This window comes from Eutrigla gurnardus (assembly GCF_963514095.1).
Source record: "Eutrigla gurnardus genome assembly, chromosome: 12".
NCBI lineage: Eukaryota > Metazoa > Chordata > Actinopteri > Perciformes > Triglidae > Eutrigla > Eutrigla gurnardus.
In genome coordinates, this window is record NC_139926.1 from 15505235 (window position 1) to 15576202 (window position 70968).

The 70968-nt window shown below is 42.3% G+C and overlaps 4 protein-coding genes across 9 annotated transcripts in view; 3 read left to right on the plus strand and 1 right to left on the minus strand.

The window, feature by feature from the left end:
- Positions 1 to 1181: 1181 nt before the first annotated feature.
- Positions 1182 to 9415, plus strand: LOC311022387 (sorting nexin-4-like). 2 transcript variants are annotated; one of them, XM_084023600.1, is made up of 14 exons: positions 1182 to 1317; positions 2083 to 2207; positions 2904 to 3045; positions 3247 to 3396; positions 3946 to 3993; positions 4205 to 4260; positions 4505 to 4577; positions 4733 to 4794; positions 5532 to 5597; positions 5695 to 5784; positions 6313 to 6412; positions 6551 to 6696; positions 7444 to 7558; positions 7701 to 9415. In XM_084023600.1, exons 1-14 carry the CDS (start codon positions 1225 to 1227, stop codon positions 7746 to 7748), a joined length of 1314 nt encoding a protein of 437 aa, XP_083879726.1. In that variant the 5' UTR covers positions 1182 to 1224; the 3' UTR covers positions 7749 to 9415. The 2 variants fall into 2 exon arrangements, with proteins under 2 accessions (XP_083879726.1, XP_083879727.1); XM_084023601.1 differs by having other exon boundaries at positions 4508 to 4577.
- A 1331-nt stretch (positions 9416 to 10746) lies between these two features.
- On the plus strand, positions 10747 to 27341 carry LOC311022389 (uncharacterized protein). Of its 3 annotated transcripts, XM_084023604.1 has the most exons (12): positions 10747 to 11042; positions 16601 to 16719; positions 17575 to 17658; positions 17779 to 18022; positions 18105 to 18205; positions 18311 to 18449; positions 20422 to 20472; positions 21429 to 21455; positions 21904 to 21921; positions 23576 to 23692; positions 24245 to 24304; positions 24510 to 27341. In XM_084023604.1, the coding sequence occupies exons 1-12, from the start codon at positions 10979 to 10981 to the stop codon at positions 24536 to 24538; spliced, it is 1053 nt and encodes a 350-aa protein (XP_083879730.1). In that variant the 5' UTR covers positions 10747 to 10978; the 3' UTR covers positions 24539 to 27341. The 3 variants fall into 3 exon arrangements, with proteins under 3 accessions (XP_083879730.1, XP_083879729.1, XP_083879731.1); XM_084023603.1 differs by having other exon boundaries at positions 17575 to 18022; XM_084023605.1 differs by lacking the exons at positions 21904 to 21921; positions 24245 to 24304; positions 24510 to 27341 and having other exon boundaries at positions 17575 to 18022; positions 21429 to 21473.
- A 1543-nt stretch (positions 27342 to 28884) lies between these two features.
- On the plus strand, positions 28885 to 36040 carry arsh (arylsulfatase H). 3 transcript variants are annotated; one of them, XM_084023325.1, is made up of 11 exons: positions 28885 to 29013; positions 30144 to 30299; positions 30463 to 30584; positions 30701 to 30823; positions 31486 to 31688; positions 32659 to 32879; positions 33164 to 33300; positions 33564 to 33701; positions 34105 to 34264; positions 34697 to 34818; positions 35356 to 36040. In XM_084023325.1, exons 1-11 carry the CDS (start codon positions 29009 to 29011, stop codon positions 35787 to 35789), a joined length of 1821 nt encoding a protein of 606 aa, XP_083879451.1. In that variant the 5' UTR covers positions 28885 to 29008; the 3' UTR covers positions 35790 to 36040. The 3 variants fall into 3 exon arrangements, with proteins under 3 accessions (XP_083879451.1, XP_083879452.1, XP_083879453.1); XM_084023326.1 differs by having other exon boundaries at positions 28923 to 29006; XM_084023327.1 differs by having other exon boundaries at positions 28991 to 29013; positions 30188 to 30299.
- Positions 36041 to 57356: 21316 nt separating this feature from the next.
- LOC311022164 (matrix-remodeling-associated protein 5-like) overlaps positions 57357 to 70968 on the minus strand; it is a 16172-nt gene continuing 2560 nt past the window's right edge. Inside the window, exons 4-12 of the mRNA XM_084023251.1 lie at positions 70465 to 70706; positions 70002 to 70153; positions 65624 to 69231; positions 64330 to 64471; positions 63615 to 63750; positions 62184 to 63251; positions 61857 to 62064; positions 60912 to 61133; positions 57357 to 60723 (exon numbers count right to left, since the gene is read on the minus strand). Of these exons, the coding sequence (XP_083879377.1) occupies positions 58651 to 60723; positions 60912 to 61133; positions 61857 to 62064; positions 62184 to 63251; positions 63615 to 63750; positions 64330 to 64471; positions 65624 to 69231; positions 70002 to 70153; positions 70465 to 70706 (7851 nt within the window). The 3' untranslated portion in view covers positions 57357 to 58650. The remainder of the gene's footprint in view (positions 60724 to 60911; positions 61134 to 61856; positions 62065 to 62183; positions 63252 to 63614; positions 63751 to 64329; positions 64472 to 65623; positions 69232 to 70001; positions 70154 to 70464; positions 70707 to 70968) is intronic.

Sequence of the window (70968 nt, forward strand, 5' to 3'; positions counted from 1 at the left end):
CACAACACCCCAACACCCCACTCCAAGCCCAGTGGCATCTATATAAAATGCTTCCTTACAAAATGCTGCTCCACCCTTCTCTTTAAACATTAAACGCTGCACAACAGCGAGACCACAGGAACTAAAAGGCCGTGTTTCTCTGCTGTTTACTAGCCTGAGGCATACCGCATCCCTCTCATTCACATCTGGGCCCACAACCATCTACCAATGAGAGAGGGACCAAATGATATCACCAATGTTTCATCACGTATAGCACCTTTTTCAGAAGTTTGTTTTCAAACAACATGAAAACCATTGAAAAAAAGTCAGACAAGTTGTGTTATTTCTTAAATGTATGGTGAAATCTTAATAATCCAAATATCAAAAACGTTTTTGTATATGACAAAACAATAAAGGGAAATTTAAACTTATTCTGCAAACTGAATCTATTGGTAATGGGCATTTCACAAATATTTAAGGATCATTGTTTTTTGGCTAAAATAAGAAATCAAACAATATAAACAAAAGCACAGACTCTGGGGGCAAAATGGAAATAAAGAAATCCCAGACCATGATCCCACCAGTAGATGTCAGCCTTGCCAAAGCAAGCCATCAGAGGAAGATGCACATAATGCCAAGGCAGTGGATTCACCAGTTCAGCACAGCTACATGGAAACTTCAGAAACCCATCTGCTTCAAATGTGCACCAGTTTGGACCACAATCATGTTATATAATCATATGCATTTCATAATACCTGCACATTAACAGAAGGGAATTTCAGTTTTTCTGTGCTGAATTTAACCTTTAACATTATTGTATGGCCACTTGCAATGTTGAAGCAAATTCCAGTACAAATCCAAGGTCTGATTACTCACATCCAGTTTATGCTACCTCTACCTGCATTCTTATATCATATTATTTTATAGACTAGATAGATAATAGATTATTCTGATATAATAATAATTATAATGATCATTATTATTATTATTATTATTATTATTAGTTGTAGTAGTAGTACTAGTAGTCGTCGTCGTAGAAGTAGTATTAGTATTACGTCAGTATTTGTTGAGCAAGTGTGATCTAAAGTCTTTAGATGTCTTTAGACTAAAGACAATGATAATGTAATAACATTAATTTAGTAATGTGTCAGCGATCACTGGCCATAGTCTGAAACGCGCATGCGCAAAGTAGAGCAGCCACTACGCCAGCTCAGCTGACAACAGCAGCACCTCGGCAGCCAGAAGATGATGGCAGACGCTGGAAGTATCGAAGAAGTCGCTGTGATCGGAAACACCGACATCACTTCAACAGAATCCGAGAACAACCTCAGAAACACGGTCATGTATTTTCTTACTTCGTGTTACTCTACGACAGACATTTTTGGAGTTTGAAAGCCTGTGTTTCAGTTGCTAAAACTTTCCAAACAGGCCTAACGCAACTTTACTGTTAGCTAAGTGGCTTTTAAGTTAGTGACATCAAGCAAGGGAGACGTTTCCGGTCACCTCTTTAAAAAAAAAAAAAAAAAAAAAAAGCTGTTGCCATGTTTAGAACTTCAAAGCTAATTTGACTAGCTTGCTAGCTCTGCACGGCTTCGTCAAACTTCCAAAGTGAGCTGAAGTTGCATTTGCTAGCAGCTGTTCGAAGCTACTTTGTAAACTCCTGGTGTTAGCTTGCTAGCTAGCGAGTCTGAAGGCGAAGTCTAAAGTTTACGGTAACGTCCTCTATGTGTTCTGCAAGTCCAGGCTTAATTGCCGTGGTTTCTAGTGAGGACAATTTACGGATACATCATGGTGGTAGCATTGCCTTGCCTTGTCTTGTGACCTGCACAAGCCTGTCATAACCCCATGCAAACAAGCCTGCTAACTTTACAGTAAGTTGTAAAACAGCGGTCCGTCTGGTTGCCTGCGTGTCAGTATGTTCAACAGAATACAATACAACTTTATTGTCAGTGGAGAGTTGTCTCTTTTGTAGACACTCTCTTACCCTGCACACACCTATCTGGTATCATTTTTTAATACTCCCTCATGTATTTGGTTCTTTCCATCGACTTATTGTCTTTTTCCCCCCTCACACTCATGTATTGCTTTTTCTTATCTGTGTAGATGGTGGAAAGTGGGACAGCTCTGTTGAGAAAAATGGAGATCAATGTGGCTGAGGTGGAGAAGAGAACGGGGAAGAACACGGTTAACATGCAGGAAATGTATACTGTCTACCTCATAGAAACACGGTAGGTCATACACTGGAGTGTGAGGGTTTTGCTGCTGCTGTTTAGTGTTTCAGCATAAGCTGAAATGTGGAAACAAGAAGATTGGAGTGGGACCACTTAGTGCCACACTTCATCAATATTAAAGGCACAGAGGACATATTATTTGCTTTGTCTTGCAGAATGTTATTTCCTAGTGTTGTTAGAGTAATTAAATCAAAGACTTCCTCAAAGGGATGCACTTTAGCAACCTCAAACAGGGCTCTGAATATCTGGGTATATTATTGTTTGATTCGATTGTAATGCTACTGGTGCTGTCGTTTGATTACTGAAAGAGAAATTTGCCTTTTGCGCATATTTAAGCTTGCCTAAACAAAACAACATCAAAGAGCAGAATTGCTTGTGCTGATTATTTCACTGCCTTGTCAGACCCCCGACTCTCCTAAAATGATTTGTCTTCATTACTTGGCGATTCAGCTGGCATTAGGGAGTCCTCTAAATTAGGGAGTTTTTCTCCATAGGTGCTAAATATTTTAAAAGATAATCATAATGCCTTTGTCTACTCAGAAAAATGCCACCAGCAAAGTCAACGTTGGATAAAATATGTTGCTCATCCTATGTCTCAAGTTGCTTTGAACAAAAGCAGTAGCTCAGATGTCCGACCACTTCTACGATAATGCCTAATGACAATACGGTGTATTCCCCTCCTCTTGTCTGCAGGCCAGCTGAAACTGTTCCAGAGGGGGGTACGCCTGCCACACCTGACACTTTATGGAGACGCTACAGTGAGTTTGAGTTGCTCAGAACATACCTCCTGGTCACCTACCCCTACATCATAATCCCTCCACTACCAGAGAAAAGGGTGAGTGATGCTGACTGTTGGTGGAAGGACTATTTTTTTATGAATTACATGTAATCCAATTGCTTTTTTGCGATAGAACTGTTTCTTCTACTATTGTTTGACATTTATTTAGTCTTTTTATAGTGTACATTTTCTGCCTGGTGGTAGATGGCATACACTCTTATCTTTGCACTTGTTTGCACTGGCTTTTGCCTCTTGTAGGCAGAGTTTGTGTGGCACAAGCTGTCAGCAGACAACCTCGACCCAGACTTTGTTGAGCGACGGAGAGTCGGCCTGGAAAACTTCCTGCTACGTGTCGCATCACATCCTGTCCTTTCCAACGACAAAATCTTCTTCCTCTTTTTGACAGAGGTTAGCACTTTGGCCTCACTCATCATGTTCCACATAACGTTCCATAGAATTCTTCTGCCATACATATGCAGACGTGCACACTCGCACACATTTGCAGTGTAACAGGGATTTCAAACTGACAATATCAGTGTGGCAAAAGAATACACAAGGCTGCATTGGTGGGAGGATACAGACAAAGAAGAAGGAGTATGAAGGGCAAATTTTAGTCAGGAGGGATATCACACTGCAGTGGGAAAATGGAGGCTTTTATTTTGTAGGTGCCCTCTGGGATAACACCGTCTGATGTCCTTAGACAGTGTCTCATTGTTAATATGGAAGTGACTGCTTCCTGAGTTAATATTCCCATGTTTAAAAGTCCTTGCGTGCAGTGTCTTGCCACTTGATACACCTTTAACTGAACTTATGGATTTGTATTTCATCTTTTCCCTGTAGCAGTATGCTCAATCCAGCGCAACCCCTTGTGGTGTTTTTGTTATAGTGCAATTGTCTGCTTGTAAGCCACATTTTTACACAGTGCGGTTGATAATCTTGTCTTTCATGTGTCCTCAGGAGAAAGATTGGAGGGAGGCGGTTTTGGAGACTGGTTTCCAAGACAAGGTATACAGTTATTACTTAATTTCTTTCACACTTTAATTGGATAGTACATGTCTAACCATTTTACAAACATCCATCAAGTTCCTCTGTTGCTGGATTATTGACTGAGAATTCTGTTGTGAAATAACAACAGTTATCTGTTTTTTTTAAATCAAAAACACCCCTTCATAAATTCTCCTGTATAGTCAGTGTGTATAAATCTGTTCCCCACCAGGTTGACTCCAGACTTAAGTCTCTGAGTGCCATGTTCAGAGTCAAGAGCCCTGACGGGTAGGTGTAAAACAGACAAAACGTTAACTTTTCATTGGTTTGCCTATGAAACATTTGACCACAATTCATACAAAGCAGGAAATGGTAGTCTGATATTCTGAGTGAATGAGTAGACTTGATTTAAAATGAATGATCCCTGTAGCACAACAGGTAGTAACGGGTATGATATAGTTTTTCATTAGGAAATCAATGCTGAGCTTTGGTTAAACACTGATGATGACGGTCCGTGTGTTGTGTTCTCCAGCAGATTCACAGCACTGAAACAGTACAGTGATGAACTGAACTCTGTCATCTCTCAGTTACTGAGGGTGCGGGCGGTGAGTTTTGGCATGAAATTTTATTTAATTGTCTGCTTAGGTCTGGTCTGGTTTCTGCTTTTCTTTTTTGCATGCTGTTTTGTTCTGTGAGCATGGCATATTATTTATGAACTAGCACTCATTTTTTATGATTGATTTGATTGTTTTTACTCTAGAAAGTAGCAGACAGGCTGTATGGAGTTTACAAGGTCCACGGTAACTATGGCAGAGTGTTCAGGTGAGAAACATCTGTTCTGTTCTTAATGCATTTCTACATTATTGCAATGATTGAGGCTTTCTTGAATACCATTTTTGGGGCTCTGGTGAGAAATATCTGACGATGATTTGATGTTGGATAAATTGTAGCAATAGCCCATAAAAATAAAGTTGCTCATATGTAGTCCTATGCATAAATGAATAAATAAGTAGACAGTAGCCTGAGCCAGTATGTAGGCCTAAAGTACCTGGCTTTGTTTAGACCGTCTGACTATCGATCTCAGCTGCTTTTCAGCACCCGGGACAGCACACACAGACACACACAAATAACACACACACACACACACCTTCTACACACAACAAATAGTGTTATCCGTCTGAGAATAATTCATGTTGATGAACATGTTGAATATTGATTTGGCCCTTGATTACCATTACCATTTTGCCTAAAAGAAAGAACTACATTTGAGCAAAGTGAAGAATCAGCAAGCCCTGAGTTCACGTTAAAAGATAGTGGTGCATTTACTGTATCCAGATACCTTGGATCTACACGTTTGCGTGTAGAAACATGTAACCATATCGTCATTTTAAATCGGGTTTGAATCAATAAGGACTTTGCCTTTTTTTTCCGTAAGGAAACGGAGGTACACTTCTACATGTGAATGTCAGTTTTGTGGATAAAATGAAAACAATGCTGTTTACATTCATGAGCTAATGGTAGGTTAAGTTAAGCACGCCTGAAATGTTGTGTGTCTCCAGTGAGTGGAGTGCTATCGAAAAAGAGATGGGAGACGGACTACAGAGTGCTGGCCACCACATGGACACGTAAGTAGACTAAAGATGCACTTCAACTGGCCCACCCTCTCCCACTGTACCTTAAACTGTAGCTGACACTGAAATGTGCTTTGTGACTCTTGCCCAGGTATGCTGCCTCAATAGATGATATTCTGGAAGAAGAAGAGCACTATGCAGACCAACTGAAAGAATACCTTTTCTACACTGACGCTGTCAGGTAAGTGTTGTTTATGTTTGAAAGAGAGAGACCGATCTATACCAGGCCAAACAACAAGCTGTCATTTAGTATTAGTTTATTTAGCTAATGTTCTTAAGCACACCTTGTTACCATTTGGTTTGAAGAGATGGATTGAATTGGAGCATCAGTATATTGACTTTTCCACCCTCCATATTGCTCTTTATTTTTTTGAGTTTCCGTAGGCTGAAAGACTCGGACACTCACCAGTTGTGCTTCTGCCTCATGTTGCTGTTGTTTTTCTATTCAAAACGAAGCGGCATGCAGCAGCGCTTATGCAAACGCTTCACAGCATATGTAAATCATCTTTCAGCAGATAATTTAATGCAGACCTGTAGTTGTCAACAAGCACTGGTGTTAGGTCTCCCTTATCGGATGGAGATGTGTTATGTGTTGATTATTTGTGCTTGTGGTGGTAACATAACTTCTGTTGTAATTTTCAGTATCACATTTTTGGGTTTTCATCACATTTTCAAACATATGTAAATGTCTGTGTGTTTGTGAATTAAGGTCAGTATGTAGGAAACATGAGTTGATCCAGTATGAAGTGGAGACGGTTGCTCAGGACCTCATCCATAAGAAACAACAGAAAGAAGAGCTGGCTACTGGGGTAAAGCATACACTCTCTGAGTGACGAGCGATATAAAATTCAAAGAATTAGGCATATATTTAAAAAAATATGTTTTGGTGATCTGATTTGATGAAAACAAAAGTGAATCAATGAATGTGTCTGTGTGTCTGTGCGCAGACAGTCCGTGTCTTTTCTCTGAAGGGGATGACCAGTAAGCTGTTCGGCCAAGAAAGCCAGGAGCAGAAGGAGAGCAGGCTGGCAGCTCTGGACCAGAGTATCCAGGAGGGAGAGGAAACACTCAAAGAGAAGAACACAGAGTGCCAGTAAGCTCAACACCAATTTATCAATTCACCTTTTTCACCTCTTTGACTCTTTGTCTTGGATGTCTGTTCCTCTCACTTTTTTTCCTGGAAATTCAGTAAATCGTCTCTTTGTTTGGTCTTAATTTGGATAATGAATTTCCACCCAGTGTTGTGCACGAAACAATGTTTTATTGAAACCTTTACCACTAATTTAATGAACATGAGTGCTGTTAACTCTCGGGACAGTTAATGACGCTCGCACACTTTGTGTTGGGCATGAAGCAGCAGAGACATCCTGTCTCTTTATAGCATTTGTGTGTCACGTGTTCTGTGCTTGATGTTCTTAATGTGCATGTGTTTTGAGACTAGTTTAACACGGCAGTCATTGTCAATGAAGATCGTGTCATTTGATCGTCATTTGTAAGTAAATTATATAGAGGTAAAGTGACAGTATAATGAGTCATAACCTTAACCCTAGTGTGTAGAAGTCTTAAGGCCATTGGTAGGAAGCGGTCCTGAGCCTGGTGGTGCTGGACTGGAAGCTGAAATGACGTCACAGTATCCCAGTTTAAAAGAAGAAAAAAAAAAATGGAAGGAATGAACGTGAACTAGTTAATTTTTTAGGACTTAGAACTGTGAACTATGAGCTTAACTACCACATTGTTTGTTCCTCTTCCTCTAGCATTACTTCTGATTCCCCTCCACCCCCCTTCTATTACACACAAAATGACTGACAGCATGTGTCTTTGTTTGTCATTGTGCCTTCAGGGAGTTTGTGCGAACAGCCTGGGAGGACATTGAACGTTTTAAGGAACAGAAGGATAGAGATTTGCGTGAAGCTCTAATCAGCTATGCCATTATGCAAATCAGCATGTGTAAGAAGGTATGGGGCTCTTTTTCCACAATGTGTTTGTTCTTGTTTACTTCAAAATGCCAGCAGGTCTGCTCCCAATCTGTTTTTTTTTAAAACAACTTTTATTTTTGCTGTTGATCTCTCAAAAATGTCCTTGTTCTCTGTCACTCAGGGAATCCAGGTGTGGTCCAACGCTAAGGAGTGTTTCAACAAAATGTGAGCCACTTTCCAGCCAATCTCTGTTGCACCAGAAAAACGGTCAATCAGATTCAGAGTGGGACCATCAGCCAGTCTGTCAAACTGCATTCTTAGGGAGACGGCCAATACTGCCCTCATTTTGTTTGCCTCTTTCTCTCTCTCTCACACACACACACGCACATTTAGTTAGAAAAAGCTTCCAAGTCCATAATTTACTGATTCCGTGCCTTTTAAATAAGTGTCTTAACTGTACCATTCTCATGGCGTTCTCCTGATGTCACTTTCATACTGCAGGTGATCTAAATTGTCAAAACTTTTCCCCTCCTCTGTTGCACAGCTGGTAGCACCAAGAGGACAAACCTGCCCTAACAATGCATCATAGTTGCACACAGTTGTAGAATGGTTGTGCAATGTTTACCTCTTACCCTGTAAATACGGTGAACGTCGTCATGAAAAGCTGCACATTTCGAGTTCCCTCCGTAGAGAGTAATAGAGTTTTGTGCCTTTCCACATTTTACTTTTCGAGATTATACTCTCTAAGACAATATTTTAAAAGGAAGCAGATTGGGGAAAAGATTTGACAACATCAGGCTTGTTTGGTGTTATTTTGACACTTTTCAACACATAAATTGTGTCTCCACTAAATGATTTGACTTTTACTTTGATAATTAGTCGCCTATACTAAAATCTGGGAAGTCAGGGATTCAGTCTGAGAATCGGATGTATTTCTAGAAGAATACTTCTTCTTCTCAGCCTCCAATAAGAAATGTCATTGTAGTTCATAAAATGGCAACCCAAAACAAGAAATCAGTTTGTAAGACAAACAAACATGGACCATATACACATTCACTTCCTTTTCTGAAATATGTTTCGTACGCTTCAAGTTTTTATGCTGTTTTTGATTGATAGCCGACCAAAGTGCTGATGTCTAAGTACGAGTCTGTATAGTACAGATCACAGGTGAGGGGTTGACAAGCTTGGGTTTGTGTTGTATTTGCTAGAGATTTTTGTTTTTGTTCAGAGCCAAATGCTAAGTGCCATGGGTGAGATACAGTCATGGCCTCGGTCTCTTGGCTCCAATAAAGCCACTTTCTTTTCTTGAACTCCTTACTGGAGGCTTTTCCCCCCTGAGGACTGAAACATGGTGCCCTCACACACACGGCCTGATCTAAAAGCAACACACTTACAGATCAGTAGTTGAGCCTTTTTCTTTGCTGTCGAGCTTTATAGCCTTAATTGGAACCTTGGTTTTGTAGAACAGAGGCGGGGCAAAAGAGAAGTTTGTCAACCTGTCTCACCCCTTCCTCTGATGTTAAGTTATTGCACTAAATATTAAGACATGAGTTCCCAGCATGCCTCAGGTTCATGTTTATGAAAGAATACTGACCAAATAGCGGGAACCTTTTTATACAGATATGCTGGATCCTCAAATTCTATACAAACACAATACTTCCTTAATATGACATCCATCGGAGGAGGAAAATATTGGTGCAAAATAGACGTGTAAAGTTGTACAGAGATTATTTCCCATCTGCTAACCCTACCCTTTCAGAATAAATAATCAATTTACTGAAATAATCCTAAATTGAAGCTTTATGTATGTTTTTATAATAAATGTGTTCGTTAAGAGATTGTTTTTATGTCTATGTAATCACCAAGACACTAATAAACATGTCCTTTTTAAACTGTTTTCATTGCATTTTATTGCATGTAATGTACAAATTAAAAGGTGATATGTGACACGTCAGTCTTCACGCTGTTCACAGATTACATGCGCGAGGAAGCCTGTTGCGTTTCACGTGTGGAACTTGGTCATGTGGTATTTTGTTTGCCTTCGTGGCTAAACTGTTCAAGAAGCTGGCTTTTAATGAGCACATTCTAAAGACCAGACTTGTAAAACAACATTTTTTTCCACGTTGTATGAATTGGTGCGTTGGTGCCTGTCAAGTCCTATCATGCACGAATTATGAAATCATTCACGTTCGGTATTCCTTTTTTGTTTCATTTTCTACAACAGTTTTCTCCATTCAGCGTTTATGATGAATAATGTGAATCTATACATAACGATATAGAAATATAGGAACAACCTGATGGAAATTCTCCCTACAGTGATTTGATTAGTTATCTTAACTTTTAAACAATGGCCTTTTAATTACATACAGCTAGACACAGACTTGAAGCTTTTAATGTGGATTGGATTAAATATCTCATAGAGAAATTCAGGCTGGAGGCGTGAAGTGTGAAATGACGACTGAATGGCGCCACCTGGCGACTAATCCTATTAAAAGCATCACAATTTGGCACAGAGACGAGTTAAAGTGGTAATGAGAAGGACAGGAGCCCGAGGAAAAGGAAAGAAACACAGATCCACCTACTGGTTGGTTTCTATGAGGTCATGTGTGGTTTTTCACAAATGGAAACCTAACATTAATTTCACATTAAAAGCAAACCAAAGCCTTACATTTCCAAAGCCCAGTAATTCAGTGTACTGAAACGTGATATTCTAATAAAACCAAGTAAATCATAGACTTATGAGGCTGTATGAAAGTCACAGACACCCTAAAGCATGTGGTAATGGTGATGGGGAGGATCTTTCATAGATAGGATGAATGGATGGATCTAGGGCCCGTTATTAAAATGAAAGGGACACAATTACCTCCGGATTAAGGGAATTTGAAGTTACAAACCCGCAGCCGCATCTCACTGAAGGGGAACAGCTCCACTGTTGCTCTCGGTAAAAGCACGAATGGAAGAATGTGTTTTATATGCAGTTCCTGGACCAGTTTCATCGCGTTGATATAAAGACGATTTGGCCATCGCATCAGAATGGTGAAAACTCTACTGGTGAGTGTGGAAGCGATGTCTTCATAGCACCACACACACACACACACACACACACACACACACACACACACACACACACACACACACACACTCACACAGCCTTTCTGTCCGCCCGTGGAAGAAGAGACACGCCCACCTTAATAAAGACCGGACCTTCTCTCTTCCAATCCACACAAAAGGAGAGGACGACAGATCCGCGGCGGCGCGCACTGAGACGAGCATCTGAGCACCTTGGAGACGCCACGGGTTTTTTTGATCTGACGCGCGAGAACGCACCGGCACACCGACACACCGACACACGCCCTCCCGGTCCACCTGAAACCTCCGAGCCGGTTGATTGTCCCGTTTGAAGGCAGAGAGAAGGGAGTCTGAGCACCGGTTCAATCGCAGCCAGAACACCGTGTTCCCATGATGTCATACCTGTGGATTCTGCTATTAGGAAGCCTGCTGGCTGCAAGCGCCAAGGCACAAGGTAATGATTTAATTTACAATTAATTTAGTCCAGATTTCAGCTGCATGCACCCACATCAGATATCTATCTATCTATCTATCTATCTATCTATCTATCTATCTATCTATCTATCTATCTATCTATCTATCTATCTATCTATCTATCTATCTATCTGTCTATCTGTCTGTCGGTCTGTCTGTCAGTTGCTCATCTTCATCCTATACCACCCCCCCAGTCTCACCTATATCTTCCTCTCCTGTCTGCCAGTCTGCCTCATTACTCATCCGTAGCCTACTTGTGCGCGCGCGTGTGCGTGCGTGCGCGGGTGCAAATTGCCAGTGTCTTTTGCCAGCCTGTCTGCCTCCCTGTCGGCATGTCAATTCGTTTCACCTTTAGCTGCAATCTGCTTGTTTTCAGCTGCTCTGACTGAATGACTAAACGCGCCCTCGCTGTGACTGCTCGTGGCTCTGCAGCCCAGACACGACCAGTGAAATAGGTGTGTCGTGTAATGTGCCCATCGTTTTTGGGGGGGAAATTAGTTTTGGCCCACATGGGGTGTGGTGAGCCCCATTGTGCTTATATAAGCATTTCCCCTCCTTTTTTTCTGTCTTTCTACCACAATGTTTATCTCTTAATATGATTCCTGTCACTTATTCAAGTCTCTTGTCCCTATATCTTCATTAATTGCTTTCTTCTACTTCAGCTGCCTCCCCAACACACACACACACACACACACACACACACACACACACACACACACACACACACACACACACACACACACACACACACACATGCAACGATTTCAGATTGTTTTAAAGAAGCAATGAAACTCAGAGGGAGAGAAAGGAGGCATTGAGAAAAAAAGCAAGACACTGTGAAAGATGGAGGAGAAACTAGGGGATGTTTTGGATAAAGACAACACAGAAATGTTATATAGCCAATTAAGAGGGAAAGCAGAAGGATTCACAAGGAAGTAGTGAGTGAGATTGTGAGAGCAACAGTTTGCCGCGTCGTCATTATGCAAACAAACATTTCAGTTGAATGTGATCCGGGGTAATCTCACTCTACCGGTTCACTTTTTATTAGTGGACAAACCACTAAAGAGGAACTGGTCCACACACACACACACACACACACACACACACACACACACACACACACACACACACACACACACACACACACACACACACACACACACACACACACACACACATACACACACACACACACACACACACACACACACACACTTTCTCTTTCCCCCACACATTTTTTTTTATAAAACCTAATGGATGCTGGTGTACTGTGACACAGGAAAACCCCATGGGAGTGTTTGTTAGCTTGCATGCAAGTGGTTCATATTTTCAGCAAAAAAAAAAAAAAAAGTCAGTTGGTTCGGTCAGTCGGTTCGGTCAGTCGCATGTGTGTACATCATGCACGGTGTGTGTGAGCTATAGAAGTAAAAGATAGGGAGTGTCTCGGTAACTAGATCCAGCTCCAGCTGTAGACAACACCCAACGACACAACTGCTTTCAGCGCCTTCCTTCTCCCACAGGGTCGTTGGTATCTGTGTGTGTGTGTGTGTGTGTGTGTGTGTGTGTGTGTGTGTGTGTGGTGGGTGTGGAGTATAACTTTAATGTACAGAACATGTGGGAGTATGGGAGTATTAATGTGTGTATGAGTCAGTTCTGAAACACACGTGAGAGGCAGATGAAAGCAGAAAGAGCAGTGTGATGTGTGCCAGGTGTACAGTGTGTGTGTGTGTGTGTATTTTTCAGTTATCCACCAAAAGAATGATTTATGTGCTGGTAGTTGAGGGTGTAAACACGGACAAGTCTGCACACACACACACACACACGCGCACACACACACACACACACACACACACACACACACACACACACACACACACACACACACACACACACACACACACACTTCCCCTCTCTCTGCTCCGATGGGGGCAGATTCAAGGTGTGCATGATGAGGGTAAACACAGCACTTTCTGTCCTAATAACACACAATGAGCCGTACCTGACAGAACAATGCTTTGTGGTGCTGTTGTATCACGTGACACACACACACACACACACACACACAGTTTCTGGTGTACTGTTTCGGGGCAAGGCTTGGTTAATGGTGTTTATACACACAATATTAGTCATTCAACTGCAGACAGGAGATCTCACGACAGGAACCAAAAAAAAAAAAAAAATCAGAAAATGAAGTTCTTCTCCCTTCGTCGTTGATAACATGACAAAGAGATCATCATCATCACGCTCCCGTTTATGGAATGGACTGCGTGTTACATAACTAAAAGTGCGACTTTTTTTTTTTCGGTAATGTCTTATGTCATTTCCAAAACAAAGGATGTTGGAAATGAAAAGGTGAGACGTGTTATCAGGTGCCAAGGTAAACGCTTTCATCAGTGGCACCTGCATCAAGCATCACTGCCGCCCCAAGCCTTCGCTCAAGTCAGTGGAGCACGATGTGTAACACTTCACCGTCTTTGCTTTCTATTGGCTGTTAGTCGCTCACGAACATGATTCAACTTGATGAGTATGCTTGCTGATTCATGTGTATTACCTTTAAGTCTCGATCCGAGCCACATTTCCCATGAACCCTGTTGCCAGGAACAACGTTTGTCGAAAGCTCGCGCGGCCCGTTTTATTTTAGTATCCCATGGGATATCAGCGTCCTGCTCGCTGGAACTTAGAGAACAGGGAAAGTAATGCATTGTAAGGGGTGTCTCCCGCTACCAGCACCTCTAAAGATAACATTTGTTGAATTCAAACAAAAAACCCTGATGATTTGTGGTCTTACTCGGGGTTATATGCTGGACTATTTCCTGAACTGGAACTCAAGTAGCCAAGAAATAGTCTGGCACATAGCAAGATCTAAAACGTTAATCAGTGAGCTTAAGAGGTTACCTTTGGATGGAAACAAACTGTATGTTTAATATAGAGTATGTGGCGGAGCTGTTGTATTCCCTTAGATCAAACTATCAATCCATCAAGCCTCGTTTTGTAAAAGAACACAATGTTACAACTGCCAGGATGATGTTTTCCCACATGTGTAAACTGGTTTGACTTAAGAGTCTTCCTCTGGGGACCATCTTTCTTTTTTTTTTTTTTTTTGCATTTTAACACTGCACATGCTGTACAGTCTCATACAATAGCGTGCAGCCATGTCAGAGACACACAGATGACTCATCAGCCTCGAGGGGAAAGCAGTGGCAGAGAAACAAAGAGAGTTAAGAGTTTGGGAGAAGAGGAAAGGGGGGAGTTCATCTTAAAGAGAGCAAAAGAAGAAAGGACAGCGAGGTTTGGATGTGCAACAATTTGTTTCACTGCTGCGCTAACAGAAAACAGGACACTGCTTAGTCAAAGTGTGAGAGTCTATGTGAGCACACGTGTGTGTGTGTGTGTGTGTGTGTGTGTGTGTGTGTGTGTGTGTGTGTGTGTGTGTGAGAACATGCAGTTTTCTTGTATGTTTGGACCAAAAGGGGAGGAGAATGTGTTTTTATGAGTTTTGTAGGCACATGCGTGTGCACGTGTGCATGTGCGTGTGTGCATATGCATGTGTGAGGCGGGGAAGGGGGAGGGAGTGTGTGTGTGTGTGTGTGTGTGTGTGTGTGGGGGGGGGGGGGGGGGGGTGTATTGGAGCGTGTTTATAATGGAGGTAGTTAGAAGAGGAAGTGGCAAACTGATAGATGGGAACAGAATGTTCTACGGAGTGGCAACAGAAAGAGAGAGATTGCATTTGGGGGCAGTCAGTCACACACACACACACACACACACACACACACACACACACATATATCACATCACATTACGTTACATGAGAGCCGCCTACCTCATGCGCATGTGCATGTAGGCACAATGGCATGAAAAAGTGTGCCCAGTCAGTTCCATGTAAGTGAAAACATTTAAACAAACACACTCGTGCACTGACAGAGATATCGTCCATTGATAAGTGGAATGGCGTGCCACGTTACATCTATGATGAATACAGTGATTTCCATGGAAGTCAGGAAGATAACTAACCGAGCGCCCACACACACGCACACACACACACACACACACACACACACACACACACACACACACGCACACACACACACACACACACACTCCTGTTCGTTCAGCTGGGAATGCTGTCTGATTCTTCAGAAACCATTAGCCACCAGCCGATTATTGTTTATCTACATACAGTGACATTCACTGGAGGAGCGGGGATCATGAGAAACAAGGAGCGCCCGGTTGTATTGCTTTTAGTGACCGTGCATCTGTGCATGTTTCACATTCATGTTTCTGTGCTTGTGTTGTGTGTGTGTGTGTGTGTGTGTGTGTGTGTGTGAAGGGAGCCGGGGTGTCACCGGCACCGCACAGCTCCTGAGAATTTACGGCGTGATGGAAATACTTCAGTTGTGTTCTTGCCGCCCCGCTTAAGGCTTCACTGACTCTGATACAATCTCACTTGGCACACACAGCAATCCTTGATTTGGAAAAACTCACTCGGCAACGAGAAGAGATGAGGATTTGTTTTCTGAGAGCATATTAAGGAAGAGATGTGTCTTATTGCTTTCTGATATGACTCAATTTTCATTTCCTAGCCTTCTCGTCGTGTTTTGGCAACCGTCCTGCCTTCTTGAACGTTTCTTTTCCACTTTTCGACCCATTCTAAAAAAACGATTTGTCAGCAGAAAGCACAGCATCATACACTCATACCTCCCTTCTAGTTCGTCATATCGCTGAATTAATGGTTGGTACTTGTGTTTGACTGCCCCCTTGAATCAGCAGAGCAAGGAATGCTCAAGTCGGAGCGCAGTTTTGCTGTTTCAGCTTCTCGCGTGCAACAGGGGAATCTCACAGCACCGGCTCAAACACACACAAACGTCCTGCTCATCCCACCCACGCGATGACATGACGCGAGCCTTGTGTTTTCTCATTAGTACAGAGTCTATGGCGAGGTCCAGCCCTGCATGATGTGGAGACAGGTGGGATGTGATGGATGCGTCTGTCGTCGGCGTTGTGGCCCGAGCGTTTCACATCGGTGACCCATCAGAGCCGGGCGTGGCTCCGTGTGCCGGGTTGTGATAGTCGTGTTGGAGAATGTGTTGAGTCCACAACAGCGTAACGACCACTCAGATAGATCATTTTAATGGTTTTAAAACATAACAGATGGTTAAAGGCATGTATTTGATTACCAATGGCTCTACTAATCACTACCAGACTAACGTTCCCTCGGTTTAAGGCTCGATTTCTAATATTTCCAATTAATTGTGGATGAACAGTAGAGGGCATGAAATGATACGGTCAACTTTATAGATGTTGTGTTGCCTTCAAAGGCAGGAGAAACTCCCTTTGAGGTATTGAGACAGACTTTCTTCTTTTCAAAAGGAAAATGATAGTTGCACAGTTGTCAGTTCTGTGATGTGTTTACTGAAGCACTGGGATCACAGGACAGTTCTTTATTTTCCCCACATTTTCAATTTGATATGTCCCAGTAGTCATTACGTCACTGGATTTGTGCTCTTTTGTTCATTACTCTATTACTGTCTGTCTGTGTAGATGATGCAGCCCCAACAGAGGAGGCAGCAGCTCCTGCAACCCCAGTCCCTGAAGCAGACACGTCGCCAGAGGTCAACAAAGAGCCCCCCACCGAGGAGGAAACCGAGCATACAGCCGAGGTGAAGAATAAAAATACTTTTCTTGGCTTTGCTTGCATTTAAAAAGAAAAATCCACAGCTCAAAGCAATCACTTTTGCAGTTCAATCACAGCTCCCGCTGTCTGCATGTTTCCCAAGTGTCCTTGAGAAAGACAATGAACCCCTTCACACCAGTCCACTAATGCTTAGGATGAGTTAAATGCAGCACTCACATGTCATGAATGTACCTGTATGTGTGTGTGTGTATGTGACTTGTGGAATAAAGTTTAAGTTTTGGAAACAGATACCTAAACGTTAACATAATTGCAGGTCAGAATAATAATTGGTTGAATAATGTAAAGGCAAATATAGTTGAAAAAGGTATTTTTTACATAGGGGTTACTGTGACATTGCAGACTTTCTTGTCTTTAGACAAACTCTTATCTTGCGTAGCCAAGAGCACAACACATCGATCAACCCTGTCCAGTTCTGGGTTGCCTGATTTGTCCTATGTTTCTGAGTAACAGTGTCTCTGTGCGACCTGCGTCAAGAAAATCTAGTTTTAAATCCGCAGGCAGTTTTTTGATAACCTAGCTGAGACGTATCAAATGGCAAAAAAAAAAAAAAAAAAAGGTGTCACATTAGTTCTTGGTTTTTTATGAAGCTCAATTTTACGGGCTTGAAATGTAATGATAGCTCTTTGTTTCTGCTATTTTAAGACAGATTTTCTTTTTATTTCAGAAAAGATCCCGTTTGCAAATCACTTGTTCTTAAAATAAGACAGAGGTGGTGAACCACTCACAAATAAATTGACATAATCCCAAAACCCCCAACCAGAGATATTTTTTTCTGGATCATTGTGGAAATTTAAGATGTATTTCTTGTGCTGAAATATAGGAAATAGCACCAACGGAGCCTGAGCATGACCATGCTGACCATGAAGCCGGGGCCGATGAACCAGTGACTCCTGCGGCTGAAGAGGTAGAACCAGAGACTCCTGCACACGTCGACGAAGAAGCAGTGACTCCTGCAGCCGAAGAGGTAGAACCAGAGACTCCTGCTCACGTCGATGAAGAAGCAGTGACTCCTGCAGCTGAAGAGGTAGAACCAGAGACTCCTGCACACATCGACGAAGAAGCAGTGACTCCTGCACACGACGTCGAGGAAGCAGTGACTCCTGCTGACGACGTCGAAGAGGCAGTGTCTCCTGCACATGTGGACACAGAACCAGTGACTCCTGCTGAGGAAGACACAAAACCAGTAACACCTGCTGACGAAGACACAAAACCAGTAACTCCTGCTGACGAAGACGCAGAGGCGGAAGCAGATGCAATAACAACACAAGGTGATTAACAAGTGTTGAAATATGCAAATATGCACACTGACAGTGAAATACAGTGAAATTGATGTTTTTCTCTCCTGTCCAGGGCCTGCAGCTGATCCAGAGGTTAAGGATCCAAAGGATGAGGAACCAACAGTTCACGAAGAGGAAGCTACATCTAACACTGGTGCAACAGCTCAGGAGGAGGTCAGTGTTAGAAAGTCTTAAACAACATTGAACTCTGCACTGACAAATATGTCTTCTTAGTAATGCATGGAGCCACCATGCTGATGTATGCATGTATTTCCATAGGGTGGATCTGAGGCCACATCAGCAGTGGATCCATCTGCAACAGATAATGAGGAAAAAGCAACTAAGCCTGTTGCTGCTGATGAACCACCAACAAAACCAGCTGTTGATGAAGAAATAGTGGAGGCCCACGTCCCAACAAGTAAGAATAATATACAAGAGTGTGCAAGATATGCATCAGAAAATCTCTGGTGTATATCTGGTACACACACTCTTGTATGGGAAAGAAGGCAAAAAAATGATCCTGTGGCACTGATACTCTTCAACTCATGACTTGAAGTGCTAACTTAGCGTGTGTGTCCTTTACATTGGAACACTATAATATATATATATTTATCTCAAGTGAACGCAGGTAAAAATTTTCATTTATTTAATTTTATGTTGTGTGTCTTTATCTGAACGAGGAGCACTTTATATAAAACAAGGAGAGCTGTAATGTATGGTTTTAGTAAATGATGGGCTATTTTCCACCCTTAGTCCCTGTGCATGTAGGGAGAATAATAAAATAAATTCTTCTCTCCTTTGTCTTTGGAACCATTTCCAAAGCCACAATGAACCTCAACCTTTCTGGAGCCAAATGGTCTTCCAGCTTAACAAATTACCGAGGCACACCACGAATAATTACTTATGACTCAGAAGCTCTTTTCTTTGTGAACAGGCACTTTGGGAAAGCACAATTAAGCTTGATTATTTCAGTAACTACAGTAACATTGAATGCGAGTGGAAAACAGCTTCAAAATCACTGAACAGTATTAGTAGTCGTGTTTGACCATTTTTGTAGCTCCTCTCTTTACGGATTGTGTTTGAGTTGACTGAAAGTCTATCTTTCCATCAAACTCTGAACCTACAATATGTCAAAGCATATTGCATCTCCACTGTGCCACGATTTGACCCCAGGAATACCCATGAGATTATGGTTGTTATGATAATTTTGTGTCATCGGCCATTTAAAAACATGAACATGTCCTGCTTTCTTGAGCTATCGTGTATCATTTTGCTGTAACTCCCTACTTTCCCGAACAAATGAATGCAAAACAGATGTGCTTTTCTACTAAAAAAGTACAAATCACTCAAAAGGTTATGAGGTGTGATGTTGGCCCACACAAGTTAAGGGTGGTATGTTTAAGCACGGAAACCTCAAAGTGTTAGCCTATATTATTTAACATCAGTATTAATGGTATTATTTTTCTGCATTCTTTCTCTGCTTCTTTTAGCCTTTTCGTTTCTCAATCGGCCTCGTTGTTTGTCCTTACCTGCTTTATAGCAGGACATCCTCCTTTCCGTCCATTAGTAAAAATAATTGTATGTTTGGCCGGTCATTATCTCCTTTCTTGGTCATGCTAACCACAAAGAAATGGGATGCTGTTGAGTGTTAAGGAAATTGTTGGCCGGGGGGAAGTCTGCAAAGGCAAAGTGAGGTGTAAAAACAAAAGGAGAGTGAAAAAGGGAGACTCAAGGAGGCCGAGTAGAAAGGAGAAGGAGGTGAAGTTAATGGAAAGGCCGGAGAAGTATAAAAGAAGAAAGCAGGCTCAGCTAGATAGGATTAGAGTAGAAGTTGGCTCAAAATAGGGTTTTGTTACGCAAAATTCATGTGTGATAAATGGTGCTTCACAATGAGAGTGCAATTCTTACTCACTATGATTTAATGGCAGGGATTTCTAGGTGAAAGAATAAGTCACTGGATAATTATTCCCCTGAGGTTCGTCCTTCCCCGGCCTGAGACGCGTTGTATAAGTAATCAGGGTTTTTCCCTCAACGAATGTAGAGACAGGGTAAGGTATCACTCCTGACAGATTATATCCTTTAATCTGAGTCAACACTAGTTCACAAGATCACTGTCCCGCCCTCGGAGCAGCTAGTGTTTCAGAGTCCTAATTGAGAACACCTCTGCAGGGTCTATAGGGGCCGCGAGGGACCGAAGTGGACGTTATGGCCGATGGCGTCGTTGAATAGTTCAACATGCAACCATGTAGTATAGTGTGTTAAAGACATGTTTTCGGTGAACATCTGGAAGATGTCCCTCTTGGGTGGGACGATGAAACAGGAATTTCCCTACTGGGAAAGATATTGCACTTCTGTCAACATTAATATCTATTAATTTTTTTTGATTGCAGGATTAAATTTGGGAGTTGCTCGTTCAGGAGGGAATGCAGCTGACAAACCAGGTAAGGGTCACGGCGGAGCCAGTAACCAAAGAGTATGTAGGGCCAAAACACGCTTTTTTAATCACTCTGCATGCAGCTTGAAACGATGTGGAACAGTAAAATTAACCCTGCGGTGACTGGATGGTACATCTTCTCTCAAATGGAGGGTTTCATATGTTAGTTAAACTTCCTGTTTACAAACAGGAAATGGATGGGACATTTGACAATATATGTCATTTCTTTGTGAATGCTGAAATGAGTGACGTAATAAACGTGAGCATTACGTAGGATTACAACAGTCATCACTCTTTAAACAGGATTGACCTTATTTGAGCAATGCAGCTTTGTAAACCCATAGATATTTGTCCACTGAGCTAAAAGAGAATTATCTCACCATTCAGCATTTTCTAACTCTGAGATGTTCCTGCCTTTGTGACAGCTTTTAGACATTCTTCTTGTGGTGCCTATATACTGCGGGAATGCTGTTCCCTCTGTTCCCATGACTAAAGAATGACTGACTTGTTTTACCTCCTGGGTCGAAAAATTTCAACCACCAGCTGTAGAGCAATTTCACAGCGGCACTTTAACGCAGATGTTCTTGAGGCATTCACCCTTTATCACCTATCTGAAAGCTGATTCATCTATTTCTTGATAATCATTCTAAACCTGGGAAAGGAACACTCTGCTATTAGCGGCTTTGTCAAGTCGAAGCAGGTAGAGGGCAGCTGTGGCGTCACAGGCGTATACAGACAAGAACAGGGTAGTTTTGCATATGGAAACGGACAAAAAGATCAGTGAGAAAGACGGCGTCTCTCCCTCGGATATGTTATCTCTCTGATATTATCATTTAAGGTGAGTGTACAGAAGGGACATTGAAGAGGGTTTTTTTTGTCATTACCACATTTAAACTTAATATGATAACGTGTTTCCACTTCCTCCTCCTTTACTAACGTGTCTCTCTTCATTTCTCTCTTTAGCAACGTTTGCTGAAGCCACAGGAGAAGGTAAGACTTTTGTTGCGTGTGTTTATGGTCAAAATATATTTAAAACACAACAAAATAATCACATCGCGCCATCTTCAGTCAACATGGCACAAAGACCCAGACAGATACGTTTCCGTTGCTTCCGTGTGGGTAGTCGTGACAACGGCAGTAAAACACACAGGATGCTACTGGCGATACAAACAGGATACAAGACTCAGCAGAAAAGGCCTCTCCCCTATTGTTTTAGTTTGAAACTGGTTTCAGTAAGAGGATTCGCCTTGAAATCACAAATGTAGTCACACATGTGCTAATTCTGAGCACCGTCCCTGATTCACCAAACAAATACATTATGACAGGTCCATGATGTCCCTGTGTAAATAACCCATTCCACATTCAGGGGGATGTTAAGGGTGAAACTCCCAGTTCCATGTGGCTAACTGTATTTCTGTGTTCTCTGTCTAATCAACAGACACACCTGAAGCCAAAGGTGAGTCATTTTATTCTCTTTTTTTTTGTTTTGAATACAAAACCCACCCAGCCATGCACTGCCCCAAACAATCCTGCAGCATAAGCATTTTCCCCTATTGCCTTGTGTTATGCAAAAAGCCCTGAGCAGGTGTGTTGCCGTCGTAGCAGCCGCAGGAACATTTAAACAGAAAATGGTTTAATAAAACTTTGAACTTCAATAATTTCTTTGTATGTTTAATGAATCACAAATCCAGGCGTAGGAGGCAAATGGTGTTTGTTGTACTTTCACTTGACAGAATTGAGCAAAGTGACTGAAAGGTTTGAGTCACCGGTGCTGATGGATTAACACTGAGGAAGGGCTGGTGATGCTTAGAGATACGGATGAATGAGTTTCATCATAGTCACACCTCGCCCTGATTTTAATTAATCTGTTCAGGTACTAAAAGTCAGGGATCAGTCCATCGATCACATTGTATCAGTAAGACTTGAAGCTATATTGACTATCTCTGCTTTTTTTCTCTCTGTGACCTCTGACCTCAGCGTAGCAGCATACAGTAATATGATAGGGGTTGTGGCTGCTGACCACACACAGTTCCCATAGATTTGTGTTTCCATAATGCATCTGGTCTGTCAGTGTATCTCCATATGTACATTGTGTGTGTGTGTGTGTGTGTGTGTGTGTGTGTGTGTGTGTGTGTGTGTGTGTGTGTGTGTGTGTGTGTGTGTGTGTGTGTGTGCAGCCTTTTTACAATAGAGTAGCTGGTGTGTGTTCTTCGAGTATCTGTGTCTACATGCCTTTACTTACTTGCTGACTCACCGCCTTTTAATCGTTTCATGGTGTTCTTCCACGTTAATTTCACTGACTCATTCCCCCCTTTTTTTAATTTACCTCGAGTCACACGAGTTCCCTGACTCATGCCACTCCCTTGTTGTTCTCCCCTTTTCGCCTTGTTTATCATTGGATTTAATGTGCTATTTCATTGAACTTAAGTCGTTGACTCACCCATCACACCTCAGCATAGTTTCTCCCCTCCAGTCTCTCTATTGCCACTTCAGCATATCCTGCCAGTATCGCTGTGTTTTGACAATAAAGATCTAGGTTTAGGGGAAGAGACACAATGATTTTTTTACATTATAAAATCCCTTCTGCCAAGAAACAAAACTACATTACATACAAACTGAGTATACAATAAAGGCAGTGTTTTTAAGGCACATGAATAAGGATTCATACATCAAAAATTCATCATGACATTTTGGGTTTCAGGCTTGCATTCGTGTGCCTTTAACAGGCTATGACACAGCTTGAAACTATTCAGATCGGTGTTGTCATAGTAACTGGGTTACAGGTGCAGAGACATGCTGTCACTGTAAATGCTTTTTGGGGTCTAAATTGGCGGGTAGGCGTGTGAAATGGGATCAGAACATGCTGCGACAGGATGATGCATGCTCTCTCACGCAGGCACACATTATGTCAAGTCATTGAGCCTCACTGCTGAATTGTCATTCATTATTTCAACTGCCAAATGGCACCCAGTCAAGTCAGCGCAGTCCCATTTATATAACAAACATGCTCTAATGAATATGTTTAGATGTTCTCAAATGATACTGACAAAATTGACATTTGCAGCTCTGACGGGTGTCATTTATCGTTTTTGTGTGTTTGTTTCCTACAGAGGCCAGCTCTGGCTCTGTAGCAGCCATCCTGAGTGTCATCGCTGTGGCTGTAGTGGGAGCAATCGCTGGATACTTCACCTATCAGAAGAAGAAACTGTGCTTCAAAAACAGACAGGGTAATTATCTTCTATCTGCATTTTGAGATTTTGTTGTGCAAGAGGGGTGAGTGTGTGACGTTCAGTCTGAATATCACATCTGTAGGGCCAGCAGCCTTACTTTGAGACATAGCAGACTCAGCTGTATCCCTTATAGAGTGTTGTCGATGACCGTCAACTCACACACATCCTGCATGCCAATACTGCTGATTCAGCAAAACTGCAATTTACAGTCAACATGAGCAATAGGGCATTCAGCTTAAGCAATGTATGACAAAAGTCAGATAGGTACATCGGAATAATTGTTATACTGTGACTATTAAGAGCTATTTATCAAATATTCAACACACATTTTTTAATACATTTAGTATTTATCAATATGACTCTCCCTCACCAATAGAGAGTAAGGCTTGTAAATAGCCTAGAAACTGGTCCCTGGGTGCTTTCACCGTCATACTTAAGTTGGACAGTGAACTAATTGCTTGTCAAATATAAACTGCCATGTGATGACTTGCCTGCTTCAATTTGTCTTTCTGCATTTCTGTGTCTGACTTTATCGATCTCTGTAAACAGAAGCAGATCCAGAAGCTGCGCGCAAAGCTGATGCAGAAGAGGCTCAGTCAGATCCCCAGGGTAGGAAACCGACAGACACACACACACACACACACAAAACCATTTTCTCAATCTCAAAGACACACCTTAGAAGCATTAAACTCATTACAAACATGTCAGAGCTCCAACTGTTGTACACGATTCAAATTAAGGTGTATTATTTTCTCTCAAATTCTCCCACAGAGTTCAAACTCATATAATACTCTTTTCCTTTTCCTTTTTGCAGTCCTAAGCAACCTGCTGAACTCCTCCTAGACCAGCAATGATCACATGACTGCTTGGACCAACTACCGGCAAGCAAAGTGGCAAATCTCACTGTTAAGCTCTATCTTCTGTAGAGCTAAATTACTGTGAGGCCCCAGAGTAGGGCGCTGTGTGTTTGCGTGTGTGTTTGCGTGTGAGTGTGTGTGTGTTTGTGTGTGTGTGTGTGTGTGTGTGTGTGTGTGTGTGTGTGTGTGTGTGTGTGTGTGTGAGTGTGCATATGTGGGGGGTAAAATATGAGGGTTTTATGAAATAGTTGCAACAAAGGAATAGGTTAAAATGATTGGACGAATGTTCTGCTTGAGTGGACGTTTTAGAGATTTGATCTCAAATTAGCAATGAAATGGCTAAATTATAGAAGTACCTGTTTTTATTTCATTTGTATGGCTACTATCCAGTTCTAGTAATTCAGTGTGAATATAAACCAGTGACAGTTATTGATGTTGTAGATGTTTAACTTTGTACTGAATTTTTAAAAGTGGATTTTTTTTTTTAAAGATTTGATAATTGTCTGTTTGAGCCACACATATGATCCTGAAAGTCCACTGGCAAAAGCCATTAGTGTCAAAGATTTTATTTAATTTTCTAATTGTCTGCAGTACAAATGCAGGATAGATGAATAACAGGGGGCTTCAACAACTAGAACTACCATTGTATTTCCTGGATTCTGGTGAGAATAATAGTTTAGGGTATTAGTCCTAGGATTCTGGGGATGCTGTTTCATGGTCCGATGTGTGTTAATTGGGCCAGTGATGTCACTGTATGTGCGTGTGTTTGTGTCTTTTTTGTGGGGAGGGGGTTGGTGGAGGGGCTTATTAGTTTTAAATCCTGTCGGGTGACTACCACTTTTCCTCAATTACTTCAATACATTAGAGTGGAAGAGTGAAAATCTTGCAAAGAAAAGTCAAAATTGACTCATTGCAGCATATTCAATTGTTTGACAATGACATTTAATAATGAATTGAACTCTCATCCAGCCCTGTTTCTGTCAATAACAGAATGCTCACCTTGACATAGACAAAATTCAAAAGAGATATGTAGTAATGTATTAGACATTGTTCTGATGTAGTGTGTCAGTCTAGTGGTGATGCAGTAATTTGTCCTCTATAGTGCCTTTCACTGACACACCCTGGCTTGACGAATCTACAGACACACAGGGAAGAGAGCTGGCACAGCACCAGTGAAAGCAGGCAAAACAGTAGTTGAATGTATCAAAATTGACTAGACAATTGAGGAATGTATGAGCTTAATGATCATTAATGATAATTAATAATCATTCTGGTAAGTGAAAAGCCTCACTTTGTACTGCTTATGTGAAACCGTTACATCGTCGTAGCAGCTTTGGTATCTGTTCACAGTTTGGCTGTTTGCCGTTTTATTTCCAGTCCTTTTCCTTTTTACTAATATTGCATTATAAACTCATTTACCAGCCTCACATTTCAGTGGGGGAAAGTATGAACATAGTGTGTCTCTTTATTTGAGCAAGCCAGATGCTGTCAGTGTTTTTTTTATCATTCATATTTCCACCTTACAAACACCATTCGCCTGTGATTTATATACATTTTACATTTAGCAGTGGTTCATTGTTATAAAATGCCTCAGAAGCAGCTGCTACTGCATTTAAAAAAAAAAACCCCCAGCAATTTCTTTTGTTTTTTCCTGTGGCTGTAGCACAAACAATATTAACTTCTGAATGTCTTTTTGTTGCCTTGCAGTTTTGTACTTGCTCTGCTCCCTTTAAACTTTGAAATATGGTTATAGAGGTTTGCAGTTCATATAAAATGTGTTACTTGTAAAGCACCATATAGCTGCAATACAGGACAGAGACTGTTGCTAACAGCCTAGCCTCAAGATGAGAAATATTAATAGTCTGTGATGTCACATATCGATTAATCCTACTGTGTTACTAACTGCGGGCTGGACGCCGGATCAAAGCTCTGTATGAAATGCCTTTTTATCCTGTAGTCTGTGATTGAGTTTCTCTGGACACGTTGGAAGTGGATCGTGGGTCTGAAATCTCTTACTGCATCTGCTATAATGACATGGAGTGACAATGCACACTAAATTCAGTACAAGCTTTCAGATATAGCCACTGATGCCTTCAAAACAAAACATCCACCTTTTTAACACAGTACTTTCTACACTCCGATAAATCCAATAGGATCCAACAAAACCATCCAGCTGTCTCGCAGAGCACATTCTCCAACCTTAACAGCGACTGATTTGATGCAAAGGAGACCGAAGCAACAATACATCCCGAAAAATGGCACAAGGAATGCTTGTATTTTAAGCATTATAGTCCACTCTACAAGTAGTCACGTTCCTTAAACACAAACTACTGGAGCATAGCATCCAAACCAGAATGTAAAGCCAAGGAAATCGTAGACTCATTGGTTCCTGAAGTGCACTTCCCAGATAATGCTAAGGCATCGATCGTGGCACCGACCAGTCCTGCCTTATACCGCCTCTTGAATACCCCAGAGAGGAAAGCAAAGAACAATGTCATTAACAAAAAAAAAGTAAACGGTGAAACAAGCAGAGATGTTTTGCAGGTGATTTTAATAACAATCTCTATGGGAGAAGCACTTTCCTATCCTGTATGCGTCTTGATTCATTAAACATATTTAGACAATTCACTTTTGATTTAGTCTAGCGATTCTTCCTTTTTATTTAAAATATGCTGTTTTATATTTTGTGTATGATCTGTCTTCATTTTTTTGTCATCTGGCACTTGTATTGTTCTTCTGGAATTGTGTAAATAATGTTTGAGGAGTCAATTAAACAGTTTCCGTGGGAATTGGTGTTTTATTTCCCCGCCTAACATCTTTTGGTGTGTGTGTGTGTGTGTGTGTGTGTGTGTGTGTGCGTGTGACACAGTATGTCAAATAGACTCATCACTGATCTTAAAGAATGATACTTAAATAATGGTATTTGTACAGTTGCGTCATGACCACGGCCATGTTACTGGGTTTCCCCCCGTGTTTCCTTTGTTTCCCTCATGTCCCCAGTCCTCCACCTAGCTGTGTTTCTGAAAACCCTTCCCCTATTTAATGGAAAAACACAAGGTTCGTGGCTTTCTTTAGTGCCTTCAAGCTGTTATGAAAGGTCAGGGAAAACAAAAAGAAAAAAAAAACACAAGACACAACCTGAAATGTTTGATATGTCAGGTATTTATAGAATGTCACTTATTCGCTGCTTCAAGTAAGGAGAATGATTGATGGTGACAGGTCCATAGAGATACACGCCTGAGGCGTTCAGAAGTAAAATGTGGTAATCTGTTTAGCTTTTTTTCCCTTCTGACAGATGTATACACACATTATTCCTGCATATGCACATATTCATTCAATACTCAGCAGCCTTTACAACCACACACTGTAAACCCTCTATATGAACCCAGCACCGTCAGCAGCTGCCAACTCAGCTTGATATTGACTCGGTACTGGAGGTGATTTGATTACAAGTAAAAGAGGCTAAATAATCTTTCATGGTTGAATCAAAACATTTCTGCTGCATTATGTCTGTGGGATTAACCCAAACTAACAGAGGTGACAGATGCGTTCAGATTATTTACTCCAGTAGCTACTGATATTAATTATTAACCATGTTCATGGACCTGTCCTCCCCCTTTAGATAAGACTTCTCTCTGGGCAGTCCATCTCTTTCTAATGACATGCAGGTTAGGTTAATTGATGACAACATTTTGCCCGTAGGTGTGAATGAATGTCTATCTAGTCCTATAAAGATTGACAGGATGGTTAGAAGACATAAAACTGCAAGACAAAATTTAGTTTCGTTTTCCGGCTCTGCTTTTTCCTTTGAGAGTTTTGACTCATCTGAACTCTAAAAACGATACAAATTACCCAATATCAGAAGAAAACAGCTCTCTTTTAAACTGCTCAAAACTCAGACAGCCCTGATCTGATTGCGTGGCTAACAGATCTCAAGTCAAAATGTTGCTAATCCATGGTCCAAAATACAACAATGAGTAGACATGTTATATGATATCATAGGTAGAGGCCAATAAAAGTAACTGGGGACTACAACCATAAGACATTTATTGGAGTAAAAGTTAGTGGAGTAATTTTTAAAAACTAGCTGGAAAAAAAGTTGCACAAACAGAGGTACATCAAGTAAGATACATAAAAATGTACTTTAGCAAAGTACGGTCTAAATTCATTAAATGTAATGAAACACAGTTTTCACATAGTAGCAGGCAACGAAGCAGGGGAGATCCCTTGGGAAACTGTTCTAAAAAACGATATGTTGGTGCGCATTTACTCCAAACACAATAAGGCAAATAGGCTGTGCGCTCATAAACTAGTTATTACTGTAGCGCGAGGCTGGTGCTTCCCGGGTCTTTGGCACAGCGTTCAGCGGGACTGACAGAGGAGGAGGTGGAGGAGAATGGAATGTGTCAAATGACTCCAGTTCTCGTACTTTTATGAATAGCAGTACTGTGCAGGTATGAGGTGAGTCCCGACACAGCAGGTTTACCTTTTTTAAAACAACAGCTTTTGACCGAGCTACCGTAAATAAGCTGAACGAGCTACAAATCAGGAACCAAAACCAAATGTTGACGAATTTGCTATGAAGACACTGCAGTGTATGATTGCACTTGGTTGGCACCGTCGCTGTAGTCAACACGTACGGTTGCAACTTGCAGACGTTTATTTTTTTGTTTAAGTTGCATTAACAATTAAAAACGTGGCGACGTGCGGCCACTGTTGTCATTTCGGCCAGTACAGCACAGGAAAGCGCTTTCTATGTTGCAACGTTAATAGGAGACGACTTCACTAAACAACTGGCAGGCGCCATGTTTATTTCACTGTTGGTATTATGCTATAGGGATACACAGTCAATGAGTTACAAAAAATACCCGTTCGACCGGTAAACATATGTACTTATATATCAGAGATTTTGAAAATGGGAGACGGCCCCAGGGCGCTCCAACCTCTTCCAGGGGAGGCTCAGTGAATGTGAGAAAACAAAACTTTATTTATTACATTAGTTATCAAAAGAGCACCATATAGAATTTGCTTGATATATGAAGACAAACGTGTCTTTTTGAGGGAATCTTATTGCTTTTTTTGTCATTTGGAAACTAAATTAAATGCCTTGGCATATAAAATGACATGAAGGGGATCAAGGAGCAGAACTAAAGAGATAGGACTCGCACACAGCTGCCAATACTTTTATTATTGAGTATTCTTTCAGTGTCCCTCACAAGTAACCAGAGTCCAGAGTGAAATATTTTGTGTAAAGAACATTCGAATAATCATTAAACCAGAAGGAATCTGCAAATATTCACATTTTAGAAGCTGGAGCCCGAGAAGGTCATATGTTATAATGATTCATTTAAAGGACTAGTGTGTAGGATTCAGGGGGATTAATTGGCAGAAAAGGATATTTATAACTGTGTTTTCATAAGTGTGTAATCACCTGAATCTAAGAATGTGTTATCGTTAGCTTAGAAGAGCTCTTTATATGTACAGTATATAGAGTTTGAGTCCTCTATGTTGCCATGTTTCTATAATAGCCCAGAACCAAAACACTTACTCGAAAGGGGGTTTCATGTTTTTATGGTACCTTTCACCCTAAGGTCCCCATTGTTGGCGCACCTTCTTTTCTCCTCGCTCCTGGTAGCAGGGAGAGATGTCACGGGACAGACGGCAGACAGGAAGCCCAACATTATTCTGATGATGGTGGACGACCTGGGCATCGGAGATGTAGGATGCTACGGTAATGACACCGTCAGGTCAGTTCTAAGATATGGTTTATGGTTCTGCTTCTATTCTCTTCTATTGTCTGACTTCGGTACTCCCTGGAATTGAATGTGTTTTATGTTGTGTTTAATGGGTTTTTATTATCTAAGTTATGATAATCATCTAACCCTATTAACGCCTGCTCTGTACCTGTAGGACGCCTAACATTGACCGACTTGCTTCTGAAGGGGTGAAGCTGACTCAGCACATTGCAGCTGCTCCTCTCTGCACTCCGAGCCGGGCCGCTTTTATGACAGGGCGCTATGCACTCCGCTCAGGTAACAGATACTTTTAAACTTACTTGCCAGTGCAAAAAAGAAGCATCTTGGTCATATTTGTACAGTTATGTTGGACAGTATGTTTTTTTTTTTTTTGCCTGTTGTCTGTTGACTAGGACTGGGCAGCACAGGCCGTGCACAGGTACTGCTGTTCCTTGGAGGTTCAGGGGGGCTGCCACCCGGGGAGACCACCTTTGCTAAGAGGCTGCAGCAACAAGGATACATCACCAGCCTAGTGGGTGAGATAACATAATGTGATCATCTATTCTTTGGTCCTCTTTGTGAAATGTCTCCTGACCCTCTCCCCTGCTTCAGAGTTATGAAGCTCGGTCAACTGTACTAAAGTTGACCAGATGAATTATAATCAAAGCACTTCCATCACTGCCCAAAAGTATCAGATTTGAAATTGGAATGTCCTCGTAAAATATGCAAACTTGTGCTCGTGGAATCCTCCATGACCCAGATCCACCGCCACTTAGCCTTCATCAATAGAATACTAATCATGGTTATTACGGATTCAAAAGAGCACTATTCTAAATGTTTATCGCCAGTCATAATGGTCTGTCGGTCAATAGAGTGGAGTATAATTCCAATTCACACCAGACAACTAAACACTTCAGCTGAGTAACCAATACGAAACTAAGGATGATTAATACACATTCTCTCAAAGAAGCTAAACGAATTGGTCTTCTACTTATGCGTAGAAGTTAGGTGCATCAACATTTTCACAATTACCAGGCATTGTCAGTGCACATATTGTTTTGCATTCAGCAGATCGACTGCCTCGTTAGCAGTAAGAGAAAGTTGCCCAGGTGTGTGTGTTCAGGATGTTTGAATGAAATAAGTATGCAAAGTTAGAGGCAGTCATGTATATACCTTTTTGTCTCTGCTCTTTGTTTAGGTAAGTGGCACTTGGGTGTGAACTGTGAACATAGAGGGGACCACTGCCACCATCCGAACCAGCATGGCTTCAGCTACTTCTACGGCCTGCCGTTCACCCTCTTCAATGACTGTGTGCCCGGAGAGGGGACTGATGTCCTCGCAGACCTCCAGCAAACACTCCTAAATCTCATCATGTTGCTTGGAGTTGGACTCTTCACACTGGTACAAACATTTTTTCCCCCAGTTAGCCAATTAAGCTTTTTCCCCTAGAAATTATCACACAACTTTTGAAAGAGACATAGAGGCACATTATATGAAAAAAAACTAACTTGCTGAACTGAAAGCGAAAGTAAAAAACAAAGAGAGAACAGGGAGACACATTTGGGTCACCTGACAAAGATGAAGAAATTGGGATACAAAGAGTGACTGTGCTGTTCACCCAAAAGCAAAATAACAAATACGTAATAACTCAGACTTTAGCCACAGGGTTGGAAAAATAATTGGAAACAAACGCTGCAATTGTGAAATTCACAGACATGGCAGCCAGAAACCTGTTTTAGGGGAAAGGAAAGTAATGTCGAAAACGTGGCAAAGACTTTGTAGGTCCCTGTAGGGTGAATGGGAACCAGCTGTGCCACAGGTACAAAAAAAAGCTTGAAAAGAGAAAAACTGAACCAAAACAAAATAGAGAACAAGCTCAGCAGGAAGAGAGAAGCATATTAATCTATTTTCAGATATAAATTTAAATATTGTACTGACTGTCAACAAAGGACACACTGTACTACTTGTTTCACTGCAAACAAAAAAAAAAGTAATTATGTGGTGACAGTTTGTGATGCCATCTAGTGGCAAAATCATGGAATTGCAGTCCCAGACGGTAATACAAAATGTCATGGTACCACATTATTACATATTCAGTGCAATCCATAACTCCTGCATTTGTGAAGATGATAATGTTATCAAAAATATAGTCATTCAACAATTGTATCTTTTAGGTTTTAGTTAGATTGAGTCATGTTATAACATGGACTTAATTAAAAAGTGTGTATATAGATAATATGTGTGTAATGATATTGCATGTAAAGGTTTATTTTAGATTATTTATTATTTATTAAGAGTGTTAAGTCTTTTAAATGTCTGAACCCAGGCGGTTGTGTTTCTAGTGATGTGTTCTATATGTGTGTGTTTTCAGGTGTGTGTCCGTGTGTGTGGCCTTCTTGAAATCAGCCTGTGGCTATTGGTAGCACTTTTCTTTCTTAGTGTCCTAACAGCCGCTGTTTGGTATATACCTTTTAAATTCCTGGCGACTTGGAATTGCATCATCATGAGAAACCAGGAAGTAATCGAGCAGCCAATGACAGTGAGGACACTGCCCCAGAGGTTGCTGAGAGAAGCACAAGACTTTATAAAGAGGTACGTAACTGTGGATCCTTTTCGTAACTGTGAAACAGAAAATGGCATCACCAGCATAACCCCCTGAGTATTTACAACACCAGTCATGGCCCCTGGCTTTTTGTTGGGGGAACCAGTGCAACACTTATTTCTGGGGTTGGCTTCCAAAAATAGGTCATCCCTGCAGCACTCTATGTTTGCTACACAGGCCACACTGTTTGTGGGATTTATTGTCAACAAGAAAAAAATTACATTATCGCCTTATGCTTTATCAGACTTGACATGGAAATGTCTCTTCTCTTCAGGAATGTTGATCAACCCTTCCTCCTCTTCTTCTCATTGGTCCATGTTCACACGCCACTCTTTAAAACACCCGCCTTTGCTGGCAAGAGTCGCCATGGTCGCTACGGCGATAACATAGAAGAAATGGACTGGATGATCGGTGAGCACGTGTTTGCATACATTGTTAAACTAGCCTCTAGTTTGACGGCGCTAACAACACCCACCAACAAATGAGGGTCGACTAGTAGACTGGGTTCTATAACACTGTTCTAACACGTGCATTTTAAGTTACACTTACTACTACAAATTACAAAACTGTAACTGTACAAGACCGGAGAAGCCAGATCAACCTTCTTTGTCTGTTTATGGTGTTTTGAAATCCTTATCCAACCATCTCCAATGCTCTATTAATGTGTTTTCTAGGTGAAATTACAGAGACGGTGGACTCCCTCAACCTCGCCAACAATACTCTGATGTACTTTACATCAGACCATGGGGGACACCTAGAACTCGCTGATTCCATAATCGGCCAAAAAGGAGGCTGGAATGGCGTTTACAAAGGTAGACATCAATCTTTGATGCAGACGTCCACATGTTCTCAAAACGTCTCATAACGTTAACAGCAAGTCGTATTTTTAATGATTGATTCCCATTGACCAAAAATGGGGAATTAGTCCACATGGGGTTTAAGTAACCTCAAAGTGCTAAAAGTCAAAAGAATAATAGCTGTATTTTCCTGAAAGACATAACTGATCATTCACAATCATCACGTATCAAGTAGAAGTGTGTGGCAGTGTTTCTGCAGAGACCCAGCACTGTGGTTGTATTTTCTGTTCTTACTTTGATGTGTACCGGACCCCTCAGCTCAGCAAAGACCCTTTGAACCCCATGGTTGGCTTTAACTGACAGCCTTTCATCTTACTGCATTTACTTTGTGTTATTTCTCTGAAATACTCACCTGTAGGTGGGAAAGCTATGGGAGGTTGGGAGGGTGGGATCAGGGTGCCTGGTATTTTCCGCTGGCCTGGCCGACTGGCAGCTGGAAGAGTAGTGGATGAACCCACCAGCCTCATGGACCTGTATCCAACACTGAAATACTTGGCTGAGGACACACAACCAGACAGGTAAAGATAACGAGGGCTTTCTTTGTATCGTGTGCTCTCTTATTGATTTTTGCTTCATTCTTGAAAATGTTGAAAAGCTTCTGTATTAGTTGAATATAACAGCACACCAATCCATTGTTTACAGTAACAAAAAGAGGAAAGAACAGACCACACAATTACTATTCAGGTGTTTTGTAGCCAGATAATTACAGTGTGGATCCAAAAGTACCTCATTATCTGTAAACAAGCTGGACGCCGATGTAGTTGATTTTGCAAGCATTGTGGGTGGTGTATTCACCACACTTACATTTACTTATTATTGATCCTGAAATAACAAGCTTATTCTTCTGTTCCCAAGATAATTTCTTAAGACAGTAATTATAATGTTTTACATTTGTATTTCCCCTTTTCTGTCTTCCCTCTCTCTCTCTCTGTAAATTGTACCTTTCCCAGACAATCTGATGGCTTTAACCTCATGCCACTGTTGGAAGGAAAGGTGGAGCGATCAGAGCATGAATTCATGTTCCATTACTGTGGAATCTACTTGCATGCCGTACGCTGGCACCCACCAGGAAGTAAGTTCACACGTGTAGATGCGGTTCCAATCCCAATCAGGCCCCTACACCCTCCCACTCCGATGGTGGTCAGTCACAGCTGATTGAAGCACACTTTATTTAAATACAGCGACATGCTTCAGGGCGAACTTCACTCTCCAGCAAGGAAACTATAAATAAATACCAGAATCGGATGTACTTAATTGATCCTAAAGGGGGGAGTTTGGGTTATGTTACATTTGCTCCCATTCTAGAATATAAATAAATAATATTAAATGAAAGATTAATGTAATTTGGGTATACTACAATATATTACAGTGCAAATAATAATGTTGAAAATGGAATCTAATTGAAAAATTTGGAACATGATTTTATCTATCTGCTATTTTGCACACACCTGTATTAAGAGAGTGGCCTAGCAGTCTCACTACAGTTTGTCCACAGGCAGATTCCCCTCAATCATAGGTTGATAGGACGATGTAACTATGGAGTAGATAGCCCAACTCTAAGTAGTATATAACATAAACGTGCATGTAACTCTGGTGTGTTTCCATCCAGGTGACTCCGTCTTCAAGGTGCACTTTTTCACACCAAACTTTTCTCCCCCGGGAGATGGATGCCACGACATTGTAGTCTGTCAGTGTAGTGGAGAACATGTGACACAACAAAACCCACCGCTGCTGTACGACCTTTTCTACGATCCCTCGGAGTCACGCCCACTGACCCCTGACACTGAGCCACGGTATGCTGAGATCCTTGAGCAGACCGCCAGAGCTGTGGAGAGACATCGAAAAACCCTCACAAGCAAGCAGGTGTCTGACGATCTGACTCATTCACACCCCGACGCAGATGCACTCAGCGTTGAAAACCAGATGACAATGGACAAGATTGTGTGGAGACCCTGGCTGCAGCCCTGCTGTGGGACTTTCCCATTCTGTGCCTGCAAAGAGGACACAACACATAAAGAGGAACGAACCCAACCCAAAGACTGAAAAGCCTCAGGGGTGAATGACTGAAGTGCCCTGAATGCATCAAGAACACGACCAAATACCCGTTTACAAGAATTAAAGAATGGTTTAAGGATGCATTCATGAGCTTTTACAATTTGAAGGTTGTGATATGAAGAGGTTTGGCCTTTAGACTTGGTGTAAAACTGCAATTAAATATATTGTAACTCAGATTTTGACTTGAATGAAATATATGAAATGAAGTGAACAAAATAAAATGAAGAACACTCAAAGTATTGAATAGACTACTCGTGTGCATTATTGTAATACACTATACATACCCCCCCAGTCTGATAGTGAGGTCATGAGACATAATTTGGTCTGTGTACCATTAGAGGGCAGAGTCTGACCATGTTTGAATGATCGGGCTGTGTGCTTGTGTGAGAGAAAGAGGAGGGTGAGTTTGCAGCTCAGTACTGTCACTGTGGGGCTTTTGTCCTGTGTACTAAGATGTATTCCTAAATGTTAGCATTCAATGTATTTTCAGTGTAAAACATAAAATAGAAGGATGCATAGTTTTACGTACGCAAATACAGGAATACTATGTGAATCACATAACATTTCGATGCTGCTGTAAAAGTAGGACATTGCATCAGCAGCGATTAACTGGAGGTTAGAAATGGAATCACTCTCATTGTGCATTTTTGTTTGTTTTAACTCTAGGAATCAGAAAAATACCTCCCAGTAATCATCTATTTTTAAAACATTTTTCCTTTGCTCTTCATTATCCATCAATTCTGCACCATTTCCCCCCTCCTTTTCTCTCCTTAAAAGTCTCCCCTGTCTCTAATTCATCCCAACTATTTTAGGGACGGTATGATACCATTTTCATCTCTTCATGAATGTCAAAGCACAAGGTCGGCTGCAGAGCAGCACTGCTCAAAGACACTGAGGCAGGGTGGATGTTGTCCACCAGGGTGTGATGGTTTGACTACAAGGACACCCCGTGGCTCCTCAAATCTTCAATAATAAAACATTTTAAAGAGTCTTTGAAATTCTCCGTCATCATCGTTGATTAACATCATCATCAGTGCTCGCGCTGGTCTCCCTCCAGCAGTGGCTGACTGTCAAAACATCAAAGTTAGCTCGTCTGCAATTGTTCTCCTTCCTTCCCTCCTCTCTCTCTCTGTTTCCTCTCCCTCCATCTTCTCCAACTGGCTTCTTCATCTCCTCATCCTCCCTTCTATCTCCTCCCTCTGGAAATGTGCATGTGAGGAGGGGAACTTCATCATCATCACCATCTTCACTGTTATCGTTGTCATAAAAGACATTGTATTTACTTCTTTCCCTCCAGCAGAGACCTGTGCATCAAACATTCGCCAAGTTCATTACAGCAGCCACTCCATTATATCTCCGACGGTAAATCATGCAGTCGACCATACATAACGACATTTGGCTGTATGTCACAGTTAATGATGGCTGGTGGGATATAATGTTACTGGCTGTACATCATGTCACACACGCGCGCGGAACCACGTGCACGCACAAGTTCACGCACGTGCTCGTGCACACACATGCGCGCAGTATATCATGTTTTGAACAGATCAGTGGCTTTCTGTAAAGGTCAGTGTTTCAGGAGAAGCCATAAAGCATTTTTACAACCTACTGTTTGACACACATAAACACACACACACACACAGCTTGAAAAGGTAGGAATCGTGCACGGCAGCTTAATCACACTGGAAATACATTGCTTATATTAAGCAGGTTAAACAAACAGTAGCTGAGGGGCTGTTGTTCCTCATGCATGATTGAGTTGTGGGTTTGTAGGGTTTGTAGTTTGGCCGATGCTAAGGAAAGAGGTCATTAGAGCAGAAAATGCCTTTAAAATCAACATTGTCATTCAACTGCAGCAGCATTTTTTTTCTGGGAAATCTGTTTTCTGTCTTGGCAGTTAGCTTTCACTGCCATTTAAATTGACTGACAACGTCAAGATGTTTGTTGTGTGTAACCCTTGAAGTTTGAACCGTAAAAAGACATTCTGATACTCATCATTTAAATGTCAAATACATGCAGGCTGCAGAGCAATTGTTCTATAAGTCACATTGTTAGGTTAATCCTTTTCAATGATAGCAAACGGGTAATGTAACCTTTTGCCATATTCTCCCATCTGTTTTTCTCCTCCGATTACTTCTTCTGAAATGCTGATGCGCTTTGTTCCATTTTTATGACGATAGATCGTGTAGCGTTATTGTGCACATATCTGGAAAGCCTACTCACCCACAACCCAGTCAGTTTCTTGGGAAGTCTAGAACAGAAAACATGTGACTCAACAAGCCATTCAGCTTTGGCTCCTCTTCCCATACAGTCTCATTAGAATATACCTGTCTGAGAAGCTCCACCCACAGCTGGAGAACTACCTTTGCAAACGTGAACCATATTTTTCATCCAAGCCATTTCAGGAGTGGGGGCTTAAAGAGACAGGCGCTAAAATGGAACCTATCAGACAGAAGGGGGATTACATCACAAACATGATGTGTTTCTGTACTATAAAGCATGGGGACACGCTCTTGTAGAAACCCAAAAATACAAGTATGAACCTGAACAATGTGCATGATGTGTCCCCTTTAAGTGTGAAGCTGGAGCTGGGAGGCAATTAGCCTAGCTTAGCATAAAGAATGCCAGCAGGAAGAAACAGCTATCCTGTCTTAGTCCAAAGTTCAGAAAGACTCACACTACCTTTAAACCTCAGAAATATTATCAACACATATAGATTGTGTGATTGCTAGTGCACTGACTTCCTGGACTGTTGTTGTCATGGTGATGCTGTCAGGTGTAACTTTACAGAGACCATATGCCACAATCACTGACCATACCTTGCAACATCGCTATGCCTGGAGATGCTGTAGGCAGATGGATAAACCAGAAATGTGTTTGGATTGTTTAGAGAAGCTTTAAAGAGAGTCAAACTAGCTGTGTCGCTGTATTCTGTTTTAACCAGATGAATCGTAGACTGGTTCTTGCTTCAGAGGTAACGCACTGACTAACTTCAAAATGAATGTTGACTGTGGAAGTGAAAACGAGGGCAGAGTCTCTGGGCCGGGGAGAAGCCATGTTACTATTCCGTCAGAGGTTTTCTTAAAACCACAACTGACCTTTGTGGTAAAGCCATCACATATCATTACGATCTACAGTCCATGCCCAGCACAGAGTGGACTCATTGCCCTCTCATGCCTTTTATTATTTCCTCAAAATTAAAGCTAACATTGTCCGCAGTGGGTTGAAAAGCCCAGGGCCACGACCGGGGAACCGGATGAAAAATACACGGCGCAAAGTGAAAAAGCTGATGCATTAAGGGGGAAAAGATTTCACTAATGCAAGTTTCTGCAGGACACAATGTATTCAAATTACACATGTCCACTACTCAATCTTTAACTTTCCTTACCAGCCTGTCCAGGACCAATATTGCTCCATCAATCATTATAAACATCTGCCCCATATACTGTATAACATTCTGTTTGTGTTTCTCATAGTGAATGTACTTCGCTTGGAAACAAGAAACCTTAAGCATAGCCTCGGGTTGAAACATGTCTGTTTCTTTCTGCTGCTGTGCGTCACTAAAAGCGTAACGCACTTATTTACGAGTGGTGACGACTTCATTTTTGAATTTCGTGATTTTCGGGTCGGCATCCGTTATGCTCTAAATACAACTGAGTTGAGCACGGCAGTTCTTTTCTTTGAGTTATATACGTGGTCTCACCTACCACAATAGATTGCTGAGGCAAAGCACCGTTACAACACTATTACATTAAGAAGCGGGGAAAATGTGTGTGATGGAGAAAGAGAGAGAGAGAGAGAAAGAGAAAGAGAGTGAGACAGGTTTGTTCATAAATTAGGCTTTTATAGAACAGAACGGAGGTGTTTAAGCTACTATTAGTGCCAAATGGATTTGTGTGCGTGTGTGTGTGTGTGTGTGTGTGTGTGTGCATGCAATATATGTCTCTCGGTGAGAAGGATACAGTACAGTACAGAGAAGGGAACATATATAGCTGTATGCTTATATCATGATCATGAGTGCACCAGAGGCACAGATTGTTGCACATGCACACACACACACACACACACACACACACACAGAGAGAGAGAGAGACAGAGAGAGAGAGACATACAGGTCTAACTGAGCCTTTCTCCATCTCTGCATGTCTATATTCTGCTCTTGTATCCAAATGTAGGTCTTACTCCGATTCCGGAGACCTGTAGGGGAGTTTTACTGCCCCAGACCACGTTGTGTTTTTGTGCACTTGTGTGTTTAGTACGGCACAGCGTCTGTATGGTGTAAGTATGTGTCATGTTGTGTACCGTATGGTCAGAGTAACTTCTCACAGGGGACAGAGCTCCAGGTAGGGAACAGGGCTTTTGGACTGACGTCAATGTCAATGACACGTCAATGTCAGCACGTACACACACACACACACACACACACACACACATGTACACTCCTGTTCACACATAATCAAACCACAAAATTTAAACAACGTGCGCAGGCCCATGTGTGCCCCCCCACACACCTTTTCTCACCAGATAGCGACAAAACGAAACACTTCCAGCGTTTATTACACAGACACATGAATCCCCTTGTGCACATTAACAGTCACAAACTGAGAAAACGGTCCAGCTTGAACTTTCAGTCCCTCTTTGCTGACAGGAAGTGTTTAGTGAGGTGGGGTTTGATGAGGAACAGATAGCTAAATAACTAGGCTAATGGGACAATTGTAGCCTATTACTCACACACAGACACACACACACACACACACACACACACACACACACACACACACACACACGGAGACTGTGCTTAATCTCCCTTCCTGTCCGCAAAAAATGTCAGAATTTGGCTCCAACATTTCTCATCTGTTTTTCTGTTTAAGCCTTGAGAGCAACAGCTTTCAGGTGTTTTGATGCTGACGCACACTTAGATAAAAAAAATAACAACTGCAGCAAAATTCTAAATTACTCCCAGTTAGTAGAACATGTCAGAGTGCTGTGTGTAATTAAAGAGAACTGTGGGTTTTCAAAGTGAGACCCACTCTGACACCTCAATCTACACACACACACACACACACACATTCCTGCATGTTTGTAACCACATATAATGGGCTTCCTGACTACATGTATGGCCTGCATATGTTATGGTAGGAAGCAATGGTTTTTTAGAGTTTCATTTCATTATCCCAGACTTTCTTTTTTGAAGCACTCGGTGTAGTCGAACATAAATAATGGATTGCAATCATGTTGTAATTCTTAGGCCCTTAAGGCACAAAGATTTGAACATGAAAAGCAATAATCCTCTCTGTCCTTTGTTGTTTGAATTAGATGGAAACAAAATCCACGTGGCTTTCCGTGTTTGAACAATCAAAATGTGGCAGGGCAAGGAAGGGAGAAGAAAAAAATGTACTGACCTGCTACTGGGAATTTCTCTCCCACAAAACACATGCAGTAACATTCGGGAATGTGTGACACAACTTCTTGTTAAGGAAACTCGGCTAACGCTCAGGCTCACTTCAGGAAGATAGAATAAGGATATTATAGAAGTTGAACCAAGAGGAGGAACTGAAAGTATAACTGCAGGAGGAAAAGTCATCTCAAAGTCATCTAATATAAGAACCTATTACAGGTCGTGTTTTGAATAGCAATTCTTTACCACAAAAATACTCCTATTTTACCTCAAGAAGGGAAAGTTGCCTCCTTGACAGATTAAATAAACAAATCAACACAACAGGAAAACCTTGTATCTAACAATTCCTGACAAAATGTTTAAAAATTAGACCTTTTGTACCGACAACATGTAAGTACAGCTGAAATCAGTTTGAAGATAGTCCCTCCATAACTCATCGTGACATGGTCCAGGCTGGTAAGGAGCCCAGGGATAGGACTCAGGAGCAGGAATGAATAATGGAGAAACGTGACGCGATGGCCAGTGAAGGGGGGAGGGCTGCTGCATGATGGAACGAATGATAGTGGGACTAGAGGACAGAGAATGGAGGCCTAGCAATAGGAGAAGTGCTTGAGGTGTGACCAACATGATACAGACTGGCTGATGACAAATTGTACAAAAACCTCCTTTTCCCCTCATAGCAGGAGGAGAGAGATAGACTAGTTCATACTGTATGAGAGGGATATTGACAGAGAGATGAGCAAACACTCATCCCGTAAAGGAGGAGACTGGCTGAAGTATGAGTGAGAGAAAATAATATGCAATCAAAACCTTAAGGGTCTGGAGGATAAAAAGAGTGAATAAATAAGTACAGCAGCAGGGAGAAGTGGAAGCTTTGGAGAGAGAAGCTGAGAGAAACTTCTGTGGTACTGTCCCACAAATTAAGGAACAGTGTGACAGAGAAGCATAAAGGGAAGCAAGAAGTAAGGACGAGGAAAAAAAGATCTCACAGCTAAAATAAAAACAATACAAAGGTGCACCGTACAATATGACTAAAAGTATATGTGGAAACCCCCGACACCTTTGTGTACTATATTTCTAGGCCTGTTTTTCATGATTTCATGCTGGAAAGTAATAATTAATCAATGCTTTATTTGAGTATTTCCTTTTTCAGACGTAAATGTTGCAATGTAATTCTGCATAATGAGTGCCTTATGTGGTGCAATTCTACTGTATTGCTACTTTTAATATCCGTACACCTCTTCCACCACTGGTTTGAGTGAGAATAGTTTGAATTCTGGTAGTTTCAATATTACAACTGTCCTTGTGCACACAGTGAGTTACAAAAATACTTTTTTTCTATTTTGGTATGGATGAACTTATCTGGCTTGCAAAGATCCCTAAAAAAATGGTCATCGATCGATGTCCAACGAATCTCTGCAGCCAGGTATGTTCTAAAAGCACACACTGTATTGGGCATTGATTACTTTTAGTTATGTAGTGTGGCTATATGGGTCATATAGGGAAAATAAAAGCACAGAGTGCAGGGATAGATGTTTGGAGAGGGCCATCTCATCTTGAAATGGAAAGAGAGATGATGCAGTAGATTGAAGGAGTGAGAAGCGGCGTTCGTGAGAGATGGCTGAAGACTGATAGAAGTATTTGTCATCAGTGGAGAGATTAAAAGAGGAGAGTAAGACGAACCGAGGGAAGATAGAGGGAGATAGAGGGAGGCAGAGTTGGCACGAGGAGAGAGGGAGGGAGGTTCAGGGGGTATAATAATGACAAAATGACAAGAGGATGATCGAAGCATGGGTCATGTTTACCCACAGGAGAGGGAGAGTTAGAGAGACGGCGTGGAGTCTGGAGGCGGCGAGGCGACAGCAGGCTGAAGGGTCACTCTGTTTACGGGGAGAAGGAGAGATTGAGGGATATTGATGTGAGGAGCTGGGAGAGAGATGAAGAGAGACAGCTTGGGATGGAGAGAAGGCCTCTGGCTCCGAAAAGAGAAAAAGGATGATGAAGCGAATGAGGGATAGAAATGATGAGAGCCTGAAAGGGGGGAAAACAGTCACCCAGAGAAGAGACGTTGGGGGGGAAACAGGGCGAGAGAAGCTGAAATCCAATCATAAAATGGTGTCCACTGCACAGAGGCAGTTCTTTGATGTTCTGGAAAGATGCAGGAAACATGAGGGATCCAGTCTGCAGCAAACATATTTTTTTTTTGTAGATAAGGTAGTCTGCAGGGATTGAAAGAAGAGAGGGAGAAACAGTGATTTATCCATGTGTTAGAAGAGACACGAGGGTAGGTATGGTTGTAAAGTTAGGACTCCGGAGTTGAGAAAGAAAGAGATGAAGGCATCATCTGCACATATTCTTCTCAGATCTGGTCTCCGACTGTGAATAAGGACAAGATCAAGCTCTCCAGGAAAGATCCTAAATAGCAGGAACTGGATGTAGAGACTAAGCAAGTCTTCCTGCTTCACTGCGGTTTGTGAGCAAAATAAAACTCATCTATCAGAGTCCTAATCAAGCAAAAGTCAATACTTGGATGAAGACTTAAGATAGCCGTATCAGGAACATAAGTAAGAGCATGTCAGAGCCTGGGTAAAATTGTTAAAAGATAGACCTCATCTTATTAATTTTCCTTCATCTTGTTTGTTTGGTTTGTTACATTCTGAGTTATTACATCTACACTGTAAACTTTGCATCACATGTAATATTGTACTTAAAGGGTCATGCCAGAGAGAATATGTCATAGGGGTGACATTTACCCCGCGGGGAAAGTGACAGGGTGATGGCCTGAGTGAGAAACACATGATTGAGGGAGACGAAAACGCTGAGTCACTCCGGAAAATGGTGGTAATGAGCAAGGGCGAGGCAGAAAGCAGTGGGCGAAGGGAGATAAAGGGGCGAAGGGCAAGAGAGAGAAAATTTGAATGTAAAAGTAAGGAAAAAGAGAGAGAGGGCGACTCGAGAGATGAAGGGAGTGGCAGGAGTGAGATCATGTTTTTGCTATCATTAAATACATATTTAGGTCATCCCTTTTTTTCTCTCAGATGATTTAGGGTTAAAGCACACCTGTTTTTTTAAACGATAATGGCATTTTGGAATGTGCCTCCAGTGTGTGTGTGTGTGTGTGTGTGTGTGTGTGTGTGTGTGTGTGACTCTGTCTGTCTGGTGTGGTCCTCTAAACTAAACAATATAATATGCTGTTTCTCATTTCCTTCCAAAAATGACCCATGTTAACGTTTTTTGATCTCATCTCTATCAACAGGATGCTTATCAGTTCCAAAACCTTTACAAATAACTTTACATTTTGGCACAAAAACTCTCTCAGCCCAAGCCCATTGATTCCTACTGAACATTTTAATCTTTCATTAATATATATACTTTCGTTTTTTAAAGCACAGTTTCCTAAAAGAAGATGGAAACCATAGGTTTTAATAGGAGTCACTACTGCACTTGTTGGGGACTATTTTCAGATGTGGATGAATACTTATTTGTTGAGCTATAGCTATTATCGACTTCAGTCACTACAGAGACGGCGTGTAGCTGCATAAAGAGAGAGTCCACGGTGTCCTGAGTGTAGAGTTCTTCTCTGCACACCAGTAGCAACAGCAGTGAGATTCACAGAACAACTCTGAAGGAGGGACTTTGGTTTATTAATGTTCAACAACATCGAGTTCCAGATGTCAGTCATGTATTAGCAGTGTGTCCCCTTGCAGATCCTTCTCTTACTAATCTATAAAACCATAGAAATAAAATAGGTAAAATAGGAAATAAAATCAACGTAGCAGGATGGTCAGAGCAGCGGCCCTTGTTATGTGTTCCGTTGCGACCGTTGTAGCAGGCTAACTCTTTACTAAACCAACACGGACTCATTGAAGTGAGGTAATGCATTAACAAAAACACAAAATATAGGTAGTAGTAACGTTATGAAACATAGAATGCCAGAAATTTAATCAATACACTCTTGTCACGGGGTAGAAAAGCACATTGCTATCGCCAGATGAGAGACACCTTTGTTCGGCTTATTTTCTGTAACCAGTGGAGCATTAAATCATGGCTAGCTAGCTAGCTACCTAGCGGACAGCTGGCTAGTTAGCTAGCTTGCTAAAAATGCTTGCTGAAAAGTCCCCACTGCTCCGTAGATGTAGGAGCTACAGCTGCGTCCACTCTCTTCCCAGCTAGCTGTGACAACACATTACGGCCCCACATGGTGTATGTTATCACCATTACTACCAACAACAATCGCTATTTTCCTTTGTAGGCTACTTGTCAAATGTCTCCAGAAAACAGTTTGCAGTCCGTTCTACTCCTGTTTTATTACAACTTCAATGGGCTCTTTGTCAGATAAACAGATGGTTTCAGAGCAATGTCCTGAACTGATTTCATGTTAAAGTTACAGCATAGTTTTGTATGAATGTTTTCTTAACAACAGCATGGAGAAATTGAAACCCAATAGTTGGGCACAGAAGGGTGTGTCAGGGTGATCTATAATCCTCATTGAAACCAGCTAAACTTCATCAGGGTGGAGTGTTGCAAGGGTGCTTTCTAATTTAGCAATTAGTGACAACATGAAAATGAATGTAGTGCACTACGGAGGAAAAAAAGGGGGCGTCTGGCAAGGAGAAACCTAAAATCAACCCCAAACATACCATAAAAAACGTGTAATTTGAAAATGTCATAGTTAAATGTGAAGGTATTACATTTCCAGCAATCTGTTAGTTGGACACTTTCACCATTGAAAGACTCCAACATCTGTGTTTTCCTATGCTCTGGAAAACACTGGGGAGACATAAAGAAATAATATAATTGTGTTCCCATTGTGTAATATTTCTCTTCTTCGATATATAGTGTATATATACCATAGCCAACATAAAAAAAAAACCTGCCTCATTATATCACTGGGGTGTGCCGAGAAGATTTTAGTCAATGTTGGATTGCCATTCAAAGTTAGCGGGGCCACACACACACACACACACACACACACACAAACACACACACACACACAGACATTTTTACATAATCTGATCGGTCCTGGGAGAGACCTAGCAGTGACTGTGATGAGCCTCTTTTGTTTTTGTTTTTCATTGCCTACTAAGTCTCAGCATCAATAAGGTTAAATTCTGTTTTCCTCACCTGAGCACACAATCCCACTCACTCCAGTGCCTTTCACTAAATTACAAGCATAAGGAAAATTGGATTACTTTTTATCCCACCTTTTCATTTATCAGCCAAAAATAATTGCATTCAAAAGGCCATCAGACTGGAGAAGAGGGACGGCTTTTTCTGCCATTGTTCAATTGTCACAACAACAGATTGCAGAAGCAGCCGGGGGAATATTCTGAACAACAGAAGTCTATGCAGCTGTGTTGCTACTAGGAGGTGTGACATAACTCAGGCTCTTTCTGTTGCAATCAGATGCATTGTTAGAAGCATTATTATTATTACTATTATTACTCATATTATTATTATTATCAAAATATGCATCACAATAAACTGAACCAAGAAAAGCCCAGTGTTGTGATAGTAGTTGTTTAATACTTTATATCAAGTCCAAGATTTCTACTAAAAAACACATGAAGTGAGAGTTGATATTGGGAACCATGGTCAGAGGTTAAAGGTTGGATTCTGTGTCACAATAGATGCTGGGGGAAATTCTTATGAACGCTTTATGTGCGCAGCATATTGAAGTCGGCAGCATCCAGAGTGTATCTGAATCAGTTTTTTAAATAGAGTTGGCAGGCTGACTCTTTTGTCTGTCTGTCTGTCTGTCTGTCTGTCTGTCTGTCTGTCTGTCGAAATATGAGCCAAGTGCTTCAGGGGATAATTCCTCTAATCTCTCCTCCTCATCCCCATCCTCCTCCTCCTTTGTCTTTGTCTGGGTCTCAGTCTCCTTACCCCCTCTCTCATCCCCCTTCCTCTCTCTAACTTTCTGCCTTTTTTGCTTTCTTTCTGCTGTTCATTCATTCGTTTGTTAGTTTGTTCAGTGATCCTTCCATAAGTCGATTCTTCCCTTTGTTCCATTGCTTCCGTCTGTCCTCTGTGCTTTCTAGTCTGCCCTTAATCCTTCTGGTCTATATGCGTGCGATGCTCGAGCGGAGGCTGTTTCATTGAAGCTATTTTATCCGACCAGAATTGTTTGTATGATGACCTGCAAAAGCTTCGTGACATGGCGATCCTATTTGTAACATAAAACACATTCCCTGTATTTTAGGTTAGTATGTCATTTACTTTGAATTTGTGGAAATTAAGCTCATGATTACAATTTGGCAGCAAATCGTAATCATAAACTGGGCCTTTTCGAGTACATATGCTTCCCATCAGATTTGTATAAAATCATCTGCAATGATGATATGAATACATTTGTAAGGATGATTCGGATGAGGGCTTACGATGCGCGGTGCGCATGGACATTGTTACTTAACACGCCATGATCGTCATCATCGCCTTTTTGCACTTTTACGTATTCACATGTTGGACACAAACATGTGTCTCTTTCACACACGACATCACGCTGACCGCACACACATGCATAAACAACACCACCCACCAGTCGTGACTTGAGTCAGAACCCCTCTGGTCTGCTGACTCAAAAACATTTCCTGTTACATCTCTGATGGCATTGCCTGCAACACACACACACACACACACACACACACACACACACACACACACACACACACACACACAGGCTCTATGGCAAATAGATGCCCAGATTAATCTCCCTATGCACACACTCACAGAGTGACACACACACATTTTAAAACACGCTTGACTACATCCTCAGACTTCTGTGTTAAGCACACACACGGACGCGTACACATGTTCATGCATCAACAAAAACGCATGCACACAACTGTGCACATTGATTCGATCATGTCTTTTACTTCCCCAGGGCAGTGGGCCGGGATTTTCACACTAATGTGGACAGTGTGTTTGTCGATGTAATGTACATTCGAGCCCCTTTTTGTACGTCTACTAAATGTTTTTGTGACTCAGGGATGGCAAAGTCAGGCTCCAACTGAAATCTTCTAAAAAAAAGAATAGAGGGTTGAATCGATTGTCATGGAATTCTGTACAGACATTCATGGTCCACGGATGCTCAATCTCACCGTCTTTGGTGATTCTCCGACTTTTATTTATTTGTCAGCGGGGATGTCAGGGGTTGTTAAAAGTGTCTACAGTCCGTGCATCGAGCTTGGATGTGTTCTGTTTTGATGGCGTGACTATTTTTTGGTGTGGAGATTAAATTAATTCTTTTGGGATAAGATCCCATATGTTTGGCTAACAGCGGATTGTTTTGGTTTGGTTTTATATAGAACATAATAATATAACAACATCCACTTGTTCAAATATACATCAAAGACCAAGACAAAGATCCAGTGCAGTGAAGTACATGAAAATGTGAGAATTCTGCTCTTCTTATATATATATATATATATATAATAAAATATCCAAATATACATCAAAGATAACCAAGACAAAGATCCAGTGTAGTCAAGCACATGAAAATGTGAGAATTCTGCTCTTCTTATATATATATATATATATATATATATATATATATATATATATATATATATATAATAAAATATCCACTTGTCTGTTTATTTCAAAGAAAGTGTTTCTTGTTCTTCCGTTTCTTCAGCAACATTCCTACTCTGGCTTCTGTGACTTGCAGAAAAGTAGTGACTTGTGTATTTTATGGCACACAGCATATAGAACAGGCAGCTTGTAGAGACTGTCGGCGCAGTGCTAATGATGTAAAGGAATTGTAACATTTAAGCTTGAACAGACACAGGGGGATGAGGGGTATATTTAGTATATCTGATGCTCCCATTGTGCAGAGTGGAAGCGAGAATCGCATCAGTGACTTTTAATATAAATGTAGTCTGCGACAGAAACGAGGGAATACGAAGACATCAGCATAACTGTGCATTGAAATTATCCCGTCTTTATTGTGAGCCTGAAACGGCAGCTCTGTCTTTCCATTTCCTCTAGTCGATACTCTTTCTCTTCTGTTTCTTATTCCCTCCTTCTGTTTCTCTCCATTTCATTGTCTCCTGCGGCGCCCCCATAGAAGATAAAATTGAGATTACATTAGTGAGACCTCCTTTCTTGTCTCTCGGAGGAGCAGAGCATAATTACTGTGTCTGGGCTTTAGCCGGAGTCCCTTGGCCCTTTTTGTGATTTAAGAAACCTAATTTTCATAGCTGCAGTGCCACACTTGAGTTTAAAAAAAAATGAAATTGGTACATTTGTGTGTACAGTTAATTTATAGAGAGAATTACATAGTAAGGTTTTTATATGTTATAACAGCAGGTGTATCATAAATTGGCCTGACTATCGTTAGACAATGCACAGCTTTCTGGAAATGTGTCTGGGAATAAACCTGGAACTGTGAAAAAAAAAAAAAACTTTCCCTTTTTTATAGAAAACCATTTTCTTTGATTTTGTGATTTCTGAATTATTATTTTTTTAGCAGTCTGGAGTTTCTCCCTGGGTAGGGAAAGTGCATAAAACAGAACTGGAGTCAGGAGGTTTCAGCAGGGAAGTGGGACAGCAAAACTGCAAACACAGTCTCCGAAACCAGCCTTCTGCCTCCCTGAGACTTTGTGTTATTATGACTTCCTGATACTAATCAGCTCTCTGTGTGTCATGGTGCCTTTTATTGCTCCCACATCGAGCTTTCTCTTTCATCTTTTATTATGCCTCCATATATATTCTTCTTTCTTAGTCTTTCTCTTATCTGTTTTTGTTATTTTTTAAAACTCTGGCTCTTTCCATCGCTCTCACACACACATGCCTGCACCTAAAAAACAAATTGGGTGCTGCAATACAATCTCTAATGAGATACAACAATATCTAGCTCACAGAGGAAAAGACATACACCCACAAGCACCTCCACTTCCAGCACAGACACACCCATACAGAGAGAGGGTATGAGACGTGCCCTCAGAGTCCTGCAGCTTATGATAATGTCTGTCTCTTGCAATTAGCCACTTCTATCTCTGTGATGTTTTTCACACTCCTGCACTCTTTTTTCCCCTTTGTTCCCCCTTGTCTCTCCCTACATTGGCTCTCTCTCTCTAAGCCCCCGCTATCAGCCCGTAACCTGCCTCTGACACAAAACAGATGTCTCTCCATCCCCTCCTTCCTCCCTCTATCGCCGTCCTGCACTTCCTCCCTTCTGTTCCCTTCCCATCCTCCCGCTCACCTACCTTCAGTTCTCAGCACTATATTTCAAGCCCCTGCCCTTTTCTCACTGCCTTCTTTTCTGTCCTTGATGTCTTGTAGTCCGCACGCATTTTTCTCCCTCCTCCGTTCGATGGGATAACATCAGCACTGTAAAGATTTCCAGAGGGCCGAGCATTGTTTGACTCTCCCTGTCAGCAACGGCGTTCGTGAACAAACAAACACTCCCATAAATCAATGCAGCTAGTTTGCCACTTATAGTCGCTCTTGCAACTGCGGCTCTACACTTAATTTGTCTTGATTCGTGTTGAGCCCTCTCCCTCTATTATTTCTCTCGCTGAGTTTGTTTTTCAGTCAATTGACATTGATTGATCAGAGACTTACATTTTGGAACCCCTACTGTCTGCTTCTTTGCTTTAGAGGGGGAAAGCTCATACATGGGCTCATCAAAGTATCCATATCCATTTATCCAACAACCATCTGTCCGTATCATTTCATTCAGATTGTTACAACATTATTGTTTTTTTGCTCAAGAATTACCCTCGTAAGTGTCTCATAAATCATCTGTGCTCATTTCACATAAAGCAAAATTACATCATTTCTTTTTTTATCGCTTTATTAATCCTCTACTTGTTTGTTTATTCATGCATTCTTTTCCTCCCTCTTTTTCCGACCCTGTTATCCTCCGCTCATCTTTTCCATCCCAGATCACCGAAGGCAAGCTCACCTGCTACATAGAGAGAGTCTCATTATCTCCGCCACCTGATGAGTGTGTGGCAGTGTGCATGAGCAGTTGTGGGTCTCTGTTTGTTGCTGGGCAAAGGCATGTATATTATGCGTAAAGCTTATTGTGTGTGTGTGTGTGTGTGTGTGTGTGTGTGTGCAACGCTTGTTGCGGCCATCTCACAGCTGCTCTAAATTGTATGTCTCTAATTATAGGGGACATTTGGAGGACAAAGTTGCACTAACTCAGTGTGTATGAATGTTTTTGCGTCCAGTGTTGTTGGACACACATTCAAAATATGACCATAATAAATCTGCAGTTCTGCTTCCATGAATCAACCCAAAATTGCGTTTCAGGCATGTTTCAGAGGATTCCCTCACAACACAAGCACATCAGGTTGTTTTAATGGAGCCCGGGTCCAGTGTGACACTGAATGTATTCAATCTGGTGAAATTCAAAGGGGTTTCTCTTTGAAATTTTATTGAGTTATAAAGACAATAGAGACACTCCCTTCTGCAATATTCCCACACCCCCATGCATTCCATAAAGCTAAGATTTCCTATCTGCTTCACTCGTTTTTTTTGGGGGGGGGGGGGGGGTTTGTGGGAAGTCAGATTGTCTTCGTCATCATTTCACTGGAAAATATGTTATCTGGAACTGCATCTCCCAAAGTCTCCATTTTTAATGTGTTCATCCAATGTCTTTTGGCCTGTGAGTGAATCAATACCAAAACAACAAAGCTTGTCACATCAAGTTTAAAATTCTGAAAACCTACTATATGGTATACAACAATATAATACATAGTTTGTCCATACAATCTGTCCTTGAACGTATCCAGAAAAACACTCAGCATGGCCAACTCTCTTCCACGGTATCTCTTCTGCTGTATAGCTACATGACGCCATTATATGAAGCCATTTTCTCCTCCCAGTAATTACGCATAACTCCAAAAACCATGTGCAGCAAATGGACAAATCTGTAAACGGAGAATAGGGTCTTTTAAATTTCATACTGCACGCTGAGAGTTCAGCCTATGATGTATTATAGTAAATTTCAAATAATAAATCTTGAATAGTGCAGCTTTAGGGCCTTCCTAAGTATGTGTTGTTTGCTTTGGAGGGAAAGATTTTGCATGTTTAGGTCGTTTAATTTTTGTAGACTTTGTACATTTTAGCAGACTTTCGAGTTTGAAGATAATTAAGTAATGCAAGTAAATCTGACTTGTTCTTTGGGGCCAAAACATAACACGGATGCTCATATTGCAGAATTAGCTTTGAGGGCTGAAAACAGTCAAGAGCCTTCCTCTGAGCAGATGCATCACTATCCGCTCTCTGAGCTCTTTTGTCAGGTTTTTCCATTAGCCTTTGGGGAGTCTCGATTGGGGTGCATGAGCAAAGCAATAAAGCAATAATTAATTAAAGCAATACATGTAGGCAATCCATTTCAGTTTCAAGTTTGTTCATTGAGCGAAGCCAAGCTGTCACTACCTTGGGATGACTTGGTCAAAAACATGGACTGAAATCAAAGATTTAACAGCTCTAAATTCTCTTATTTTGCCCGACAACCGTTCACACTGCTGGATAGTGAAATGTATTGAGACCATCGTGCTTCAGAAAGACACACAAGGCAGGCCGGAAATCTACGGAACATTTATTTCATTTCCTCTGCAGCCGTTCGTCCGATCGACTTCATGCAGCTATAACGGAAGCCAAGCAATCAGCCCGTTCTGAAGAGGCAAGTTTTGAATGGTTGCTGACCTCGTCTTAACAAAGTCAAACAAACAAAGTTTGTCCATTCATATGGGGGTGCTGACAGACCTCACAGCTTAGACTTTGTTTCAACCAGCTGTGTGACCCTCCCCAAAGAATCTTCATCTGTCATCCATCGTTTAACTGAGACTTTTGTTCTCTGCATTTGAGCAAGGTCTGCAAATCAAATGTATTGCACATCCAGTGATTGGGCCCCTCTGTGTGTGTGCGTGTGTGTGTGTGTGTGTGTGGGTGTGTGTGTGTGTGTGTGTGTGTGTGTCCATTCTGCAGTGATCCAGTTTCCAGTCCCAGTAAAAGTAGGCCAGCCAGTTAGCCCATGAGTCAGTCTTTTCTCCTGAGAAAGGAGACTCCCTGACATGACAGCATCATTAACAGCTGACCAACACACCCTACCAGGCAGACGCTCACACACACACACACACACTCACACACACTTTTGTATGAACAGATGATGAGACATGATCACGCTATCACATATACAGTAGATGGACACACAAACACATGCAGCGTAAAAACTCACACAAACACACGGACACACACACAGCCGGCCTGTTGCCTCTGCCATAACACACCCAAAGTCCGCTCTCAGCAGTATTTCGTGATGAATACTCTAAGTGTTTGTCTCCCCTGGAGTAAAAACGTGGAGCTGAGGTCACTTACTCTCAGTCAAATCCAGATTAATGCTGACATGAACCGTGTTGAACTCAGTGATACTGAACTGAGTTTAGCTCTGCTTTGGATTGGATTATTATGCAGTAATCAGAAAGTACTTACATTTTCATTTTTATCTTTTCTTTTTTTTTTTTGAAGATTCATGATCTGATTAATAGGCAAATACAGTTCTGTTAATTTTTTGGAAATGTAATCTTTGACTTTTAGTTAAATACTGTAAATCTGGTCTCTCTGGGATTCAAACAGTTACTTAAATGAAACCATTTAGTCCCATCAACAACTCAGAGCCTTAACAATGTTTCAAACTACTAACATTTGCCAGACCTGAGGATAAAACCATGCACTCTTAACTAAGTTACAATGTTGCTGTGTCTTATAAGCTCATCTAACATTAAAGTCTTCAGTATTTAATATGTATTCCTATTATTTTGCCTTTGTGTGAATTAACTGGGGTTTGAGCAGATCAAAGCTGTTGTTGTAGACTGCTTATGGGCTGGGCTGGATGAATTCTTCCTCATCTGGTATCAAATAAATCATATAAAACCATTCCAGCCTCTAGCCTTTGTTTAAACTCAACATTAAAATCACTAACTGTTAAAACAAGTCGAACATGCCATGGAGACACAGCCCATCTTTCCTCAGCATGAGGTGGGCTGGTCAGTCTTCAGGATTTTATTTTGACTCAATAAAAACACATTCCTAATGAAACCAAACTTTTTCCAAACGCTAACGTGAGCTGCTAATGGCTTTAAGCGTCCCTGTAAACACATGCCTGTTGTTAGCGGTGACATCACTGCGTGAGGTATGTGACATGAGATGTGTTTTGAGCGTATGTTGCTGGCGGAGATGGTTTGTTTTGAGTCTTTCTTTGCTTTTTCTTCTTTAAGCACATTATTACTGTAAGCTGTGTTCAGCCACAGAGAAATGATGGTGCGTGTGCGTGTGTGTGTGTGTGTGTGTGTACTGCTCTAGGCGCACAGTTGTAAGTCTGTGTGTGCACATGTGGCGTTCCCATTAAGTCATATTGATGAAATCTGTATGACAACAACTGACTGAAACCTCAGTTACGACATAGAAGTCAAGCACCAAGTAATTGGTAGTGTAAACCTCTCCCCACATGCTCCAGCTTCATTTTTCCTTTTCCATCTCCTCATTACTGCACAGGTTGATTTTTATAGCAATATGCATCTAAGGGAAATGACCATCCTGCTGTCTTCATTTATGTAAGGGGAAATGAGTCATACCTATTAGAGGGAACCTATATTTGAATGTGTTGTTAAAGGTACATTGTCACTCATTAACATGGAGGGAGAGGGGGGGGGGGGGGGGCTGGGAGAGATAATAGGTATAGATAGAGTGAAATAGGATTGTACCCTTTTAACTTTACATTAGTAAGAGCTGATGTATTACAGTTGATGTAAAAACTAAACCATGCTGAAACCTTCGGGTGAAGATGTGCAAAACGGTGCTTTTCCCCGAGTCTTCCTCCACGGAGGAATAATTTTCCAATTATTTCCAGTTATATAATTATTATTACTGTGAAACGAAAGGCTTCAGACCCTTTTCATATTTTCATATCATTAATGTTTCCATTAGAGGACAAAATAGAAGAAAACAAAACACATTGATGATGGGCGAACCTAATGAGGCATCAAAGCAAAATGTCTTTTTCACCCCAAAGTGTATCGTTGTTCTGAAGCAACATTAAAGATATGAGAGTAACAGATCTGAGGCCTCTCAGTGGGCGGTGGAGTACTTTCACCGTATGAGTGACATCACTGAGGTTGAAAAATACAATGATTAGGTTACTGACGATTACTTCAGCAGTTCATCAATAGCAAAGTGCATTTTGAAATAAATCTTTCACCTGAATCTATGAACGTTCCATTCACTGGCAAGAAAAGGCCTCCAGTAAAGCACATTTACCCAGTGAAAGAAAAGCCATTTTCTATTCAAACACCCTAAAAAAATCATCGCACATTAAACCAGATGACGAGCTGTTGTCTGTCTTTTCACTCGGATCCAAACATTAGCGCTGGGTGGACCGCGACATGTGTCTCGTTGATTTGCCAGATTTAGCTGGCATGACTAAACTGTGATGACACCGTTGATTGTAAATATGTTAAATGTGAGCAGATGTAGCAGCGATGAGGGTTTTCTATCATAAAGTATGCAGTTTCCAGGTAGAGATGAATTAAGAATATCTCTGAAGCGTGTGACTAGACTCCTTTTTGTGTGTTATTTTGCTTTTCCAACGTCCCAATGTATTATAATATTTGACTTCTGATCATCAGCAGCAATTGTAGTTAACTTACTTTATCAGATTAGTATATACCACAAACGGCATCCTTTATGTGTTCACAGAGTGTTTTTAGGATATTGCTACGGAGCTGCAGCCAATCAAATCCACACATTTTCCCTATCGATCCCATGTCAATGGTGAAATAGATAGCAATTAAAACGCACACTTTATTAATTAGTCACGCTTGTAAGTTTGCAATTGCAGAAAAGAGGGTTAGAAGTAATCGATGTGCTTAAAGGGGATCACAGACGTGGAACAATAAAAATTGGTATGCCACAATGGTTGGAAATGCTCCAACGCTGTAAAAGAGGTAATTCAAAACATGAAGAGCCTTAGCAGAAAACAACTGGCCTCATCGAGCACAAAACAGGCATGAGCAGCTTTAGACTGATGGTATTCATTTAAGGAGCGCTAAAGTAGCCAAGTGTCTTCGCCCTCAAGAACTGAGGATAGTCCCGGGCGGTGTCCTTATTGCATATTTGCGCTCTTATACTAATTAGGCAGTGCACTGTGATGATGCATTATTTTGATCATTAGCCTGAAAGAAAATAATGTCAGCTGCAGTAATTGATACAAACTGTGCAACGAGGGACGTCAGGCAAAATACCGATGTGGAATTTTCGATTCGCAATCGTCAGAAATAGCTGTTAAAATACTGCACCAAGCGTTTATTACTGAAGGAGCTGTCAGCAGAGATGTCACAACACACATACTATAAACCACAACTTTTGACAGACTGTTCTCAATCTTTCCAGCTGCTAACTGCTTCTACGTATCCATTTGCAAAAGTGTCAAACAAAAACACACTGTGTTATGTGGTGTGAACTCATCCCCATTGGCTGTCGGTCTCACAAGATAAAGGGCCGTGCACTGCTTGTTGCAGTCCGATTAGCATCCGATTAGCGAGACTGAAGTTGGAGATGAAAGAGGACAAGTACAACTGCTTAAATGTGATTGGTCAATACTACTCGGCCTACAAACAGAAACTAGATTCCGAAATCTTATCTCGTTGCCTACAGATTCTACACGTGAATGCAGAAGCTGTTTAGTGTGAACACACGTCACTGCAGCACCCAGTTAGCGTCGGTTTTTAGTGGAATCAGAATATGCACAGCACTTGGCAGGTGTGAGCACAGGGTGGTGCGTGAAGGCGGTCTGCAGGCTGCTGTGAGTTTTATTGCATTTCCCAGGGAGAGCAATATGATGTCATCAACATGTGTCTCATCTACAGTTAAGACCCGTTTCCTGGTTTGACAGCTGAGCTGGGGATAAGAAGTTTCTGTTCTCATAATATACTCGAGGAAAAGTTTCCTTCCTAGCGTTTGCACTCACACTAGGTGTTATCCTTTCTCACTCCGACTCCACCCACACTCACTCCGAAGCTGTGTACCGTATTTCTGAACAAAACGTTTCATAGAGTGAACACTTTCAGTCATTTTTTCCACTTTTATTTATAAAATGATCAAAATATAGCACGCATTCATCGTTACTAACGAGCCATCGAACATATGTAATAATATTTAATAATTTCTCCCTTTGTGACAGAACACTGGCGTCTTACAACAAAGTCTTTACAAGACAAATAATTTAAGTCAAAATGAAAATTTCAGAGGAGAGGAAACATGATAACTGTGGGCTTTGTGTACAAGCTTAGGGCAGGCTTTTGAACCACACACACATTTATACAATCTTTAATATCAAAATAATCACAGAGATCGTTCTTCAAAGAACCGACCATCGTGTTCACATGAACGCTTTGTACCGTATCTCAGTCTGACACAGTAATGCCGTGAGAATGTGGGATACACTTGATGGTGGGACTAGAACAATATTGTCAAAACTTGAAACCCACAAATGAGTCTCTCAACAGGATTAAAAAAGTCCCGAAGAAGCTGGTGTTTGGAGGATCACCATCATCAAGCCGGAACCCTTCATCATCATGTCTGGTACACTTTCCATGTAACGCGTAGGCAGTATAATGGAAAATAAGGCTGCCAATTTAAGTAACTGTTTGCTACAGTATGTATGCACCACAACAAAATATAACCTTTTTTCTAATATGTAGTTTATAAATAAAAAAATGCAAAAAGTACTTGAATAGTTGATTCAATATCCTGTAACCCAATTAATAAATGCTATAGTGTAGTTCAGTGTTAGTGGATGAAAGCATAAAGTAATGAAATAAAACAATCTGGCCAAGTTAAGCATGCTTGGCTTTCAGCAACACCAACATCTTTCTTTGGTTCAGCAAGACATAACATTTTTTCTATATTGCTCAGAGATTAATTTGAACACATGGCTGGGGGAAAAAACCAGTGGTGCAAAAAAGCTCCCCGGTGAGTCCACAGATACAGATGTCGGCATTTACATGTGTGCAGCAATCTTAAATACGTGGCACATTTTATTTGATATCTTTAGTTATCACTTCAAAATGACTTTTAGGCTTCTGAGACAGAAAACAGTTAAAGGGCCACCTACATGAAACAACCTTCCTTAAACACAAATTATTGGTTTTATGCAGAGAAAAACGCTTTGTCTGCAGAGAACTTTGCAACTCCGGATATTAAAAAACATACAGTATTGATAGTCATACATTAAAAATACATACATGAGACATATACTAGTAAATTAGAAGTGTCTTTTCTGAAATTCAACAGTATCTCCTGCACGGAGCCTTGCAGTTCCTTTGGGCGTGTGGGACACATACAGTGTTGACAGCAGAGGAGTTCATTCACCGGCCCAGCAGACTGGTGGTGTCTGTCTTTGTGCTGCATGTTTGTGTGTGTGTTTGCTTCAGCCTGTTATATAACATGCAGGTAGGTTGCCTTGGTGTCCACACCTATTACATTTTTGGCGGTGCATCTGTAAAATCCTGTATCCCGACTTGTCGGGTTTTGAATCACCAAGGAGCCCTGAGGCCTAAGGTAGCGGTTGCCATAGATACGAGCCTGACCCATCGCCCTCAGCTGTGTCAGGTCTGGTGTCTCCCAGGTGATCGTCGCCCGGGGTGTTGCTATCGTCAGGCACGGCAGCTCCACAGCGACCCCGGGGCGTGTGTAGGTCACAGGGGAGGGGCCCGTTGTGATGCGCGGGGGGTAGGCAATGACGATCACGGGAACCGTGACGACCGAACCTGAGGAGGAGTTGCCACCGGTCGATCTGCAGACGTAGTTGCCACGGTCGAACACTGAGGCCTGTTGCACTGTTAGAGTTCCGTCCTCCTGGACTTTGTACCGGCCTGAGTCGGCGCTCTCACCCCGAGACAGAACCTTGCCACCGGGCATAGTCCATGTGAGAGATCCATGGGTGTGAGAAGCAGGGCAAGACAGGCGAAGGCTCTCTCCATTAATAATGCTCACAGGTATTCTGGTGCTCACTGCTGACTCTGAGACCGGATTAGTCGAGCGGGGTGGAGGGCCAACTGGGCGAGGTGCAGCAGGTAAAGACTGGGCTCTATGTTTAGGCGCTTGAGTAACCGGGATTCTTGGCTGAAGCATCCCTGGAAACATTGGCCTCGAGCTCAACAATTGAGGTGGATCCAGGGAGGCTCCTGAGCGAGGCGCCTCTATTAAACGACTCGCCTGCAGAGACTTTTCCACAGCGGCACCCCTGTGTGTAGATCTGGCCTCCACCTCCTGTGGCTCAGAGACCTCCAGTTCCACCTGTATCCGTGTCTGTCCTCTCTCACCTCTGACCACACACTCCAAGGTGCCGCCATCGCTCGCCCGCACTCCTCGCAGCTCCAAGGAGCCGTTCCGGTGCACGGTGAGTCGACTGCCGTAGTAAGGAGACGGAAACACACCATTACCAGGCAGTAGCCAGGCCAGACGAGGCGTAGGGGAGCCTTGGGAGGAGCAGGGTAGAAGAACAGTTTGGCCTTTCACCGCTCGCTGCTTCACTGTTGTCACCACTCCCACAAATGTATTAGAAGAGTTTTTAGTACCTGCAGCTGTACTAGTACTACTACTGCTACTACTCCTACCGAATGTATTTCCTCTGAGTGTGCCAGTTCCAGCTCCATTATTAGACACATTGCTGCTAAACACATTTCTGGAAGTGCCACTTATCTTGCCATTGTCTCCACCGGTGTTAGCATCATTACCAGCCTTTCTGGCAATGACTTCATTATTATTAGTCCCAGGATTCTGTTCCACACTATCTCCCCTAACTGTGCTGTGACTGTTCCCCGCACTATAACTATTACTCACAATGCCAGGTCCATTTCGATGTATTCCACGGGTATCTGCGTTAATGTCTATATTCCTAGCCTCGCTCACCCCAACACGGATTCCACTGCTACCAAGTTGTGTTGTGATTCCACTGACAGGCCTCCCGAGGGCAGGATTGAAGCCACTGGTTGCTATATTGGCACCAGTGTTTGGTACAATGTTTCTACCAAGCTTGCTTGCATCTGCATTGGTAAATCCATGCTGGTTTATTCCTGCAGTATTAATGCTATCCCTTGATCTACTGGTATGACTACTGCCAGGCCCGTTAATAATATTCCAAACTCTTCCTCCGACCCGGCCGCTCACTCCATGGTTCGGAGCCTCCACCTCCAGGCCCACCACCATGTTCCTCTCCCCAGCTGAGTTGCTCGCTCGACATGTATAGTTTCCCACGTCAAACTTCTGAGCCAGACGCACTTCCAGAGTTCCATCAGAAACCACCACCACCCGATCAGTATGAAAACCAGATCCCGAACGCCGCGGGATGGCACGCCGTGTTGGGGAAAACCACGTCACTGTCGGGGAGGGAACTCCTGTGGCCTGGCAGCGGATTGTAGCGGTGGCCCCCTGACGTACTTTGATGACTTGGTGGCTTCCGTCATCAGTGAAGGTTGGCGGAGATGTCATTGTGACCTTTACTTTGACCTTATAAGATTGAATTTGAATGAAGGCATTAATTAACAACTGAATACATTTGTATTTTTGTATTCTACGTGTATTGTGAATATGTAAATTAAAGCATTATTCAATTCTAGAGTAATATAACACTTTGAGTTGAATTTTAAGTAGCCTACAAATGAAAAACCTAAATAAACATTTCATGTTTCTCTTACCTTCATGGTGTCTTGACCTCCTTGATTCTCAGCATAACACGTGTACTCTCCCTCTTCTCCCATACCCACCGCTGGAACCAGTAACGTCCCGTTGTCAAACACAGTTAACCTCCGTGCTCGCCCTCCTCTATCTTCCCGCTGCAACACGCTGTTCACCATCGTTCCATCTGGTAGACTCCAGCGGACAGCTGGGTCTGGCAGTCCTGAAGCCTGGCAGTCCACCTGCAAGGAACAGGATCATTATTGCTGTCATTAAGAAAGTTTTTATGGCTTTCATTTTGATGGAAGCTGAACTTCTGAGAGCTGTTGAGAAATATATTCTTTAAAGAGTGATGCATACTGTACTGTATATTCAGTTTTTTTCGTTTTAAGGTTGTATTTACGCCCTTAAAAAATAATAAAATTCACAGTACAAAACACCGCTAAGCAACATCAATTTAGATGCATTTAAAAACAAATTAAAGCTCCTAAACAATTCAATTAATTAAAAAATGAAGGACAACAAATTTCCACAATACAGTTTCCTCTTTTCTTGCATTTCACCTCGTTTGACATCGTTTTTCATTGAGCTGCTGAATATTAATGTGTGAACTAGCATCCCCTGAAGGCCGCTGTTGATGATTCATAACAGGCTGTGACCTGACAGGTTTTTCTTTTCTTTTTGAGTCAAAAATGCAGCACTTTTTGCTATTAAAAAAAAAAAACACAGAAGAAATGTTTGGCATCACGCCTGCTGGTAGATGATGCCCAACAAACATCACTGCCTCGCCAAAAAATAAGGCTCTAAAAGCTCAAATGTGGAGGTAGACTGGTGCAAGTTTCCAACAGTGGTTTGTGATATATAATTGCTGTTAATAATTGCTTTTATTTATTTTTGGAATAATCATCATTATTGGAGAGCAAGGTCGAGATGAATTATGATTCAGCTTTTTTCATTTAGCTCACCTTCAGTGGCTTGCCAAATGCCACCATCTGATTGAGTGGCTGCTTCGGCTCGATCTTGGCAGGCTTTGTTGCCACGGAGACACGCAGGGGGCGATAATCATCTGAGACCTTGTTGCGTGCGATACAGAGGTAGTCTCCGGCATCCTTCTCTGTTACTGCCTGGACTGACAGGGTGCCATTAGGGTGCACCTTTAGCCGTCGGTCAAAACTGAAATTCAATTATGGACAAACATAGACACAGATCACAAAAGGACACACACGTTAAGATATAATTATACCAACGACACAATATAAGAGATGGCTTTTCTCCTCACACGAGCAGTGTACCTGAAGTGCCTGTCCACCAGTTTCTTGTTGGGTGTTCTCCAAATGATGCTGGGTGATGGGTGGCCAGTTACAGAGCAGTGCAGCTGCATAAAAACCCCATAGTCGACAATCGTAGTGGAGGGTGATGTAGAGACAATAATGGCTTTACTGAAGGGGGAGACAGGCAAGGGACGCAAAGCAGCGGAGGCTCTGCTTTTGTCGGAGGGGGAAGAAGATGCAACTTTTGTGTTGTTTATAATGCTGGCCGAGACTTTGATGTTGTTTGTAGGCACTGTGGGCGGTGGGGAGAGAGAGGAGAGTTTTGTTTTGTTGACGTTGGTCAAGTATGTGGGGGAGGCAGTGACTGCTTTATTGATTTTGGGAGGTGGGGAACTGGGGGTGAGCAGCAGGGTCCTGGTTCTGTCAAAAGGCAACAGAGGAGAGAGTCTAGATCCCTGTCTTTTCACTCCTTCCAATCCCCCTTTAATTTCTACCCTCACTGTTCTCTTATCAGCTCCAACCGCATTACTCGCCGTGCACTCGTAATTCCCCGATTCCTTAGACCCGACTCCAACAATATGCAGCGTCCCATTGGGCAACACAAAAAGGTTGCCGTGGACAAACTGGGATGGGCGCACGAGAGTCCCATCTGGGATTCGCCAGCGCAGAGTCGGCGGCGGGGCTCCTCGGGCCGAGCAGTGAGCATAAACAGGCCTCCCCGGAGACAAGAGCAGGTGTTCCTCTCTGGGTTGGTGTATCACCGGTGGCAACGAGGACACATGGACGCGAGCAGAGGCACTGGCAGCACCTGCCGAGTTGGAGGCCACGCAGCGATACACTCCTCTATCGCTAGGCAAAGTTACTGAAATGTGGAGGGTTCCATTTTTGTCCATAGTGACACGACTGGTGGAGGGAGCAGTCGAGGTCAGGACAGAGCGATCAGGCAGAACCCAAGAGAGCAGAGGACTGGGAACACCATCCGCCTGGCATTCCAAGTGCACCTCTCCACCCTGATGAATGGTAACGTCTCTGTAGCTCGCCAGCTGCATCCGAGGAGGGCGAGTCCATACCTCCAGGGTGGTTAGCAATCTATCATAAAGTAAAGCGTACACACACTCAATAAAGAAACGCATAAATACATTTAAAATAAACAAACCATAAATGTCCTATGACACATTTAGAGGACACCCAAAGGCATGCATAGACAATTTGAACAGAAATCTTGATGGAAACATGGGCTTGAGAATCTAAATATTCAAATTAGACGCATATTGGGATTGGCATGTCTGCTTTAAAAAAAAAAAGTACCAACAAAGCATACATAATACTCAAATTAAATTGCAGTTTGCTGAGGTCTATGTAATGAATACAGAAAATATTTTGTCCCATGGTAATTATAGCTAAATGGTTATATGTTGCATTAATATTCATAACTGCTATCAGGAGCCTCACCTGTCGCGACCCAGAAAGCTGTGTGCACTGCAGATGTACGTGCCCCTGTCCTGCAGCTGAACATTCGGGATAACAAGGGTGCCATTTGGCAAGACCTCAAAACGCTGAGCCCTGGAGTGGGTTGACATCACCGCTCCTGAGAGACAGACAGCAGGAGACAGCAGCAGCGGGGACACAGGAGTGAGAAAAACAGAGACAAATTGGGAAAGAAAGTTTGCGAGTGAGTAAGAGACAGAGCATCGGAGGATCAGGGGCATGGCGAGTGGCGCAGCGTGCAGAAAACCCAGTGATGCAATGCACAAATTGTTCCATTACATTCTTGCAATATGTCTTTCCCACATGGCAAGTGAGAGAAAAGCCTATTGTGCGCACGCCAATGTGTAATGCTAGGTGTTAATGGGTTATTTCATCAGTGTAAAATGTGTTCATATCCATTTAGTTATAGTACATACTAAAGCTGAGCCTGTTTTTCCTTTCAAATAAATGACCTCAGGATGTCAATACAAACCACTACTTATTCTGTCTTTAAAGGTACAGTCTGTAGTTATTCATTATAGAAATGTTTCAGGTTAACCGAGTCATGGCGGAAACCAGCTGATACGTTTTATATCAGAAGAAACAGATTTGATGAGCCTCCAAGTGGACATTTAATGATAAGTTGACGATAACTCTGATTGATAAATTCATGCATTTTAGGGTGTTTCAATATGTGCACCTGTGGCAACCTTGGTCCACGTGATGGAGGGCTTCGGCTCTCCTTGAGCTTCACAAGCAAGCCTGGCAGTGCTCTCTGCTGGGAATGACACTGTCCTGATGTGTGGGTCTGCAATCCTTGGTCTGGATCTCAACACTGGGCCCTGTGAAAGCGTTTTAGTAAAGAGATTATAGTGACAAAGTAATACATACTATAATTAATCTGTTGGAGTTTCAATTTTGCTGCACACCAAATTTGAATAATGAAACTAAAAAATCTACATTATCAGCACAAAGTAATCAACAGATAATTTGCCCGGGTGCGATCTGTATGGCATATTCTAGGAACTACATCATGACAGTTGAAACTTAAAGATAAAAAACATTATACATCAAGACCAAAAGCTTTAAAGTAACCGAAATTAAAAACAGAGCGTAACATCAATATGTAAACTCTTCAGTAAAGGTTTTTTTTTTTAAAAGGTTGTTGTTTGTGTTACTTTGATTGATTAAATAGATCAGTGAAGATTTTTAAGCATTGTTCAGGTTTATAAATTCAATATAGAATTACTGTAATCCCAGATTTAGAATCATTGGGAAAGGACCCAGTGGTTTGGTCTGCCGAGGCTTGGAAAAAGAGCTCTGCAAATTAATTAACAATTGATTATCCCAAATCCCGTGGGATTAGGGTCTCAAAACACATCATGTTGCTGATTATGGAACATGTGTTCTTCATCTCTTCTTTAGATCTGGCAGAGAATCTGGCAGAGCTCAGGAAAATCCATGAAATTAAAGAATTGTCATAAACATCCCTTAGGTTTAATATCAGGTTATGTGGATACAGATTAGACTATTTTCAGATCTATTGTGCATTTCTGCTAAGCTTTTGCCCAAGGGCTTGCACAGTTTGGTGTGTGTGTGTGTGTGTGTGTGTGTGTGTGTGTGTGTGTGTGTGTTTGTGTGTGTGTACGTGTCTTTTTATTTTCTGGGCCAGCACTCACTTGGAAAATAAATTATCATTTGAGTTCTACTTAGCTGACAACAAAGAAAAATAGCTTTATATATTGTACATGAATTGCAAACTACATTTAAGAGTGCACTTCAAGAGATGACTAATTGAAAGAATGAAAGCAGGAAGCAGAAAAGTGGGGAAACATTACATAAAATAGCAATTAAATGAACAAATAACAAATTGTGGCCCTATACCTCGGCTCTTTCTTTTGTAGCAATATATGTGCCTGCTTTAAGACCCAGTTTTTATAGAGGAAAATAAACAAAATAGCAATATAATGTTCATTAAATTGATTTGAACTCACTCGAGGGGCAGCAGGAAGCGAAGGGGATGGGGGCCTGCTACTGTGCGAATCAGGAATAGAATTAGTTCCAGGGTTCTTCCACTCAGTAGAGGGTCGGCTCTGGTATGGACCCCCGGACACAGGCCTTCCTCTGGGTTCAACTTGGACAACGCTCGGCCTCTCGCTGGATGATGCTGTGGTACTTGTTGATATCATTGTTGTGGTAGTATTAGGTGTATTTGATGTAGCTGTCCTTGTCGTAATTGGAGAAGTTTTGGCTGAGATGGCAAATGTAGTGCTAGTTGTAGGAGGAGTAGTTTTAGCAGTTGTAGCAGCAGTAGTAGTAGTAGTAGTAGTGGGATTGGGAGTTGTAGGAATAGCTTTGAATGAGGGTCTAGCGGTAGTAATAGTAGTAGTAGCAGTAGTAGGAGGAGGAGTAGTAGTAGTAGAAGCAGTAGTAGAAGGGCTAGTTGAAGAAGTAAAAGTGGTAGTAGGAGTAGATGATGTAAGAATAGGAGTTGTGGTTTGAGTAGTAGTAGAGGAAGGAGTAGTTGTAGTACTTGTGGTAGTACTAGATGTTGGGATAATAATGGTAGTTGTAGGAGACATGATGAGACTTGAAGTCATAGCAGTACTTGTAGTTGTTGTGGGAAGTGTGTCCTCACTAGCTGTCGTCGTAGATGCACTTGCCGTGCTTCCAGTAGAACTAGTAAAACGAGCGCCCTTGAAAGTAGTAGGCGTTGTTGTGATTTTTGCAGCAGTAGTTGTACCTGCACTGGGGACTTCAGGGAAGGCAATGGAGGAAGGTGTGGGTGAGAGAGAGGTGGAGGAATGGGACTCATATGTTACACCTGCCAAATTCCCCTCCAGCTCTTCGCTGTGTTTGCTTGGGGGTCTGTCAACATGTTTGCCCAAGGCTTTGTGTGTATCCATGTGTGTCTGTACGCCATGTGTATGCGTCCCGATGCCTGTGTGTGGCTCATGCGTCCGTGCCATTGCAGTATCCGAGTGAGTGGGTGCTGTAGTCGGTGTGGTGACTACAGTGGACCCTGCCATGTCTGGGATGCTGGCTGAGTGAGTCCCGATGTCTATACGTGTCTGTGTGTGAGAGGGCGATAATGAAGTGAGAGAGGAGGAAGAGGGAGTCAATGAGTGGAAGGCAGATTTTGGAGTGGAGGCAGCATAAGTGTTAGAAACAGGAGACGGACGATTCAGTGCTACATCATTTGGAGCAGTCTTAATATGGTCACTCCGTGTCAACAACATAGCTGGAGATGTAGTTGACGCCAGCAACAACACATTATTTTGATCTGTTGTAGTTTCCGGTGTCACTGTTTGTAACCTTGGGCTCGTAGCATCAGGGTGAGGTGTGGTTGGGGTCAAAGGGCGCCCCCTGGGCCTGTTGTTGATCCGTCTTCGCTGTCCGAACCTCCTGCGAGAGTTCCAAGGACTTTTAGGCCGGGAGTTTGGAACTAAATTAGGGAAAAGTCCCTGCCGGGGGTTCTGAGGCCTGGTTCTGGATGGTTTGGTGATTGCTTCTGACTCATTGCCTTCATCTGGTTCTGGGACAATTTCATTTGTTCCTGAGATTGGCTTGGATGTGACTAGTGCTTTCTGTGTGTCTGGATTTGTCACAGTCTCTGTCCGTGGAGATGTATTCTCTGTCTCGTTATCTATATCTGTCTGTATTTCTGTTGACGTCTCTGGCCCTTTCTTTATCTCTGTGTCTGTTTCTGTGTCTGCATTTGTCTCTGTGTGTCTGTGAATTTCTCTCTGAACAGGGTGAAAGCCTTCCTCTCGCAGATCAGTATCATCAACAGATGACCCTTCAGTTTCTGCTTCCACCTCTTCTCCATCCACTCTGCCTCTCTCTGTATCATCATATCCTTCATGTCTTCCTGTGTCTCCACCTTTGCCTTCTCCCGGCGGTTCAGCTGTGGGCTTTCCTGTTGTGTTGGGCTGGCTGTTATTGGTGTGAACAGTCTTTTGTCGTATCTTAGCCAGGAGGTCAGCCCATTTCTGAGGGTCTATCCGTTGTTTGTTTGTGGTCACTCTATGTCTGCTCTCAAAGCGGTTTCTTCTCTTGTCTGTAGATTGTAAAGGCCCTCCTCCTCTTCTTAGGGGGCCTTCTCTCATAGGTCCACGTCTTCGGGGTTTTCCGATTGGATAACGTCTGTCTGAGTGAGGTTGGATAGGTCTTGGACGCTCCCTATTGCCCAGAAGAGTTCTCTCTTCTTCTTTCTCTTCATACCCCGATCCGTCCTCCTCTAGAAATGGAGCTCGTATCTTGGTTGACCGGCCAGCGGCTGACTGTGGCCCTGAAGGATATGAGGTCCGAAGTGGAGGGGGATGTTTTGAGTTCAGTTCCAACTGCATGGACAGAGAATCACTACCATACTGGTTGACCGCAATGCAGCGGTAATGACCAGCATCCCTCTGAGAAGGGTTCGGCAGAGAGAGGCTTCCGTTTGCTTGTAAAGTGACCCCACCTGATACAGCTAATCCCCACCGTATTATGTTTCCATCTGGTAACACCCAACTCATATGAGGTGTGGGTGAAGCAGATGCCTTGCAGGACAGACTGACGGGCTCCCCAACGTTTCCGGTGACAGGAGGTCCCACTCTCTCTCCTGAAGGCGGCACAGAGGACTCCTCCACTGCTAGGCGCAGGGGGAGAACATCTACATCCTTGCCTGCCCGAGCTATGCAGTAGTAGATACCTGCGTCTGAGAGCTGCGCTTTGTGTACGAGCAAACCGGAGTTTGAAGCTCGGAGCCGACCATCTGGGCTGCTGGAGGGGGAGATGAGAATGGTTCCGTCTGGGAGAACCCACTGTGCTTTAGGGTTAGCAGAACCTAAAAGAGGGCATGATAGCTCCACCTTACTGCCTGCTACTGCTGCCAGTGCTGTGGTGGTATGATCAGTTGAAATCAGCACCCATGGTTGAAAAACAGGGGAGGATGATGATGAGGGATGAGAGGCAGGGTCCGGATGAGCAGCAACTCTTGTTGAGTATATAAGTTGGACTTTGTGTACATTAGACTGCGCTCTGTTTAGCTGAATACTAACGGCTGGTTGTAGCAACCACTGTGGTCTGGCTTTAACAGAAGCTGTGACTCCAGTGTGGTAATATCCGTCTGATTCTGCTGCCTGCCTGTAGCGGTAGGCCAACGATGGGGTTTTACCCAGCATGATCTCCCTGTCCAGGCGAACCGCAGTCTCACTATAGTAAGCTAGGATCCTCCAAAGACTCTCGTAGCTCTCTCTCTCCACGGGGCACTCCAGGGAAAGTGACAGAGCAAGGGGGAGAGGTGAAGCGGAGGACAGGGAGAGATCTGGAGGAGGAGCAATATCCTGGAAATCAGAAGAGTGAGTGATGTTACATTCCAGATCCACACTGTTCCCCTGTTGGTCCGACAGACCCAGAGAGGCAGTGCCTAGAGGTTCTCTGAAGGACTCCCTTGATTGGATTTCACTTAGTTCTGCCTCCAAAGGTGTTTCTCTTTCTAGGGAGGAGATGACTGGCGAGGAGCACGACAGGTCAGCCTGGTCAAGCAAGCCCTGACCTTGAAGGGAAATTGGCGAGGCGCAGATTGGACACTGCGGGCCGCTGGGACATTTCATTATGCCTAATTGAAAGAGAGAGGCAGAGAAAATTAAAATGGTGCATAACAGCATAGCACCAATACAAACATATTAGTGCACATAGCAGCAATCTGCACCTATTAGTGGTGTCATACATTAGTCACGCCAGCTCATCTTAAGCATCTATTACCCTTTATATCTTTCACTAATTCGGTATGGTTACTTCATCTACTCATAAATCAGAAAGAAACGCATCATTTCATTATTACACAGGAATCACTGGCCTATATTTCCCTGCCTGTGCACATCAGTGCTGTCATCATGGATTAGTCATGGCAGGTTAAGTCTGGCATATCAATGAGACACATATTATGGTCCAGTCGTCTTTCACATCTCAATAAGAGCGACAAGACACACTGCTAGAGATATAGAAAATGAAGGGAAACCGAGATGAGTGTGTGATGAAAAGCAGGTGGAGAGATGTCAAAGGTATTGATATAACAAAACCAGATGTGTTAAGTACATTACCACATCATCCTATCATCTGGCTGGATTTGGCATTATATTACAGTGTTAAGACTTCTTCTAGACTGGAATTATCAACAAATGAGTCTTCTGTTTCTCAATCCTTTCGACATGTTTCTTCTCACCGTATCCCCTTTAGTCACTCAAGCAACATGCAGGTTGCATTCACCGCCTCATTTTTTCCATCTTTTACTAAATCAAACTGGCTCAGAGGCACAACCACCACGTTTACTCACTGGAGACAAAACAACACGTGAAAGCAAATCATTATTTCTGACGCGACAGTCACCTGGATGAGCCAGACTCCAAGGGAGAAACCAGTTCATCCTACAGTCACAGCTCCATGGATTAGCCTGCAGCACGAGAGTCTCCAGCAGAGGTGCCGTCGCCAAGGTCTCTCTGGGAAGAGTGGTTAGACTGTTGTTGGACAGGTCTACGTGTCTACAGGAGGGGAAGGCAGAGGGGGAAGACGAGGTTGAGTCAAAGTCATAGAGGAATAGTTGAAGGAGTGGGAGGGGGCAGTGAGAGGTGAGTGATAAGGGTAAGAAATGAAACCATCAACTCTCATTATTTCCATCATTCCCTTCATGTTCTGACCAAAGTTATTCCTCTGCAGAAGTAATAGTGGAGCAGAGGTCATCAGGTTATTTGTTTTTCTTTGATTAGTATTAAAACTAAACATTAAAGAAATATTAAACTAAACGTCTCCAACGACAATCATTGCATTGTACAGGTTCTAAGCATTTAGGCACCTGAGGGTAGAGAAGTAATATGTATTCAGGAGGGACAGTGTGCACAGAGTGTGAGGGTGCAGCTGATGCAGCCTGTTCCCTTGCAGACGCAGCAGCCTGAGGCTAGTCAGCTGGAGCAGGGCCCGGGGGTGGATGTGCTGGAGGAGGTTGTGATCCAAGTACAGACGCAGCAGCGAGGTCAGGCCGTAGAAGGTCAGAGATGAAGAGATCTCACTCAGCTTGTTATAACTCAGCTTTAGTATCTGCGGGGGAGGAAATGGAGGGAGAGGAAGCAATGAAGGATGTGAAGAGTTATCAAATAGCAGGCATCAAACCTGATGAAGAAACCAAGTGTGAGTGAGATCATGAGTGTGTTACGGGCCACCACGCGCTTGTAAATTGAATTGATTATAAATGATGTGAGGAGGAAGTGGTGAAAAAACTTGTAAGCAAAAAAAGACATCCACTTCCAGCAGCTTCACATGTAAAACTTGAAGAAATAGCCCACAGCACACAGCCAGGTGG

Coding starts and splice junctions, on each gene's coding strand:
- LOC311022387 (XM_084023600.1), top strand. CDS start 1,225: ATGATGGCAGACGCTGGAAGTATCGAAGAAGTCGCTGTGATCGGAAAC. Junction 5,785..6,312: donor TTCTACACTGACGCTGTCAG/GTAAGTGTTGTT, acceptor TTGTGAATTAAG/GTCAGTATGTAGGAAACATG. Junction 6,413..6,550: donor AAGAAGAGCTGGCTACTGGG/GTAAAGCATACA, acceptor GTCTGTGCGCAG/ACAGTCCGTGTCTTTTCTCT.
- LOC311022389 (XM_084023603.1), top strand. CDS start 10,979: ATGATGTCATACCTGTGGATTCTGCTATTAGGAAGCCTGCTGGCTGCA. Junction 11,043..16,600: donor TGCAAGCGCCAAGGCACAAG/GTAATGATTTAA, acceptor CTGTCTGTGTAG/ATGATGCAGCCCCAACAGAG. Junction 20,473..21,428: donor GAATGCAGCTGACAAACCAG/GTAAGGGTCACG, acceptor TTCTCTCTTTAG/CAACGTTTGCTGAAGCCACA.
- arsh (XM_084023325.1), top strand. Junction 32,880..33,163: donor GCACAAGACTTTATAAAGAG/GTACGTAACTGT, acceptor TCTTCTCTTCAG/GAATGTTGATCAACCCTTCC. Junction 33,702..34,104: donor CTGGAATGGCGTTTACAAAG/GTAGACATCAAT, acceptor ACTCACCTGTAG/GTGGGAAAGCTATGGGAGGT.